The following is a 72,089-nucleotide window of genomic DNA, read 5'->3' on the forward strand; positions in this document are numbered from 1 at the left end:
TATATATATTTTTGGGGGAGCCAACTTTCATGCAGATAGGTATAACATTAGTTTCAAAATCACTTTTTTCAGAATTTTCAAAAGTTGATCTATTAACAGGAACTTTTCTCTCTTTCATTTTCTAATATTGAAACAAAAAAAAACTATATATATATATATATATATATATATATATATATATATATATATATATATATATATATATATATATATATATATATATATATATATATATATATATATATATATATATATATTAGGGTGATCCAAAAATGACCAAAAATTTTTTTGTTTACTTTTTGTTATTCCTAAGGTCTAAATGTGTTCATTTATGAAAGAAAACATTGTAACAAAAAAATCAGCCAAATCGGTTAATATTTAGAGGTCGCGCTGGGGCGATCTTTATACCCCTCTAAAATTGGAATTTTCAAAAGTTCAATAAAATATTGACCTTCGTTTTCTGTGCACATTTCGGTTATTTACCGTTCGATTTTAATAAAATAAAAACAAAAATAAAGCTCTTATTACGCATAATAATTTTTGTTAAACAACATTTCCTTTTTAAATGCATATTAAAGCGGCAAAATAAATTGCAAACTAAGCCAAATTTCATTATATTTTATTATATTGGTTTATTATATGGTTTAGTTCAGTTCGAGACTTTATCGAGAGTGTTGTGATTCCTGAAATAAAATTACAATAGTTTATCTATTTTGCTTGACTAACAATATTAATTACAGTATTTTAAGAAAGTGATATAATTGCGAGTTTCAACGAAACTAATTTTGTTTGGAAATATAGGTGACAACAAAATATATTTTCATTCATACACTGTATTAAAGAAAATTTAAAATGGCTGCAGTCGCAAAGTCAACACGCAGTTCTACAGCAAAATGGTTAATTGGTCAACCAATATCAATGCTTTCCCATCTTAAGTTTCCAACGATTTTGGAAGTATTAAAATGTTTTTTCTTCCACCATGAGGTGAAAGGATTGAGTATACATGAAAGTTCGGTAACAGTTATCAAATCAACTTGTGAAATTTGGGAAAAAGCTAAAATTCCTACGATTCGAAAGGATAATGCAGTTACAAGGCTTTTTCATAAAGAATATACGGATCTATTAAAAGTCAGAAATAAGAAATCAGCTGTTGCTAGAAGCAAAGTAACAGACTTTGAAAAGAGAATTATGAAACTTTTTGATATTGCGCCAAATAATGTTTTTGATTTGATTAAAATTGCTGAAGATCGCGATTTCCTCATAGATCAACGAGATGATAGAAACATGGTCTTGGGTTCCATTGATAAAGATGATGCAGAGAAAGAAGAAAATAAAGTTTGCAGAGAGATAAGTTTGGATAAACGTTTGCAAAAAGAAGCGTTAAGGAAACAACGCTCTGAAGAAGAAGTTGTTCTTGAGAATTCAACTTCGCCTTCAAGTTCTGCTAGTAGCGATCATGATGATATCGTAGTTTTGAAAGGAAAAGATGATGTTGCAGAAAGCTCCGGTCTGAAAAGGAAGCGTTCTATAAAACAAATTATTACCCCTGAAGTTGTCGCTTCCTTAGATAGAGGAAAAGTAAGCAATCGTGTGGCAATGCGAACTATAGCAGCTACAATGCAAATTTTAGGAGCTCCCATTGAAGAGTTCTCTATATCTGTTACTACTTTTCATAGGGCAAGAACTGATTATCGTGAAACTCATTACAATGAAGCGAAAGAAAATTTCAAACCGGATGTACCTCTCGTAGTTTATTGGGATGGAAAAATGATGGCAGACATCGATGGAAGTGGAAATGTTGAGCGTTTGTCAGTTTTAGTAACAGGGCGTGGTGTTGAAAAACTTCTGGGAGTGCCAAAACTTTCTGATTCAAAAAGAGAAGCCATTGCTACTGCAGTTGTAGCCTCCCTCCATGAATGGGACGCTTCGAATCTTATTAATAATCTCTGTGGCATGTCGTTTGATACCACAGCTAGCAATACAGGATCTGAGAAAGGTGCTTGTAATTTACTTGAAGAAAAATTAGGAAAAGAATTATTGAATTTAGCTTGTCGTCATCACATTACTGAAATTGTTGCAGGATCTGTGTTTAAAATTTATTTTCCAACAACGTCCGGACCAGATGTTGCTATTTTCAAACGATTTAAACAAGCCTGGAAGAATATCAAGAAAGATGATTTTAGCCCAACAGTGCAAGATGAAGAAGCTGAAAGATATCTTTCAAACGTCTCGATTGAAAAAAAATCGTCTATAATTAATTTCTTAAAAAAATGTTTGCAAGACTCACAACCACGAGATGATTTTAAAAAACTTCTTGAGTTATGTCTCATATATTTAGGAGAGCAACCTCCTAGTGGAATAAGATTTAAAGCACCTGGAGCCTTTCATCAATTAAAATATGGTTATTTAGAGATCAGTTTAAAATGGTGCAACATGAATTAAACGCAGTAAGAGATATTAGCATGTTTGCTGCGTTAATATATGTTTGACAGTGGTTTACTGCACCACTCAGTGCCTCGGCCCCATTTAATGATTTAGATTTTCTAAAAAATATTGAGGAATATCATGAAATGAATGAAAATATAGCGACCGCTGCAACCAAGGCAATGAAGCGGCATTTATCGTATTTAAGTGAAGAACTTATATCTTTGGCCTTTTTTAGTGATGATGCAGAGATTGAAGTTAAAAGAAAAATGATAACTGCCCTTCAGCGTCAATGCGTAGACAATAATAGGCCATCAAAGAAATTAGCAGATATTACAAATGTAATGAGTAAATCCCTTGAGGATTTTGTAACGTGTAAATCACTTTCATTTTTTAATTTCTTAAATATTGTCATTTCCTTTCTTGAAGAAGATCCTTCAAACTGGAAAAATAATGAGTCGTATGCCGACTCTAAAGAAGTAGTGAAGTCTCTTAAAGTTGTTAATGATTGCGCCGAAAGAGGGGTGAAGTTAGTACAAGACTTTAATGCTGTCTTAACAAAAGATGAAGAGCAGCAAAAGTATGTGCTAAATTTAGTTGCAGAAAACAGGGCTGTCTTACCAGATGCAAAAGAATCAACATTGAGTGCTGAACAAACCAGGCGACAATGTGCAGCTGTTGTTGTTTAATGTTGTTTAATGTTGTTTAATAAAAATTATTATGTGTAATAAGAGCTTTATTTTTGTTTTTATTTTATTAAAATCGAACGGTAAATAACCGAAATGTGCACAGAAAACGAAGGTCAAAATTTTATTGAACTTTTGAAAATTCCAATTTTAGAGGGGTATAAAAATCGCCCCAGCGCGACCTCTAAATATTAACCGATTTGGCTGATTTTTTTGGTACAATGTTTTCTTTCATAAATGAACACATTTAGACCTTAGGAATAACAAAAAGTAAACAAAAAAATTTTTGGTCATTTTTGGATCACTCTAATATATATATATATATATATATATATATATATATATATATATATATATATATATATATATATATATATATATATATATATATATATATATATATATATATATATATTAGGGTGTCCCAAAAATATATCATAAATCGAATCTTAATGTGCGGAATACTACATTTAGCATAATTTTATCCATAAAGAAAAACAAAAAAAAAATTAAGTTTTTAGCTTAAGCGGAAGGTTATTTATGTGAATTCACTTTTATATAATAATTTATAATAAATAAATTTTGATTTAAAATTGATTTTTATCCGAGTCAATTTTTATTTATGTTTCGACAAAAGCATGGCCAACAATAAAAATAAATGATGCGTGTTTTATAAACAATACTAGTAAATCAAAAAAAAATTCTTTTTTCAAATCCATGCTTTATGCAAGCAGAATTCTATTGGGCCTAGAAATTCATTTTTGTTATCTTTTGTAGAAGGAAAAATTACTGTTTTTTTTTTTTAAAATTTAAAAATTACTGTTTTTACTAAATTTTTGTTTTTTAACTTAATAACTTAAGACTTATTAACTTAATAACTTAAGACTTATTACTTAATAACTTAAAACAATAGGTTTTGAATCGCTGCGCTTTAATGTCTTCGAAACTGCAAATAATTTGCAAATCGATGATTTTTGTGACGTAATACGCAATTCATATCAAATAAATAAAATGTATGGGGAAATACAAATTAAATTTTTGTTAACTTAATTAACTTTTTTTGGTCAAATTTTTCCATTTCCTAGTATTGTCATCGAAAATGATTAAGTGTGCAAAATTTGAGCAAAATTGGTTGAGAAAAAAGCTTTCAAAAATTGATTTCAAATTTTGTGGCACACAAACATATATATATATATATATATATATATATATATATATATATATATATATATATATATATATATATATATATATATATATATATATATATATATATATATATATATATATATATATATATATATATATATATATATATATATATATGTTTGATTGAATACTATGAAATGTCGGATCAGATTATTGGATTGTGTTCTGACACAACATCCAGTAACACTGGTAAAAATAAAGGTGCTGTAAGTATTATTATTTCCTATGCCCTAATAAGATCGGTTCTCTGGTTAATGAGCAGACATCACATTTATGAAAGACACGTGGCTCATGTGATGAAAGAAATATTTGATCCTACAAGTAGTCCCAGCAAAAAACTTTATGTAATTCTCCAAAAACTATGGCCGCAGATTTACGAAGATGTAAACAAACTTGAGAGAATTGTAAAGTTTGACTGGTCTCAAGATGCTTTCAGGCCCGGCTCATTACTGTTCAAACTTGCCTTGGATACTAAAGAGTTTTGTATTACAGCTCTTCATAAGAATACTTTTCAGAGAGGTGATAACAAGCATCTTTGTGAGCTTATGGCATTTTTTCTAGGAGCTGAGTTATCAAACTTTTCATTTAAACAACCTGGAGCTCATCATGAAGCAAGGTTTATGGCTGACTGTATATATTTACTGGTTATTCAGATGACTCAAAAGTACCACCCTGCTGATTGTGAAATAGTTGGAAAAAATACAATAAATCATCTAAAAGTCGCAACCAACTACATAGTGTTTTTTCATGGACTCTTCTTTCTAAAAAGCCCTAATGCTTCTCAAGCACCTTCAAATGATTTAATGGCGTTCGATATTGCTTTTCAGTTACAAACAGTAGACGAGTTTAAAGAATTTGCAGCAATAGGAAAGGTTCTTTACCAAAGTCTTAAGCGTCACACTTGGTATCTGTCTCCGCAACAAGTCATTTTTGCTCTTGCTGATAAAGGTCTGAAAACCGAAGTTAAGACCAACATGTTAAACAAACTGCTTTCTTATGATATCCTGGAATTAAAAGGTCTGATTAAAAAGAGACCTGAAACTAAGGTTGAAACTATTCATACATCAAAATTAGAAGACTTTGTCAACGAGCAGTCCTACCTTTTGTTCTTGCTATTGGAGATCTCCAAGAAGGAAATTCTGCTATGGAAAGAAAAAGGCATTGATGCATGTGAAAATGAGGAAGTTTCCCAGTCTTTTACTTACTTTTCAAAGTGTGTAAGAGCACTTGCAGTTGTAGATGACCGTGCAGAACGCCACATTAAGTTAATTCAAGATTTCATAGAGAGAACACACAATGAAGACAGGCTTCAGGATACTCTCCAGGTATTTCCTTCAATAATACAAAATATAATTGTAATTTTTAGTTGTTATTAATAATAATGGTTGTTAATGTATATGTAGTACTTTTTATAAATTTATGTATTTGTAATTTAGGTAGTTCAGAAGAGCCGTAAAATGGTTTCAAAGAACGCTACAAAGAAAGATTTAAAAATTATTTAGTTAAATATTATTTGTATTAATAATATTGGTTTATGTTATTTTACATTATGTTATATTATTTTTTGATGTTTGAAACTTTTAGGTCAAACTTTTATATCTCATAGTTTTCGAACGTTAAAAGATTTTTGTGTCAATTTTAAATTTTATCGACGAATATAGATTTAGTTGAGAATAGTAAAAAAAATTACGTATCACCTTGTTGCTCTTACGTTTAGGGCAGTTGTAGCTAAAACTTTAGGGCTTTTTGTTCCCAGGATCCAATCATTGTAATTTTTTGCAAAGCATCCTTATTTAACATAAGTATAAACATATATGTTTGAAGTTTGTTCTATGTCTGAAAATTAAATTCAAACGTTAAAAAATGCTGTATCTGCGCATGCGCCTGCATTCTAAAAATTATTTGCTGTTCATTTTGTTGCATTTAAAACAAATTTCTCCTTAAAAGTGATGATTTATTTTGTAAAAAAATTTACTTAAAAAGTTTACGACAAGCATATTTGTTTGTTTAACACGCAGCAATTTTTTTGTTTGCTTAGGTAACAATTGTAATCGAAATAATATGAACTAAGTTATTATTAAGACAAGTTTCACTTAATAAATTAAAAGTGAATTCACCTAAATAACCTTCCGCTTGAGCTAAAAACTTAATTTTTTTTTGTTTTTCTTTATGGATAAAATTATGCTAAATGTAGTATTCCGCACATTAAAATTCGATTTATGATATATTTTTGGGACACCCTAATATATATATATATATATATATATAGTTATAAAATTTTCAAATTTGATATCAAACTAGAAGGAACCTCTAAGTTGTGTTTACTCACAGAGCTTAGCTAATAGTTCATGCAGCATTTATAAAACTAAAACATACAATAGCGAAATGGTTATTATATGTTTTAGCTGCTTACCATACAGTTGTGTTATAAACTCTCTAGCACACTGCATAGGGTAACTAAGAACTAAAAGGTACATATTGAACAAACCTGTAGAATATATAAAAACATAATTGATTATATACCTTTTTTAAGTGGTCAGGGAATTTTTTAAATCTTTTAGGAAAAGAATTTTCCCATAACCTAACAGTTTGTTCAGTTCTGTCGATATCTTTTTCTAAAAAATGATCAGAACATACCAAACGGCTACTACTTGGACTCCATTCTTGATGGTGTATTTTGATGGTCCATTTTTTTCTTTTTTCAGTGTTTGAAGGAATAAAATTAGTAGGAAAAATAACGTTTGATATTTTACTAAGCTTGTTGTACTTTTTGCACAACTGATTTTATTTAAATCCATTTGTTCACATTGCAAGCAAACTAACAGAGGTCAATAAACTTTAAAATGTTTTTATTTTTAAAAATAATTAAGAAAATCACCTATGAAATGTTCTAGCAAACTTTCGTTTTAAAGGTGATTCTTCATCAGAAATTCCATTACTATCACTTCTTTTATTGTCACTATGTTTTCTTTTATTGTAACCAAATGCAACACACTGTGTCCCTCGCTTTTTGGAATTTTCTCCAGACATTTATAGAATAAATATTGTAATTATTTTACTGAAAAATAGTTATCATTATTTGAAAAAAAATAATAATAATTTTCCATACATTCTATCTATGCCAGATATAAAAAAAACATAAAGTTAAACCACCAAAATAAAGAAATAGCTTGTTCGCCTAACAATATTTTAACTAAATATTATTTTTCCGTGGGTCCTCCCAATATGGCGCTGGCGAAAACTTTTTGGCTTCAAAAATAACACTATTTTCTAAGGAGATGCGCTATCCAGTTATAATATAGATCAGTGCTTGGCTGTAATGTAAGCTGTTTTTTAAACTTTAAAAAAGGAATGAAAAAATATGTCTGGATATTTAATAAAAAATCGTAGAGTAACTAATATCATAAAGTTAATGAAAATATATTATTACAGAGTATATTGTATTTTTTTTAATATTTGTAAAAGTTTGAAAATACCTCCGAGGTACACCACTCTCCCCTACAGTTCATTCACCAATCCAAAATCAATTTCATTGGCTTGAAACATTTTGTTTACTTTTTTGAACCTTTCCATTATTGTGTTCCATCATGACAGCCGTCTCCAGCTGATCTATTTTCCTGAGAATTCTACTGTCCTCAACTATCTTGTTAGGCTGTTGCGTTATGTCATCATTCAGCTCTTCTAAGGCTTTTTGAAGTGTAAATGCAAACTTCATATATATAAATATATAAGTAATCTATAATATATATATAAATATATAAGTAAAATATAACAAGACTCAGCTGCTGCGACACCAATGAGACTCAAAGAATGACCCGCGCATGGAACATATTCAGCTAGCGGATTTAGCTCCTTGATACAGGCTTGCAATTCAGTGTAGACCCCAGACATATTGGAGGCCTCATAACACTGCCTACGGCAATCAGTAATGTTTATACTGTGCAACTCTAATGTTTTTATGACTAGATTAAGCATATCAACTCTCCTCTATATATATATATATATATATATATATATATATATATATATATATATATATATATATATATATATATATATATATATATATATATATATATATATATATATATATATATATATGTATGTATATATATATATATATATATATATATATATATATATATATATATATATATATATATATATATGTATATATATATATATATTTATATATATATATATTTATGTTTATATATATATATATATATATATATATATATATATATATATATATATATATATGTATATATATATATATATATATATATATTTATATATTTATATATATATATATATATATATATATATATATATATATATATATATATATATATATATATATATATATATATATATGTATATATATATATATATATATATATATATATATATATATATATATATATTTATATATATATATAATAAATAAATGAATAAATAAAATATATTTCAGACAACAGGCATGTACAAATTAGGTGCCAGGTCCATAGTTTTGTAAAAGAAAAGTATTATTTTAAACTTTGATTAACTGAATGCATAGAGTGATTCACAAGGTACAAGCCATCAACTGTTTAAGATAATTGTTTGAAAAGATGGTAATCTTAACTTTAAAAGCATGTAAGATATACTATCATATTTGTTGTATCCGAAAAACATTTTAGCACATTTGTTGTAGCAATACTGAAGGCGTGCCATTGTTTTATCATTATATTTTTGCCACAAAGGAACACCATATAAACAAATACAATATGTTTTAAACAGCTTAATCTTCACTCTGGTAGAGCATAAATGAAAGCGTCTAATTAAGATATTTGTACGTGTGTAAAGGCCCTTCACCTCTTTGATTATATCAAGATCATCGGTAAGGTCATTTTTAATTATATGACCAAGGTATTTAAAAGATTTAACAAAAGCAATTTCACATCCTGACACGCATAATTCTGGGAAGTAGTTTGATATAACTTTTGATTTTTGAGTTGGATTAAACACCATATATACAGTTTTCTTGGTATTAAAGGACATGTTAATTAAGGAAGATTCCTTATTTGTAAAGCTAATTAGTTTTTGAAGTGTAAACCAAGAAGGTGCAATTAGAACCATATCATCAGCATAGGCCAACACATTCATGAATATACCACCTATATTACATCCAATACGAAGGTTTGATATTGATGAAATCAAATCTTGAATGTAAAAGTTAAATAGAAGTGGTGACGAACCCCATTCCCAATTCCAAAACTGTTTGATTTTGTTTTCTGCCATCGAACAGACATTTGTTGATTACTATACCAAAATGCAAGCAAACAAACAAGTTTTTTGGGCAGACCAGTATCTAATAATTTTTTGAACAACAGCCAGTAATTGACACTGTCAAATGCTTTATTAAAGTCTATGAAGCAAGCAAATACATGGCTTCCTCTAGATGTGTAGTACTGCACAGTCTTTTTAAAATAGTTTGAGCATGATGTTGTTGAGTGATTTTGTTTAATGCCAAATTGGTAATCATCATTTTTATTAATCCTGTACAAATTGATTTTCTGCAATAAAAGACTCTCAAAAATTTTTGACATAGCAGAGGACACAACTTTAGCTCTATAATTGTTCACATCTGTTAAATCAGCCATTTTAGATTTTACTAATGGAATAATTGTTGCCTCACAAAACATGGATGGTAAATAACCAAATTTAATGCATAAATTAAAAAAAAATACTAATAAAAAACTGCAATCTACTTCCACCATACATAAAAGATTCCATACAAAGGTTATCAGGTCCAGCTGCCTTTCCTAGTTTCTGAGTTTTTACTGCAGTGGATATGTCAACGCAACTCACAATAATATCAGAGTTTTCAGTAGAAAATTCCATTTCCTTTATGAAACTGAGGTAATATTTTTCATTGTTAGTTGAATTATACAAATTTTGAAAGTGCTCTTTCCACATATTAGCAATAAGACAATCACCTGTGGCACCTCCAACACTAGCAACAAAGTTCGCTGCATTACTGTTGCTGATCTTTCGCACATGATTCCAGAACTTTCTCGAGTCTGTGTTGTTCATATTTTTTGCACATAAATCGGCTTGAATTTGTTCATTATGATGTCTACAATATTTAAGAGCTAATTTAAAAGCAGCACGAGAGCGCTTCATGTTTTCAAAAATGTCACCCTGTTTCTTCTTTTCTTGAAAAATCCATTGCTTGAAGGCATCTCTTGCAATGTCGTGTTTATCTTTAACATAGTCATTCCAACCTGAAGTAATATATTCGTGGTTTTTATGTTTAAAATTACAATGAGGTATGGGACCTGGAGTAAGATATTCGTGGTTTTTATGTTTAAAGTTACAATGAGGTATCAGATACAAAAGATTGCATAGTATTTATGATGCTATTATAGAATAAATCAATATCGTGGGTTGTATTGTAGCCATTTGGAATATTTTCAGTAAGTAGATAGAGGGGTACATGTACGGATTTTAATGAAGAATCTACTTTTTCTGCATAACGTGTTAAGGTAGCTTTGTCACAAATTTGCCAGTTAGGAGATCTAGTTGTCATATTAAAATAAGGTTTGTTATTATATATTTTGGATGAGTTAGCTAATGAGCAAGAGATCAGAATCGCTAATGGTTAATGGTCTGATGCAATAACATTGTTTAAAACCGAAATAGATATAATTAGATTATCAATAATTGGACTGCATAGAATGTGGTCCAACCACGAAGAAATATCATCATTGTCACTGACATATGTACAGATATTGTCAAGGCGATTGATATCAGATTTAATCAATTTATTTTTTAAAGCAAGATTAGAAAATTCTTCATAGAATCTTGACCCATTATAACAATTAAAATCGCCAGCAATAACTATGTTCACAGTATCAGTTTCCAGTATAAGTGATTTTATTTTTGAGCATATATCCATATAATTATGAAGACAATGTTTGTCATTATAATTTGTTGGCATGTACACACTTATTAGCAAAATTGGCCCTATATTGGCAGATACTTTTAAACAAGTGATTCTGGATTCTAAAGATTTAATGATTGTAATATTATTTGCCAAATTTTTTTGATAAAGAATAGCAGTCGCTCCAAAGGGTCTACCAATTAATATATCAGATGATATGTTTACTGCTGATATACCAGTACCATAAAAGTCAGGGTGTACATTGTTTAATAATTCAAGCTCATTAGATAATAACCAATGCTCTTGTAATAAAACAAAATCGTATGTAAGACACAATTCTTTAATTGCAAAAATACTGTTTTTAAAAGAACGACAGTTAAATATACAAAAAGATATGCTGTTGCTATTCGCCATTTTTGAGTTTAAAATATTTTCGTACCAGTAGATCCTTAGACCAAGCTTCAGTAGACATTAAACAAACAACTTTATTTTTTAACTGGGAGGAATCTACAGATACAGATATGTAATACGAGGAATAACTACTAAATTTGGATTTTAATTTTTCACACTTTACAGAGTCATCATTATCAATTTTTAAAATATCATAAGTGCAATCGATTACCTCATTTTCTGTTGTAGAAGGATCTAATCTTGAGATAAATATATCAATACTACGCATGGGCTGTTTATCTAAAGAGATTGGTTTAAGTCTATTGTTGGAGTCTGATGTACCTAAAATGTGTTTTTTTGTGTGGACAACTTTTTTGGTTACAGGTAGATTATGTGTGCACTTCTTAACAATATCTGACATCAGTGGTCGCCCTGTAAATTTAACAGGTTTATCACTAGTAGAAGAAGGGCTTTCAGTATTATCAATTACATCAAGGCTAATAGAACTGCTAGGATCATTTTGGAATTTAGTACTAGAAGGTTCTTTATTGCTCATTGCACTCATTAAATGTCTCATTTCATTCTGAAATATTGTAAATTGTTTTACTTCAGATCGGAGATAGGCAACCTCCTGAAGCAAATCACTGATATCAATGTGCTCCGTACCAACAGGAGGAAGACGAGATAAATTGATAGCATAAAAATTTGGTAATTTATTTATTGGGTCTAGAAGCAACTTTAGCATATCCTCAACAGTTTTTTGCATTTATCATTCCCACTTCTTTTTACCAGGCGCTTATTTGGAAGTAGTTTAATAATTATGGCTTTAGCATCAAATATTTCCTCTTCCTTGTAAAAGTCACATATAATTTAAACATTGTTGTCAAAACTTAAGACATCTGATTTATTCTTCAAGAAACATAGTAACTCATTACGCACAGCAATCATTGCATTTGTGTCAGTATCATCTGTATTTGCCATAGTTGTACAAATTTTGGTGGAAGGGTTACCACGCTAAATAACAGTGGATATATATATATATATATATATATATATATATATATATATATATATATATATATATATATATATATATACATATATATATATATATATATACATATATATATATATATATATATATATAGAAGAAAAATGGAATTTTAGTTTTATTAATTAAATTTAAGACTTAGCTATCTGAAAATATTGCTTTTTATTAAATTTAGAGGATATTGAATTTTTTTTTTTTAGTTTTTCTGTGAAGAGCTACTGGTGACAATTTTGTCACAAATGAAAACAAATAACATATTGTAGTAAATTAATATTGAGAGTATCCTCCCTTAGATTTAATTACAGCCTGAATTCATTCAGGAACACTAGCAACCAATTTGCTACATTCCTCGGGTGTAATTGAGTACCAAACCTCTTGTACACGAGCCCAAAGTTCATCCTTATTCTTAGGTGGAGTAGGAAAGTTGTAGACCCGTTGTTAATCTATTGCCCATAAGTTTTCGAGTGGGTTAAGATGAGGGCTTTGTGCTGGCCATTCAACGACTTTCAATTTCTTCTCGTCAAGGAATTTAATGGTCTTATCAGCCTTATGCTTGGGGTCGTTGTCTTGCATGAACATCGTGTTACGTATAGTTCTGCCCCATTTTCGAAGAGACTTGAAATATCCGACCTTAAGGATGTTGATATAGTCATCAGTGTTCATTATTTCATTAATTTTAACTAATTCACCGACTCCACGAGCACAGAAACATTCCCAAAACAAGAGTTTTCCTCCGCCATATTTAACGTTTGGTGTAAAATCTGGAGCACTTAATGGTGAATTAGGATTTCACCAAGTATATCTTATACCATCTGATCCAAACATATTAGTTTTACTTTCATCTGTCCAAATCCAGTCATAAAAGTCATCAAAAGTCATGTGTGCATGAAGTTTAGCATGATTTAAGGTGGTCCTACACTCATAAAAGCTTATTTTTAAAAGCTTATTTTATTTATTCATCACTTGTGAATAGTCTCTGATTATATTGGATTGTAAACAAACTCTATTAAAAAAGATATTAGCTGTTATATTTAGGTATCTTAAAAAAGTATCCTTAGAAACGCCCATAGCAACCACATTTTGAGTTGTTTTTAGGTTAATAACTAGTCAAATATTTTTTTTATTGTTAAAAATTGATGTGAATATAAAACCTCGTTTTGATTATACCCAACTTAAATTCATAAGTTATAAAACAGCCTGTACAAGTTGTTCGTAAATGAAAAAAGTGCTGTCAATTTTAGGAGCTTTTGGATATTTGTCTATATTGCAATCCCATTTGTATTGGTACCAAACGAATTATATTTAAAATTATGGCTAAGGAGAATTAGAAAATTTTTATCAGGAAAAGAAAGAGAACGAATCAGCATCTTTACAACAAATCTGTCATATGCAGTGATGACAAACAAAACAAACAAGTTGAAATTGATATATCAAATACTGTTGATGATGTAGATTTTTCTTCTGACACAGAAAGTGAGTCTTCACAATCAGATGTAGAGGAAAATAATAACGTTGATAAATTTGATTATTTTATTTTAATAAACTTCAAGATTTTTAAAACTGTTATAGAAAGATTTGGGAAATGCTTTACTTGCAACAAAAACATGCAAGTTATTGACAATTTAAAATCTCGAAAGGGGTTAGCCCATTCTTTAGAAATACACTGTGAATATTGTTTAAACAGAGAGCTATTTTTTACCTCAAAACCGGGAAAATAAAAAGTCAACTTCAGAATATGCAGAATGGTTTGCAAATCATCAATGCACTATTAACCATGTTGGTTCTTCGGGTGCTATGGAATCTGCTGGGGCAGTCATAATATTCAATCGCTCAATAGAAAAAAAACCCTGATTTTTAATGAATACTTAGGAGATGGTGATACTTCCTCCTTTAAAGATGTAATTAAAAGCAACCCTTACAAAGATTTGAACATTAAAATCACAAAATTGGAATGTATTGGCCATGTACAGAAGAGAATAGGTACTAGACTTCGTAAGGTTGTTAAGACTTACAAAGGAACAAACACACCACTCCATGGAAGAGGAAAGTTAACTAAATCTGTGATCAATTCTATGCAGAACTTCTATGGCCTAGCTACTAGAAATAATCTTGAAAATTTGTATGCTATGAAAAAAGCTGTTTGGGCCGTTTTGTTTCATTGCACAGATTTTGACGACAAGGAATGGCGACACCATATGTGCCCAAGAGATTCAGAGACTTGGTGTAAATATCATTTATACAGAGTTTATGGTGTAAATACTTATGTAGAGCAAGTGAATCTTTCTGTTGCAGTCTTTAACATTTTGAAACCAACTTTTACTGATTTATCTTCAGATGATTTACTAAAAAAATGTCTCCATGGTAAGGCCCAAAACGCCAATGAGGCACTCAATTAGATTTTTTGGAGACGCTGCCCAAAAAATATTTTTGTGGGTAGAGTGGTCTTAGAGTCTGCGGTTAATTCATCTGTTATTGAATTTAATGAAGGACCTAATGGAATCCTCTCTGTACTAAATAAATTTCATCTAACAGGATATGTTACGCCTATGAAACTTAATGAAAAGAAGAAAGAAACTATAAAGCGGTCTCTTCAAAAGTCCACTGATCGTGTCAAAAAGAGAAGAAAACAACTAAGAACAATTAAAAAGGGTTACTTAGAAAAAGATAATGAAGAAAAAAACTCGAAATATATTCCTGGAGGGTTTTGATATGTTTTTTGTGAACTTTTTATTATGGTTTTATTCATTTGTTTTATATATTTGTCGTTTTCTCAGAATAAAGTTTTGCTTCGAATAAAAATCTTTAAAACAGGATAACTTTGGACTCGTTTAAGCTTTTTATCTAATTTTTTTTTTTGATTTTTCACATAATTAAAAAGGATCCGGATGAGAGAAGGATATATAAAATAAAATAAGGAAAGTACTTTTTTATGAGACTAATGTTGGCCATTTGTCCACCAATTTTTCTATGTTTGTTTCAAATCTTGTAACTTTTTATATACTGTGAATAATATAAAATGCTTCTCTCATCCGGATTAATATAACTCAATGAGTATATACACCAATTTTCAGCTTGATATGATAAGTATTTTGATTGCTAGCTTGTCACAAAAAATGCTAGTTTTTTCATTCATTTTTTAAATAATTGGCTAATCGAGACATTTTTTATTTCTTAAAGTTGATTTTTGTAAATAGTTTATAGACCCACATTTTTGGTAAAAAAATTAAATCAAAAACTCTTTGCTTTGAAAAGTTAGCCTTTTCTGTGGAGAACCACCTTAAACGAGTTTGGCGGTGACGAGAAACTAACAATGGCTTCTTGATCTTTCTTCTGGATCGAAAACCAATTCTTTTAAGCTGTCCGCACTGAAGCATGAGTCCCATAGCTGTTATTCATTAAATTAGTAACATCCTTTGCTGTTTTAGACTCTCCAGAAGCAATTAAACGAGCGATTGTTCTTTGGTCTCTTGGTGTAAAAATTTTCTTTCGACCACTTTTAGGCTTATTTCCTTCTAAATTATTGCGCAATTTGATTTTATATATGAGATAATGCGACTTTCCGAACTCAGCAGGGATTTCACGATAAGATTGTCCGGTGTCACGTTAAATAAGTAGATCGTTAAATAAGTAGACAAAATGATATTCTGCGCATGCGTTAGTTTACGGATACTTATTTAACGTATCACGTTAAATAAGTAGATCGTTAAATAAGTAGACAAACTGAACAATCGAGGCATTTTGCTAACCCAGACGAACAAATTTAAAAAAAAACATACGTTAACCGAACTAAAAGCATTTCCTTTGCCATGCGAATTGTTATTACTTAAGGGCATTTTTATAGTGATAATTTACTACTTTTAATAATATTTAACTCACGACGTATATTCTAATCGCAATTTATATCTTTATAGTATAGTATGACAAGAAACATATTTTTAAGAAAAAGCTTTTTGATAGGCCATTCACCCGTATTAAAGATATTAAATAAAATAGTCATCTCACAAGGAAGTTTATTGTATTCCTAAATAATTTAACAGTGCATATTAGCAAAATATTTTACGTTAAATTATTTATCCTTAACCCTTAAACTTAATGATTGTAAAATTTGTAATTGTTACTTGATTCTACGCAAATAAATACTAAGGACAGCATTCTGATGTTATCCCAGAAAAAAGAAAAGAGAATTTATTAATTCGTGTCTAGCCTTTTTTTGTGTGTTAATTTACCTCTTCAAAGCCGAAAAAGACACTACAGTCAAGGAGGCTGCTTTAGTTGTTGTTACAACCCTCTCTCAACTCTATAACTTCGAAACACAAATCATGACGATCAAGATCGCTACGCGGAGAAACAAGTTGAGCGCGGTACTGCCAAGGACGTGGTGGCGATCGAACTCAGAACACTTTTTGATTATGAGGCGAGCGCTCTACCACTACACCACTATTGTACTACCGTTGAATAACAACCTAGACGGGTATTATTCGACGATTTTAGCGATCTTAATGTATGCATAGCGCAATAATAATAAAATGTGACTTAGTTTACTATTTCTTACTATGAGAATGTTTTAAATACAAACGATATTAAAGAAACGACACACTTCATGCTACACTAAAATTTTATTTGGAAAATAAAATCAATATAATAATATCCTTACACATCAATGAGAAAAATAATATCCTTACACAATATAAATAGCAAAATAAAACAACATGGTTTTTAAGTCCTTTTGAAAAAATTTAACTTGGTTGAAACTTGGGCATTTTCGGAAGAAATTCGATTTTTCCACATGGAATTACAAGCCTACATAGAATAGAAATATAGTATAATATAAATAGTATCATAAAATCACAACGAATAAATAAAACAATTATAAAAATGCTTTTGTGCCAGAAGAGTACTTAATAAATGCATTGATTAATGTATGTCAATAAATTGATTTACAAAATGAACTCTAATTGAAGGATTTGAATTTTTAAATCAAATAAATGTTAAAAATGTTAAAACAGCCATATCTTTGATGGGCGGACATAAGAGTATAACTGCAAAAGTGTAACTTTTCATGAGAGCAAAAAAACATTATTATGAACCCAATTATTTTGCTACAGAAGTCATATTTTGAGAAATGGGTTATTACTTTTATTCTGTTTGAACCGAATGGTGTAACTATACTGTTAAAACCATTGATGCCGGCATACACAAGACACATTTTCTCATATAAACCATTAAATGGTCAAAAATGCAGTTATACTCTTATGTCCGCCCATCAAAGATATATCAACATGCCAGAATAGTCTATACTTTCACAATATGCTATAAAAAATTGATCAAATATCTCATTATAATTAAAAATTACATAGCCATTCTTTTTAAATACTACTTTTGGTGTAGTTGTAATAGTAGCTATAATCAACTGCAACTGCAACAAAATGTATGTAAATAAAGAACTGACTTAAATAACTGTACCTATTGACTATATCTTATATCAACAACCCTAGTTGAATAACTGATGACAGTAAGAAAAAAACAACTACAAAGTGAGCAAAACAAATCATCATGCCAATAACAAAATAAAGAACAAACAATAGTTGACCTAAATTAACCAATTGTATAACTTTAGACATCTATAAGACACTTACAAAAATAAATTAAGTAATGAATTTTTTAAATATTAACTAGGTACATAAACAAATCAACAATAAAAAACAAAAAAAACATATTTATGTATATTGATTGAATTTAAATATTCAAATATGTCATAAAAACAAAAACAGTAGAAATAACAGGATATATTCACAACATTGATAGTACTAAAGACAAACTGTTTATGACAGTATAACACAGTAACAAAAGGAAACATCTCTAATTTACCATTCTCAATACATTTCAGGTAATGCTACCGCGTGTCATTATCTTTTTATATAACTAAACTTAGGTTGATACTGCTACACAAAACCATTGCATTTCTTTCTAAGAAAAAATCACAATCATTTTAATGTGCAACTCTATGCATTAACAATGGCACATCACCTTTACTTAAACTATTAAAGAGTGAATCATAAAACTAAACACACTTCCAATGTAAAACAACATCAGGACACATTACTTAGAAACACCCAATATGATTTTCTAACATTAATCGTTTGCATACAACTGTAACTTTCTGAAAGACCACATGAATTAAAACAACTAAAAATGCAAAAAATCCAGATATTTTAAACTTGAAAACCCAAACATTTTAGAAAACTGATATAAAAACAAACTTTGTGCTATATCAATCAAGGTATCATCAAGCCAGCAAGGTGAGTCTCTTAAAATATCTAAGGCATTGTCTTTAGACTGTATTGACACTGTATTATATATATATAAATATATCATTGACTTACCCTTCCCGGTAAGAGATTACTTGGGATCCTTAATATATACAACAGAGAAAACTCATTTGGAAAACGCGTGTATTTTGTTGGTGAGTTGGTTGATCTTTAAATAATTATTGTATCCTAGTGAAATTAAGGCACGTGCTGCTGTTTTGTTGGGATAAAGAAATTAAAGAAATCTGAATTTAGATAGACATGAAAAAAGCAAATATATAATGCTCTGTTCCAAAGAATGGGCAATATTATGAGGAACTTGTATCACATGCCATTGTGATACAAGTTCCTCATAATGATACTAGATGGCATCTGGTGTCTTCCTGTTTAAAAATAACATTGACATATGCCCCCTTTCCTCTAGGTTCCTCAATTGTTAAGTATAATTTATGCTTTTTTGTTTACATAAGTTTGTAATAATATAAAATGAAAAGGTTTTATAAAATAATAAAAAATTTATTAAAGTTTAATGAATTTTTTTTACCTGGATATAGTGCGCAAATTATCACCCGATGGCAAACCAACCATTCCAATTAAGGTATCCCAATCATATTTGATGATCATTATCTAGATAGAATATATGAAAATATGCTGATTGAAACACAAAGTTTTAATAAAGAACTATCATTTTCTTCAACAAATTTACATTTTTTAGCATATGTTATATGTTAAAAAATGTAAATTATATATGATATAAGGTGTTTTAGGTACTCTTATATGGTATAAGGTGTTTTAGATGCCCCTCTAGCGCTACCTTATATGCTCTTAAATAAAAGGGATATCAGAAAGAAAAATACATTAGAGCTTATACTTAAAGAAAAATACATTAGAGCTTATACTTAAAGAAAAATACATTATAATAAAAATAAAAAAGAGCTTATACTTAAAGAAAAGTACATTAGAGCTTATACACCAACTTATATATTAAGGCTCAATACAAAGTTATTGTTTTTTAAAAGATTTTAAAAATATATCTAAGTATTCCTTTGATACTAAGTTTTATACAATTTGATAAGATATTGCAAAGTTAAAAAAATTTAACTTGAGAAAAACTTAAAATTTGGCCACCATCAACAACAAAAAGCAATATCTTTCAGAAATATAGATGCTTTACATATCGCATGTTTGTAAACACTTACACAGTTTTTACAAACATGCTTAACTGTATTTAAATTTTGAGTTTTTTTCAACTTAAAATTTCATAGATATGTTATTAAAATTTCATAGATACGTCAAAGTAACTTTAACATCTCCACATGTAAAAAAATTCTATACTTAAAACAAAACATAACTTTTTTTTGTTTTTATAACATTTTAAAATTTTTTTGTAGCATACCCTAAAAATTAAAAGTTAAGATGGTTTGCCAGCATCTTTTTTCATCAACTTTAATGCTATTAAGAAGTTTTCGATCCAAGAAATTTTACATCTATCCAAGGTTTTTCACTCTCATATCTTTACTAAGAAAAGATAGAATTCGAGTACCCTACAAACAAAATATTGAAGAGTTGCTATTGATGAAAGAACAAAAACTAGCAGAAATTAAAGAACTAACTTTAACAGGAAATAAAGTGTATACTGATAATTTAAGTGAACAAAAAGAGTATTTGAGTATGATTCTCTATCAATTGTACATTCGAGGTGATCAAGAAAATTTACTTAAGGTTTTCAACGAAATGAATGCATCCGATGCTTTAGCAGAAACTTCTTATATAATTCTAATGCGGTATTATACTGATTGTAAAAATTTAGATAAAGTTACTTATTTATTTAATGTTATGAAAAATAATGAAAACAATATTTTAGGGACTCGTTGCTATGTACCTCTTATTGTTTGTTTCTTGAAGTTTTTGCATTTTGACTCTGCTTCTATTTATTTGAACGAAATGCTTGAAACAATGAAAAAAAGTTATAATGATAAACTGTTTTCGGAAATTATTAGTATTTGCTGTGATTTACGTGAAAATTATTCTGAAAGTACAGAAAGAATTGTGAATCAAATTTTTGAGTATATGAATTGCTATGGAATTGAAAAAGTAAATTCTGAAACTGTTTTAGCAATTAAGAAATGGTTTGAAAGGTTTGTATTCAATTTATTTTTGTTATTTTGATATTTTATTAATCATTTTTTCATTTAGCCAAGTCTTTGTTGATTTAGATTTTACTTCCAGAATTATCTGTGAGTGAAATGTTTATTCAAGTTTATTATTTATTTTACAATAAATTATTATATATTTAAACATTTGCAACTATATTTGTAAATAAATGCCAACTGGATGCTAATGGTTGTTAAAATATAATGAAAACAGTTGTTAACAAAAATTTTGATGTAATGCATATAAATTTAAGTGTAACATTTTTTTAAATTGATGTTCAAGGAATACAGCTTTTCAATACTGTTATGTTTTTTTTACAAATGTATTTTTGCAAAATCTAGATTTTTTTAAATTGAATTTGCTCCCAACAAGGCTGCAAGCAACCACTATTAATTTGTGAGTTACTCAAGCACAAAAAATAGAATTAAAGAGTCAGGAAAGCATAAAGATGAGAGAAAGCTCAAAAAATTTAAAGTGCGAGGAAAAAAGCTAAACAGGTACAGTAAAAAAATAAAAATTTGCTCAATGACGAGTCAAGTGGGAATGAGTTGTTGTTGATGAAACTAGAGATGATAGCTCCTTTGATCAGCAACCATGATTGCATTAATAAAGAGAAAAAAATGCAACCTTACAAGGATGGGAGAGTAGCTCAAGCTTGGCAAATAGACCAGGTCCAATGCATTTACAATGCATTTTTGGACCTTGTCTAGAAGAGAAAGAGTATCATTAAAAGAACCAGCTCAAATGTGACAGCAGCACTGCATACAGGGACAAATAAGAGATCAAAGTAGAGATAGAGAATGACAAAGTAGAGATAGAGAAAGACAAAGTAGAGAATGTTTGTAAAAGATATATTGAAGCAGTTAGGTGATGATGATGGTTATGTTTTATGTTCAATATTATTGCTTACATAGGGCATGGTTTAAATTAAAGAGGACTTGACTCATTCCTAAATAGATGGCATCCCAACCACAGAGTTTAGAAAACTTAATACCATCTGGTCTCAGAACTATTAAACTGAGTTTTAGAGCTGTACATTCATTAGGAGAAAAGTTCCATAGGAACTTTTCTCCTAATGAAGGTAACATAACAGGAAGAGTTCCATAGCCAATATCAAAAAATAAAAGTAAAAATCTATGAGTAGAGTCAAGAAAATCCAGCATTTGTCATCCTAGGCAGGAACTGGTTTATATCTATGCCATCCTAAGATAAAGAAGGTGTTCAAGACTGTTCAAAGAATTATTCTGCTTACCCCTAAGGGTAAGCAGAATAAATGCCTAGGAGGCCTTCTTCAACAGTTGTTTCAATAATAGGAATATTTCCATTAATAAAAAATAGTTATAAATAAGAAATAAATAAATTTTATAAGATTTTCTATTTTTATAATTAAATATTTTGGTTTACTACTTTTTTTACCAATAAACTAAATGCAAATTCCTAAAAATAGTATCTAAATTAGAAGACTTTCTACTTAGGATGGTGGATTCTACTTCAACAAGCATTTAAATATTTAGTTAATTTTTTCAAATGTCAATAAAAAGTAACCATATTTGTTAAAAACTTTTTTTTTTAATTCTTTATGCACTTTTGGAAAGCTATTTTTTTACAACTAATATCTCAATAACAAGTTCACATTTTGTTTTATTATTTTGTTACTTATTTTATTATTTCAGTTTTATCAAAGGATTAATAAAAAGTATGCAAATACAGTTACAAACATTTTACTTTGCAAAATGTTTGTAACTGTATTTGCATGGAAAACATTATTTATGCACAAAAAAAAAAGGAAAAAAAACACATCATTTATGTTAAAAAATTCATGCTGATGGTCAGACAAGAAGAAGAGAATTGGTAGAGAAGCGGAAGCAAGAAATTATCAGTAATGAAATTAACTTTAAATTAATTAAATAAAAAAAGCAAAATTTTTGTTAAAAAAAATGTTATTATTGTTAATTATTGTATTAAGTAATGAATAGAAAAGCAAGCTCTTGTTAAATTTTAGAATCAGAAAAGTATAGTAATTGCTTTGTTATACCGAAGTTGCAAAGTGGTGGCGGGAGTGTTAGTATTTGGGGCTGCTTTAGTTTTAACAAGGTAGGAGTGTGTAACATTTATACAGGTTGAACATATATATAGAGAGACGCTAGAAAACTGCATGGTTTCCTCAGTGGACATACTGATTGATCAAAACCAATGGTGGGGGTTTTAACAAGATTTGCCAGTGCTTTACAAGCTTGTGCCCAGTGCCCACACAGCTCATACAATAAAAGCATGGTTGAAAGAAAATAAAGTGGATTTATTGCCCTGGCAGCTTGATCAACAGATTTGAATCCAATCCAATCTATTTGGGCTTGGACAGACAAAAAATTAGTTGAGGTGTAAATACAGTTCATAAATAGTTTCAAGTAAGAGTTAAATACTATTTGAAGAAGAGTTCCAAACAAAATCTGCAACAATCTTGTAAAATTGATGCAAAAAAGATGTGCTGTTTGCAAAAAAGTTTGTGGGGGATATTTTAAATACTGGCTTGGATGTTCTTTTTGTTGTTTTAATTTTTTATATATTATATTTTTTGTTATTATGTTTGAAAATGCTTTTATATACAGCTTTATGTTTTAGTATGTCATCCAAGATTTGTTTAAAAAAGATTTTTTTCACAAATAAAAAAAAATTTTTGTTCAATATCTTATTATTTTATAATTGCTAATGGTAGCTATGATAAACCTATTTTATATATATTTCTTTACAATTTTTTTATTTGCATTTTATTTGTTTACAAATAAATATTACTTCAAAGATGAGTATATATTATTAAAATAGTATGATGTTATTTAAAGGATTATAAAAGAGTGTAGAATTTAGTGAGATGTTACCAGTATTTAATACTGTTAATATGAAAAATCAAATTGACAACAAATTTGGCTTTAATTTAATGATTTTATTCATTGTTTTTTTTTAATTGATATAATATTTTTTCAGTGACAAAAAGAACAAATGGTTTGTCAAGCCTACAACAATAAATAGAAAAAAGTAAGATTTAGTTTACTACATGTGAATGTATATATATACAACCCTCAGAATTAGGGTCAGCATTCAGCAATGCCGACCTAAAAGTGTTTGAGGTTGGCAAAAAATTGTTGACTTCATTTCTATGTTTTATGATAACCCCTTCGTGTCAATTTTTTTTTTGCCAACTTGATGCCAACCTCAAACAGGTTGAGGTCAGCAATTTGTTGCCAACCTCATTTTTCCTAATTCTGAGGGCTCCTCAGAATTAGGAAAAATAAGGTTGGCATCAATTATTATGATAACAGTCATAATAATTATGTTGAAAGAGTTTTTAAGTGGTTCTGCATAGTTTTACGGTTTATTATTAATGACAATTTAACATTAACTTCATTTCTCCCCAGGGTTGCAAAAAAACCGTTTTTTTTAAAAAAAACCAAAAACCATAGGTTTTTTTAAAAAAACCAAAAAAACCATGTTTTTTTTGGATAAAATAAGGTTTTTATTAAATAATGCCGTATTTAGTTATCCTTTTAAATTAAAAAAAAGTATAACGCATTATATTTGAGTAAACTATATTCTTTATCAATATTACTGTAAAATTTCATCAAAAGTATTCAATACATCATTGTTTAATGTTCAATATATAAATACAAGCTTTGCTGCTTTTTCTACCCCCAATTGGTTTCTTAACTTAGAATGAAAAAGGCCAAAAGTTGAAAAAATTCTTTCGATTCCAGCGCTAGAAGCTGGTGCATTTAATAAACCTTCAATATCCATTATGTTACAATCCACAATTTTTAGAGATTTCCACCATTCTATTGGTGATACATTTTTAAAAACAGATTCACTATACAAATAGCTTTTATCAAATGGAGCAGATTTGGCTTTTAATTTGAATATTATTGGTAACAAATTCTTGAACTCTTTATCTGCGAAATTCATGGCAGCTTTATTTTCATTTTCAGAAAGATTACATCCAAAATATCTAGGATCTATAGTGTTTGCCAGGAAATGAGCATCACTGACAGTCTGAAGATATCTAGATTCAATTTTTTTTTTTCGTTTGTTAAAAATGATAAACTGTTTATCAAATCTTTAAAAATTTCAACAGTGTCACTTATTTTTGTTTGACGTCTTTGCAACTTATCTAGAGCTACTGCAATTGGTTTTAATATTTTTAATAAATCTTCTGTGTTTCCCTTTATCTGTATATCACTTGTTTTTTTACCAATCATGGGATCTAAGTCTTTATTTTTTTCAAACATTGTGAAAATGATGCTCCAGTTGTTGACATATTTTTCAAGTGAATCACATACAGAATTCCAGCGAGTATCAGTAGGAAGTGGCAATTTTGTTCCTCCATTTAATTTATAAATTGCTCCTGCTTTATGATTATTTCTTATATATTCTATTATTTATGTAACATTTGCTCGCATTTTCAATGTTAAGATCATTTGCTAAAAGATTCAGCATATGAGCAGCACACCCATAAGTTATGATAATATCTCTTTCAGATAACAGTACTTGTCTCATTGATTTCATATTAGCTGCATTATCAGTCACAAAAGTTTTTACTGTGCATCCAAATTTACATCTTACAGAATCTATTGCTTCTCTTGCTATTTGTGTAAGATATTCACCAGTATGTGAATGATCAGAAGTGTTGATTGTTTCTACTAAAATGTTAATTTTATCTGTAATTACAGAGATACAAACTATAGGTTCATTATGTACATTACTCCAGCCATCTAAAGACATGGCTACAATTTTCCCATTCAATGCATTACATTTTTCAATTTCTTCTGCGTAAACCCTATCTAATATTTCTCCTCCAATTTGAGTTCTTTTAGGTAGAGTGTATTCTGGATAAAGAATATTGATAAATTTTTTATTTTTTATATATAAAATTATTTGTGTTCAACTGTTCTGAAGCTAGAGTTTGTACTGTATATAAATCTACCAAGTTGCAGATCAAATAAATCTTTCTCTTTGAGGCTTGTTCATGTGAAAAAATTATCAATTTTCAAATATTTATCAACTGATGTTGAATTGGACTGAGACCTTTTCATTTGTTGTTGTGATGTTGATGGTGAGTTACCTTTAAAATGAAATTGCAGTTTATTGAATTATTCTAAGGTAATATGTCTATATGTGATAATTTAAATATATATGTTTACAATTTAGGGAAAATTTAAAATTTTAAATGGCAATGCAGTAATTTAACTACCTTCAAGAAGTTGCTGATCTTCCATTGGCTCCATAATTTCATGGGGTTGTGATTGCTTGCACTTTTTTATATGTTCATGCATCCTTTGAGTTTGATCTTCCATTTCTTTTCTACACGCATTGCAAACTGCTCTACACCCCTTTCTTTAGTCACTCGTGTATATTTTAACCAAACTATATCACATTTGCGCGCAGTTTTTTGAGACAATTTTTGTGGTATCAATAAATTATGTTAGAACTACTTATAGTTTACCCTGTTTTAGTTTTCTGTTTTAAGTTCAAATCTTTTTAAAAAAACATTAATTCGGTTTAAACCAACATTTTTTTAATTGGTTTAAACCATGGTTTAAACCAATGGTTTAAACCATTTGGTTAAAACCATGCAACCCTGTTTTTCCCTATATGATCTTTCTTCTCATTTTTCTATAAAGTTAAGCATCTTCAATTTGTTGGCATAAGCCAGTCTTTAATGAAATCATCTGTTAATTAAAAAAAAAAAGATAGTTGCCATAAATAGGTGTATTGCTTGAAACTAATTTTTTTTACTAATTTTCATTAGACACAGTGTATGTGTCTAATGAAAATTAGTAAATTTACTTACTCTCCACATGTAAATTCCTTAACATTCGGATATTTCAAAATCCACATTAACATATCATGGTAGTGCATTGTTTAGACATTCTGCAAAAAAATCTGGTGTCCTTGACAGAATGAAATTGAATGTAATACTTCTAAATGTATTTTTTGCGTAAGCAAGGGGCTAGTTGACATGGCAGGGGATCTTTTGGATAGTGGGGATGGCTATGTTATCCTGAGGTGATTTACAACTTATCAAATTTAGAAAACTTAAAGCAACCTTTGGCGTGGTTCTAGTTAAACTTATTTTCTTACTGCTCAGTACATAAAAAAATGGATAATATATTTAATATTGTTGTAATGGTTATTCTTGTAATAACCATTTTTGAAGTTTAATTTAGCAGAAAAATTTTTGATTAAATTAGAGTTTAAGAAGATTCATTGCTTTCAATTATATGCATTACTAGTTGTTATCAAAGAACTATTATAAAAATTAGTTAAAAATTAATTTTTAAGTTATTTTTATAAACAAAGTTATTGATTTTTAAAAGAATATTTATTATCTTTAGGGTGAGTCTGTAAATCTTTAGGGTGGTTCTGTAAATCTTTAGGGTGAGTCTGTAAATCTTTAGGGTCTGTAAATGAAGTGTTTAATATGATTAGAGAGCATTTTAAAATTATTTTTATAATACAAGTAATAAATGCTTATTTAGCTTTTTTTAGCAATAAACTATCCAGCATTTTAGAGTTACTCACTATTAGAGTTACCATTGTAAAATATCATTCATTATTATGATAATTATTTTACAAGTAATAAATGCCTTTTTAGCTTTTTTTAGCAATCAACTATCCAGCATTTTAGAGTTACTCACTATTAGAGTTACCATTGTAAAATTTCATTCATTATTATGATAATTATTTTACAAGTATTTTTATTTTTTTGCTGGTTTTTTAAGTCTTAGGCTAAAATAAAAATATTTAAGTCAAACTAAATATTTATATTTAGTACTATGCAGTAGTGGTGTAATGGTAGTGTGCTCGTTACATAAGCGAGAAGTTCTGAGTTTGATCCCAACCACCTTTCTGGTTGTACCATGCTAAACTTGTTTCCTCATACAGCAACCTTGTTTGTCAAATTTCGTGTTTCTGAGTTATTGAGTTGAAAGAGGGTTGTAATTGCTATTAGAATAGCCTTCTTGACTGCAGTGTCCTTGGGCCAAGAAAGCCGCTACCCTTATATAAATATATGTGTATATATCATCAAAAAGTTGTTTATATATATATATATATATATATATATATATATATATATATATATATATATATATATATATATATATATATATATATATATATATATATATATATATACCATCAAAAAGTTTTTTTGTTTTTTTTTTATCTGACCTTTTGCTGTTTTCATTAAAAAATGATACAATGACAATATATAAGTAATATATGAGTTTTTTTAAATTTTTAGTCGTAAATGTCAATGTTGTCAAAAACAGCTAGAACCGGTTCATCTTAAACCAGAGAGGTTATTGAAATTAAAACAGAATCTGATGGCTGTTGTTGAAGAATGCTTGTCTCAAATTGAACAATCTCATAACATAAAGCAAGTTCAAACGCCTCCATTAACTGAAGATATGAAAAGAAATAAAATAGTCAAATATGATGATTTACAGATTGTTCTTCCTTTAACAAAAAATGATGAAAATAGTAATGGAAACTTTTTTCAAAATAGTTTTGGTATTCGTTCTAATACGCTTGAAAATTTAAAATCATTTCTTGAAAAAAATTTACCTTTTGAGATAATAATTGATTCTTTAAACATGGGTTACCAAGGGCAACAAGGTTTTGAAATAAATAAGGTTTGTTATAAAGTTACATATCTAACATAAAAAAATATAGTTTTTCAAAATTGTAGGGGGTAGGGGGAGGAGAGGATCCTATGAATCTCTTTCAGCAATTTTTTTTAAATTCATTTTGGAAGGTTCAAGCTGTAGTGCAATATTTTCTCGATAAAAAAAAGCGAATTTTATTGGTTTGTGCTGACTCAATGAATCAAAAATATCTAAATTCTACAAAAACAATAGAGAAAGCAAGTGCAATTAGGTTTCGAAAAACTATGAAATATCTCAATGAAAATTGTACACTTTACTTTAGTGAATCAAGGTAAAGGCTTTTTTTTTTGTTTCTATTTTTATTAAGTACTATATTATTTTTTAACTTTTATTTTAATTTTAGTCTTGTTGATGACTATTGTTTGCTTTACACAATTGCTTATCACAACTTTGAGTTGAAAATTGTTTCTAATGATTTGTTTCGTAACCACTTACAACTGATGGATGCAGACACTAGAACAGCTTTTAAAAGGTGGCAGCTTGCAAACCAAATGAGACCATTGCGTTTCCTTATTGATGACTCACCAGTATTTCAGGTATTAAAATATCTTTTATGTATTATAAATTTATGTATAACAATTTTTACCTGATGTGTAATATATAATAATATTATATATTGTATATATATATTATGTATAAAAATAGTAGAAAATCAATTATCAATTTGTTGAATACATTTAAAATTATTTGTATGTATAATGATGTAATATATATTAATTTATGTTTAATAAATGTAAAACTAAAAAAATAACTTTTTTTTTCAATCGTTCTCTTGCATATTTATTAACTTGCAGTTTTATTGACAACTTCTTTATAAAAGTTAAAAAAGTTGTTATATTTTAAGATCCCATATATTACATATATTATATAATATTTGTTCTTAAATTTTATCATAATAAAAAAAAACAATACATGAACAATTATTATTAACATTTACATTGCATTTTCTTTGTGTTACACTTGTAATCCTTATAGTTTGAAATTGTGACTATGGTAACCATAACTAATTTTATTATTGGATAATTACATAGTTGTGTTCAATTTTTTCTTTGCTAAACATTGTATTACCATTGTGTTATAAACTTCGATTTAATACCATTATGTAATTTTCCTACACAGCAACACAGATCACTGATCCAGCACTTTTCTCTTTGAATTCTTTACCAACTGGATCAGCTTTTTCACATTTAGAGTATATTCTTGTGTACTTTACCAACTGGATCAGCTTTTTCACATTTAGAGTATTTTCTTGTGTACTATTTAATTTTTTATACTACCTTCGTGTCTAAAAGCATACAACACCTCTTATGATCCATTATATGTAAGCTATTAAATACATGCAAACACTTTTTTTTTCAAAATATATAAAAATGTATGTTTAATAAATGTAAAATTAATGATTGTATGGTTTAAAAAAAATAATTTTCAAATGTTGAAAAAAATTAATTAAAACCAGGGAGTCCCAAAAGGACTCCAGTTTTTGAAGGTTGGCTGCAATTGCATGTCCAACTATGTTAACAATTTGTTTTTGCACCTTGTCTAAAAGGAAAAGGGCATCATTCAAAGATCCGCTCCAGATATGGCAACAGTATTCCATACAAGGACAGATTTGAGGTTTATAGTGATAAAGAATAGAATCCGGAGTAAAAGAGTGGCAAGCAAGATATAGACATGCAACCTTAGCAGATGATAATTTTGCAATCAATTTGATATATGGTTTCCAAGAAAGACCAGATGTAAGAGTTAATCCTAGAAGACAAAGTGTAGAAGACTCATCGAGTACATTACTGTTCATAAATATAAGAAGATCTAGATTGTTGTGATAACAGTTAGCTCAAAAGCTAAAGTTCACCAGCCTCTGAGAGCCCCATGCTGTAGCAGGAGTGAGATCTTTTTCAAGCTCAAATGCCCCCTCCAAGCTATCAGAGAGTGTTGGCTTTTTATAGAGCTTTTTATATAATTTCAATAATTTGATAATAATTTCTTTTTTTGTTACCAGTTTTAGCTACTAATGAGGTAGAAAAAAAATTTTCTAGGTAACAAAAAACCTTTTTTAGTTTAAACAGTTTGTTAGCAGATATTTTATAAACATTAAAGGGCAGATACTTTATAAACATTAAATTGTACCCATGTGTAATTAACAAGAAGTGACTTTTGTTAATTTTTATCAAATTTTCACAGCTTATTAAGATCCCCTGTGTAATTTTACTTTTTACTAACAAAGTTTTTATTCAAAACTTAAAAAAAAAACTATTTTAAACCCCTACTTCAATATAAATAGCTGCAAAATACAGTATCTGCAAAAGGTTTGCTGAATTAAAAGCCATTGTACAAGTATGACTTCTTAGTGAATTGGTTTACTTGCAAACTTAATGGGTTGAAAGCCCTAATTACATATAAAAAAGAGCACCTTTTGAGGTAGTTTCTCCATAAATCTTGGTCTTCCTGCAGGCCTAGTTCTTTTGCTCCTGGTTTTGTTAATTTTACTACTTTGCAGATAGTAAATAATGTTCTTGAATAAAGTCTTACAGACTTTATTCAAGAACATCATTTAAAGACATCTTTTAGTCAAAAAAGAGGGATAACTTATGAAGCTACAAGTGTATTTATAGAAAATGTGTAGTAGTTTCTACATAAAGAAATACTACATGGAAAGATGTAGTAATAATACTATGTTGTAAGTATAATCATAGTATAAGAGTTGTCGATGGACAACACTCTTCTTCATATCCTGTAACTTCAGGGGTTCCTCAAGGTTCTATCCTTGACCCTATACTCTTTATTATTAACATTAACAATCTTCCAGAAATTCTCAGATCTAAGGTGGCATTGTACGTTGATGATAGTACCATTTATTCTTGTGTTGATAAGAAGTCAACACTCTCTGATTGCTTGGAGGAGTCATTATAGCTTGAAAAGGATATCACTTCCGCTACACCATGGGTCTCACAGTGGCTGGTGAACTTTAACTCAGATAAAACTCTTATTTTTTGTTGTTGCAATAATGATTAGCTCAAAAAAAATTTCAAAAATTTTTTTGGGCTAATCATTATTGCAACAATCTAGATCTTCCTATATTTATGAACAGTAATATACTCAATGAGTCATCTACTCTTTGTCTTCTTAGATTAACTCTTCCAATCTTTCTTGGAAACCATATATCAAATCGATTGCAAAATTAGCATCTGCTAAGGTTGCATCACTTAATCGTGCTTGCCAATTACTTACAATGGATTCTGTTTTTTATCTCTATAAACCTAAAATTTGTCCTTGTATGGAATACTGCTGCTATATCTAAAGCAGATCTTCGAATGATGCCCTTTCTCTTTTAGGCAAGGTACAAAAGTGCATTGTAAACATAGTTAGACCTGCGCTTGCAGCCAACTTTCAACCATTGTCACATCGTCATAGTGTTCCTTGTCTTTCTCTTTTTTATAAATACTATCATGGGCACTGCTCGAAAAAGCTAGCAAAATCAGGCATTTTATGCTAGACTAATTTACGCTTTTTATTTGACTTGTTGCTGGATTTAGAATCATACTTATATAATACATGTAGTTTATACTTACATAATACATTTAGTTCTTATATAATGCATTACTTTATACACAAATATATTGTATTATAAGTTTTTTTTGTTTTTTTTTTAAACATCTTTGCTTCCAACATGGCTGCAAGCAGCCACTAATTAAAGTTGGAAGTTACTGAAAGAGAAAAGATGAAGATTGTAGAGCAAGATAACGATTGACAGACGACCTAAAGGATTGCAAATTATATGAATCAGGAAAGCGAGATGAAGGAAGCGAATTCCAAAGAACTGATGTTCAAGGAAAAAAACTAGACAAATAAGCATTTTTGGAGCACTTAGGAACAGTCACAAAAAAAGGATGACACTTAATTGAATGACAAGTAACACGAGAATGAATTTTACTAGCTGGCACATAAGGCGCTAACTCCGTAGAGCAGTGCCCATTATAGTATTTGTAGAAAAGAGAAAGAGAAGCAACATTATGACGATGTGCTAATGGTTGGAGGTTGGCTGCAAGAGCAGGTACAACTATGTTTACAATGCGTTTTTGCACCTTATCTAAAAGAGAAAAGGCATCATTAGAAGATCTGCCCCAGATATCGCAACAGTATTCCATACAAGGCCGGATTTGAGATTTATAGAGATAGAGAATAGAATCCGAAGTAAGAAAGTGACAAGCTCGATAAAGAGATGCAACCTTAGCAGATGCTAATTTTGCTACTGATTTGATATATGGTTTCCAAGAAAGATTGGAAGTAAGAATTAATCCAAGAAGATGAAGAGTAGGTGACTCATCGAGTACATCACTGTTCATAAATATAGGAAGATCTAAATTATTGCAATAACGATTGACTGAAAAAATTGAGTATCTGAATTAAAGTTCACCAGCCACTGTGAGCCCCATGCTGTAGCAGAAGTGAGATCTTTTTCAAGCTCAAATGCCCTCTCCAAGCAATCAGAAGGTGTTGGTTTCTTATTACGACAAGAATAAATGGTAGTGTCATCAGCAAACAATGCCACCTTAGATGTGAGAATATCTGGAAGATCGTTAATGTAAATTAAAAAGAGTATAGGGCCAAGGATAGAACCTTGAGGAACCCCTGAAGTTGCAGAATAAGAAAAAGAGTGTTGTCCATCAGGGACAACTTTTATGCTAAGATTGGAAAGGAAAGATTCAATAATCTTAAAGATGTTGCTGGATACACCATAAGAAGAGAGTTTATGGAGAAGACCAGCATGCCAAACTTATCAAAAGCTTTTGAAATGTCAAGAGCGATGGCCTTAACCTCTCCACCTTTATCTAATGCACGATAGAACGTATCAGTTATTACTGTTAGCAAATCAGCTGTAGAACAAGAAGATCGAAATCCATATTGATGGTCAGAAAGTAAGTTATTAGATTCAAGATGAGAAATTAAGTGTTTGTTAATTAAAGATTCAAAAACCTTGCTTATAATGGGAAGAAGACTTATGGTACTGTATTTAGACAAATCAGATCGCTCTCCAGAATTTTTGAAGATAGGGATAACAGATGCTGCTTTCCAGCAGGCTGGAAAACAAGACTCTGATAAGCACTTGTTGAAAAGCTTTAAGAGTATAGATGACAGCTCCGGAGAACACTTCTGCAAGACAATAACAGGTATGTTGTCCGGGCCACAAGCTGTAGAAGAGTCTAGACAGGAAATCGCTTTAGATACAGATGCTGAAGTGATATGAATGTCAAGCAATGAATCAACCTGTTTGTTGGCAATATCAGGTAGAACGCAATTAGTGGAATCAAGAGATGATATTGATGAAAAGTTTTTAGCAAACAATTCAGCTTTGTCTTTAGGTGAGGTGACAAAGTCTGAACCATAAAAGAGAGGTGGAATTATTGATTTGCCCTTGTTATTGATATTATTAAAGATTCTCCAGAAGTCACGAGAGCCTAATTTTTGAGATGAGATACAAGATTTCATGACCTGAGAATAGCGGGTTTTGGCGTTAGACAAAGCACAGTGTGAGGAAAACCATGGAGGAGAGTGAGGCTTGACCTGGAATTGTTGAGAGGGAATAAAAGATTCCATGCCAGCCTGAATCCACGAAGTTATGTAAGAAGCACATTTGTCGACAGGAAGATGAAAGATTTCTACCCAAGGGCCATCACGAAGAAAATCACGGAAAGTGTCCCAGTCAGCTTTACTGTAGTTGTAAGAGGTTCGATAATAGGAGGATTCAGGTGATGAAGAAGAATGAGATATTAGTTTTAGAGAGATCAAACAGTGATCAGAAGCACCCAAGGGTGAATGTGGAGGAAACTGAGCACTGACTAGGATCAGAAACAAGACAGAAATAAGTCGAGTAGAAAAGGTAAATGATTCGGGTTGTCTGGAAAGCGAGTTGGAAAGTTGACTATTTGAGTTAGGGATTGAGAAAGGCAAAAGTTGTGGGCTTTAATGCCTGCAGTGTCACTGACACTAGAGCCAAGCCATTCAGAGTGGTGGGCATTAAAGTCACTAACAACAACTATATTAGCTGGTGGATAAAGAGAGAGGGCTTGGTCAATATGGTCAGAAATAACGTCAAAAAGAGTGCAGTCTTGAGATGAAGGAGAGCGATTTAGAACAAAGAGAAAGGCAATAGAATGAAGTGGTGCTAAACGAAAGCACATGAAAGAATAGTCTGTGGATTCAAACCTAGTTTCATGACAAATAGGTGAATTCTTACGAATATAAATGCCCAGGCCAAGCATGTGACTATTGGAGTCTTTACGAATTAGAGGAAGATAACCATCAACACTAAGATCACAAAATGAGACAGCCGAACTCAAATTAGTCTCACAAAGAGCAAGTAGGTCTGGTGAACTTTGCAAGAGATAAGACTCAACAGAAGAAAAGTTACTTCGAAGACCACGAATATTAGTAAATGATAGGTTTAGAGAACTTGGTGATGATGATGGTTTTTTGTGTTTTATAGTTTTTGGTACTTTATTCATTTTTAAATTAGATTGAAGAACTTGACTCAAAGCATAGATAGTACTCAGAACACCGTTTAATAGCCCAAGCAATTGCCTCATTACTACTGATAAACCCTAAGCCGTATCAAAGGGCTCCAAATGTGGCCTCCACAATGCACACCAAAAGTACAAACAGGGACACCATCCATGCGCAACATGGCACTGTTAATACTTTGATATTTTTTAGCTGTTGATGGAATCAGCCTCTCTGAGAGCCACCACAGAGTTCGGGAAACCTGACTACCAGCCGGCCTCAGAACCATAAAACTGAGTTTTAGAGCTGTACCCTCATTAGGATATAATAGAATGAGTTGCCTAGTCATAAAAACAGAGACACAAGCAAAACCCATGCATTGAGTCAAGAAGATCCAGCATTCAACATCCTAAACTGGAAACAATGAATTAGGAATACATCTGCGCCAGCCTAATAGATGAAGAAGGGGTGCGAGGCTTTTCAACAGATAGAATCTGTTTACCCCTCAAGTCTTTGCCTAGGAGGCCTTCTACAAGACAGTAGCCGGATGCATTTAACATCTGCCCAAGATGAGTATTTTTATCGAGACACTATCTCTAGCCTTTACTCAACCAAGAGCCCTAAGGCAGGGGGTGTTTTAAGTCGGATTTGGCATCTCCTAGCCTTTGCATAAAAAGGCGTATTCTACAAGGCAGCAGGACATGAGTTTATATTATATTATAAAGGCATTTATACTATTGTGAGATAAAATAAGATTATTGTGAGATAAAATTAAAATATGTGATAGAATTTTATTATTAAAGTTTTGAATCATTTAATTTTTTTATTATTTGTTAAATTATATTTTTGACGTAATATATTTAAAGCTTCTATTAATTATATGTTTAATCTAAAGGATTAATATAATTTTTTTAGCCACTAGCCAACTACAATGTAACACTGCAGCAAAATGGCGACAATTGGCATGTACCGATATCTAACAGCGTATTCAGAGAGAAAAAAGAATGGAGTTCGTGGCTTTGTTTTCAAAAAAATCGGTAAAAGCGTTATTATATAAAACAGTCCTAAATAATTTTAATAAATGTTTTAAAAAGTATCGCGATGTTTGAGGTATTATTTTTTTATTCTGTCCTTCATTAACACCTTAATAACAAAAACTTTCTCACCAGTCTAAATAAAAAACCAACTTTAGCGGCTGATTTTCCCTTTGCCTCAATTTATTTTTTATTAAAAATATTAATAGATAATGCATATTTCACTACAAACTATTGTTATTCTATTCTAACGTGTAATATTAAAGCTTTCCCGTTATTATTAAGCATCAAGATAGTAAAACGCTTGAGTTGTCAGAGGCGCTGCGAGTGGATTGCAGCAGTTAACAGGCAAAAAGAACCAACCAAATCCTCGAAAATTTGCTCTTACTTTAATTCTAAAGGTGTCTTGCCTGAACAATGAATGATATATTTAGCATAATGTAATATGTAGCAGGACTTTTAAGTACTTTTAGACAGCAACTTTTTTATACCTTTTTTTTTAGTTCAGTTTATAAGGAACAAAATAAATATCTCTATGATACTAATACTCATTAATTTTCTTGTATGCTTCAACAATACATATATTTAGGCTCATCCATAAATAAATTATTTGTAGGCCTACAATATTTGCTAAGCGTATGTGCATACTTTATGGAAATACTCCACGGAAGGAAGTGATTTATGATTTGTGTCCCATTCATTAAATTTTAATTTATACAGGTCTACCCCACTAACAAGCTGTAATTTTGTAACATACTGAATTGCAGTGGCAGCCTGTAGTGTTTGAGCATGCTCCTCCATTTTCACAAAAATAAATACAGCTAAACACCTATTGTTGAAATAAAAAAATATAATATTATGGATTCGGAAATAAAAATTCGACGACTTGCTGATAATCTTTTTTTGTGGTGGATTTCATGGACATTTACTACTAATTTTAAGTTTTTGGGGTTAATCCTCTCTAACCTTGATATCTTATAGACTTATTATTATTGTAATGGTTCCTATAGAAAGAAAGAAAAACTACACTTTTGTTGAGTTTTTGAAACAGATTTTTTAAATTGATAATGAAACTGTACACAATTAAACAATCCTAAAAAAGTTGATTATATATAATTTTACAAATAATATTGATTTGGTATTTTCGTGTAAATTTGAGCATATTTTCAAGTAATGTATTGAAAAATTTTGAGAAAAAGCAAAAATAACTAATAAGCTAGAAAAACTTAAATTCCTTTTAGAATGGAACCTTTATTCAACTAACCCTTTCTGCTTTTACGATTTTCCCTCATATTAAATTTTGAGTAAAAACTTTGCTTGAGGTGTTTTTGTTTACAGACATCAAAAATAGTTAAAGATGCATCAATGAATTCAATAAAATAAGACAAAAAACTGCACAAGCTCTAACTTAGGTGTTGTATATTATTCCATGTAGTAAAATGTAAATGTAATGTAATCTGTAGTGAATTGTAAACTTTGCTAACAAATCCTTGAAGCAGGGATGCGGAGTCCCAAAAGGACTCCGGCTTTATATCTCTACTTTTTCCAAGTCTGTAGTGTCCAGATGCTCTAAACATGTTTGTTGACTTATGACCTGCTATAAGAAAAAAATTAATGAGATTTAACAACTTGAAACTTATTGTTTATAAGCCTGGAGTCCTAGCTGCCATTATACTTAAGGACTCCGGGTTCAAAAAATGATTGTTCCTCTAACCTAAAAGTCTTAATTTTTTTCCTATTTGTAGTTCATAAACTTATTTATATTTTTAGAGCTCCTGGATACCAAAAACTAGGATAAAGTAATCTTTTTGTGACTTTCAAATTCGGAGTCCTTTTTGGGACTCTGCATTTCTGCCATAAAGTAAAATCAACTTTTTAAATCAATATTTTTATCTGCATTCCACAATTTTATACAATTCACAGTTCTCTGACAATACCTGAATACTATTTCATTTCTGTTATGAGGTTTTACAACTCTATTCAATGATTAATGGCCTTTTCTCCAAAATTTTTCATTTCTTTAAGTAGCACAAGCCATAAATAATACTGCAACAGCTTCATATGCTTTTAGAAGTGTTTATTTGGTGGCAGAAGATCAACATACAACATGCTTGTACTAACATAAAAGTCCTTGAAATGTCACAACTTATTTCATAAATTTTTCTGATTTGATTCGTATTTTTTACTTCTTACATATCTTAAAACCAATGAAGACCTTTATATCAAACTTTCATCAAATGCGTATACTTTTCTTAACTGCAGGGTTCAATGTAAAGAGCAGCTACTTTTAAACACACAGCTTTTAACTTTAAAGTCTAATTTATGACCATCAACCATGCTAGGAGTTAAATTGTAAATAAAAATTCTATGTTTTATGAAAAAAATTCTGGAATTTCAGCTAAAAGTAAACATAAGTTTTCAACAACTTGAAGTTAATCGTATTTTAGTTTATAGTAAAACCGTAATCATTTGGATCTTCTACAACTTTTTTGTACGAGTGTTGATTGCCTCTAAAATCACACATTCTTCTAAGTTTGTGGTTTTGCTTGTTTGTATTGTATTATTGTTCAAATCATTTACAATTTACTTAGTTGCTAAGGTTGTTAACCTTGTTTGACAGTGTTTAGGTTGCTAACCTTGTTTGACAGTGTTTAGAAAATAAGTTATTTAGTATTGAGTTTTAGTTTGAACAAAAAAAATTTAATTATATCATGAGAAAGAGAATTAAATTCTACATAAATTTATTCAAAATAATAAACTTTTTAACTGTTTTTTTGATAGGAACCACGTTAACAGATAATAGTAATTAGCCTTGCGTTTAACTAATGTGCATTTGTTTGACCTACAAGATGGCGTCGGAGTAACAATGTTTATATCGTAACGTCAATAAAACACCATTTATATGACCAAATTAATCTAGAAAATTATAATCAATTGGGGTACAATTAAATAATATATTTCGTTTATTTATTTATTTTCATTTTGAATTAAGTTAGACATCTCCGTCTCTGCAATAGACAATATATTAACAAATACATTTCTTGAAACTTCTTTAAAAGCAGGAATTATCAAAACCGATTTATCAGACCATTTTCCTATTTATTTTTCATTATCTCAAGATTTAAGAACCTATAGCAATCCTAAAACTAAAGTATATAAAAGAAAAATCAATCAGTTCTCTATTAAAAATTTTAAAGACTCCCTATTGGTAGTAAATTGGGATGAAGTGTATCAAGAATGTAACCTTGGACACACAAATTCCGCATACAATTTATTTATAAATATTTTTCCAGATCACTACAATAAACATTTCCCTGTTGAAGAGAAAGAAATGAAGCTAAAGTATCTAAACTGCCCATGGATAACTAAGGGGATTAGAAAATCATCAAAAACAAAGCAAAAACTCTATATCAAGTATTTAAAAAACAGAAACGTAACTAACTTAACTACATACAAGGAATACAAAAATCTAAAAAATTAGAAAAAATTCAAAAAAAGTATATTATTCAAAACAACTACAATAAAGCAAAAGTGATATTAAAAAAACCTGAAACATATTGAAAGAAATAATAGGTAAAAACTATACTAAATCAAATAATTTACCCGATAAAATTATCGTTAACGAAACTGAATATATCGACAAAACTTCTATCGCTGAAAACTTCGATAGCTTTTTTGCAAACATAGGCCCTAATATGGCTTCAAAAATTCAATGCCCTGATATCTCCTTCGAAACCTATATCACAAATCAACATTCCTGTTTAAATATTTTCTCTGGACTAAACCATGAAGAACTAAAAATTTCAAAAAACTCGCTTAAGACGAATAAGGCCCCTGGGATAGACGACATTTGTAGCTATATAGTTGTAAATTTAAATCTTCAATTATTACAGGATCCGTACCGAATAAATTAAAAATAGCTAAGGTAATACCAATATTAAAAACCGGTGATGCATTTACACTAAATAACTACAGACCTATCTCAGTGCTACCTGTATTTTTAAAACTTTTGGAGAGAGTAATATACAATAAATTGTATAAATATCTAACAAGTAACAAAATCCTAAATGAAAAACAGTTTGGCTTCCGAAAGCAACATTCAACCGAACACGCAATTCTTGATCTTATAAATAATATAAATGACTCCTTTGAAAACAAAAAATACGTCCTTGGAGTCTTTGTTGATTTATCTAAGGCATTTGACATGGTAGATCACGCTATCTTAATTAGGAAAATGGAAAAATATGGGATAAAAGGTGTTGCACTAAACTGGTTCAAAAATTTTTTACTAGACAGAAAACAATGCGTTATTGCTCATGGAAAAAAAATTTCAAAATTACTCAAAATAAAATGCGGTGTCCCCCAAGGTTCCATTCTTGCACCTCTTTTGTTTTTAATATACATAAACGATCTTCCTAAAGCCTCAAGTAAATTGGATTTCATAATGTTTGCGGACGACACCAATTTATTTTATGCATCCTCATCAATTACAGAACTTTATGAAACTACAAATGCTGAACTTGAAAAAATAAACAGTTGGTTAAAATCTAACAAATTATCGCTAAACACAGAAAAAACCAAATACATTCTTTTTCATTCTAACCTTAAAAAAATGCCACCCGATTTACCTTCGCTAAATATAGATACTAAAGAAATAGAGAGAACCCAAGCAACTAAATTTCTTGGGATACTTATTGATAAGAACATCTCATGAAAATCACATATAGATATGTTAAATACCAAAATATCAAAAAACATTGGTATCCTCTACAAAGCCAGTTTTATACTGTCTCCTGATAATTTAAAGTTTCTATACTTCTCGTTTATACAAAGCTACTACATATACGCTAATGTTGCATGGGCGAGCACTCATAGATCCAAACTAACCACACTATATCGAAAACAAAAACATGCTGCAAGAATAGTTTTTAATAAGGATAGACTCTCGCATGCTGAGCCACTTTTAAAAAATTTAAAAGCATTAAATGTAAACAAATCAATATATTCCAAAATTTGTTATTTATGCTCAAATATAAACTTGGACTTGTTCCTTCTTACTTTTCAAAGAATTTTTTCCAAAATAGCAAAAATAGATACCATACCAGAGGAACGGGAAACTTCAACGTACCTTTTAAAAAAACAAATCTCTCACACTTTTCCATTTCGTACCGTGGTCCTTATCTATATAACAAATTAATATCAAAAAATATACTCAACTGGAAAAATCGAATAACTTAAATACTCTGAAAACGTTATTAAAAGATCTCATTTCAAACACTAACAACTTTATGAATTTTTATTAACCCAAAAACATTTAAACTATTTTAAAACTATTTATAACTATGTTTTAAATTATAACTATGGACATTTAAAACCATGTATAAAACTAACTTTGTTGCGAAACCAATGTAAACTCTAATAACTCAAAAAACTCTAAATAACTCAAAAAACTCTAAATAACTCAAAAACAACAGCAATAACAAAAACACAAAAGCAAATAATAGGCTTATTTATCAACACTCGAACGACTATATATTACCTATTTAGCAAATCGTGTACCTACTTATATTAATGTGTATTGAAATAAAATCAAAAAATTAAAAACTTCTTTTTGTCTGCATTCTTTGTTTTTTTGCATTTTGGATTTTTATTCTCATTTTGCCGAAAACCGATAACATTTTTTTTTTTTTTTTTTTAAATATATATATAGACTTGTTTTAAATAAAAGCATCCATAAATATTAGTAACGCATAGCGGTTTCTTGATGACAAGACCGTCGGTCTTCTGCAAGTTTTCCGCGTTCTTTGAAGTAATTTCTAATACTTTACAGTTTTACATTATATATTTTTTTGTATAACGTAACTTTGTAATTCTTATTATTATTTTTTTTTAATTTTACTTACTCTGTAAAGATTCTATTATATTTTACGAATTTATAAAGATTAAAGAACAAAAAAATTGAATAAAAAAAAAAATAAAAAAAAATAAGGAATTTTCAGATTAAAAAATTAAACTCTTGTTTTACTCCGTTTTAATTTAATTTTAGTTTTTTTACATTCAACAAAATTTACAAATTATTGATTCGGACCGCCGAGCCGCTCTAATGAAAATTGTCTTAGCTTTTAAATGAAAATAGTCTTTAGTTTTCAAATTAATGAATGTCCATAAAGTACGTACGGTCAGATTGAGAGAGAAGGAGTCTACAAATGGCCTAATTGACATGGAGAGGGGGGGGGGGGGAGGGGGTCAATTATAAAAGTAAGGAGATACTAAATTAAAAAAAATATTATAAGTTGTTGGGTAGGTAGGTTAAAAGCGTAGGTACTTTTAGGGAGGTAGAGGGTACTTAAAAAAGGGTATTGCAAAATGCGGGGGATGGGGGGGGGAGAGGGGGAGAGGGTCGAAATGAAAGCGTGCGCACTTTATGGATGGCTTCTTATAGAAAGATCATGTTCGAAGTTATTTATATTTGTTGAATTGACCACGTTTTGGGTTAAGGTATTCCATGGTTTGACCACACGGTTAGTGAGAAAGTTGTTTCTATCTGCGCGGTATCAAACAAGTTATGCATTGAGTTGTTTGGTGTGTCTGCGAGCTCGAATATTTCACTTTTAAGAAGTTGACGTTAAAGGGTTAACTATATCAATTTTGTTGTTGGTTTTTTATTGTTCAATATGTTCTCTTCTTGATAGTCGTTCGGTTAGCATTGTCAGGTTTCTTAAGTTATAAAGTTTTAATTAAGTATCAAATAATTATTTTGAAAATGTTGTAAGCTTTTTCAAAAAAATTTGTTTTTACTTAATTTTTTATTTATTTAAAAAGTCGATCAAAAGCTCTTTTGCTAATCTTTTGCTAAAAAAAGGTAATTAAAAAATATTTGCAACTTATTCATGGCAAATTTAAAAATTGAAATAACACAGCAGCAAACACTATCAATCATTGCGAGAATTTTTAATTGGGTAATTAATGGAAATTTTAGTACCGTTTTGTGTTTTAACATCAAAAAAAACTTCCCCAGAAAAACTTCTGTCAACTTACCTTTTGCTTGTACAAGCAAAAGGTAAGTTGACCGAATTTTCAAGACCTAAATTAATGTCAAATTCTGATGCAACATTAAATTCTTGTTGCAAGTTTGTTTTTGCTTATCTTGAAACAACTTTTTTGATAACGGATACATTAGTCACCAATTTGCTTTCAATCTTCAGTTTTCTTGTAAAAACATCAACAATTCTTTTCTGTGAACTTTTAGCAACAATTAAATTGATGATGCATCATTAATTATGCAAATAAAAATACGATATGGTTTATGCAAAAAAAGAATTTTTATATTAATTGCTCATATAACTAAATTTTAGTGAAAATCGGAAAATGTTAACTTTATATATAGCATAAATATATCCAAGTTTGAAAAGATGACTTTCAGTCCACGACTGAAAGTCATCTTTTCCCAACTACAAAACTCCTTTTTCATGTGAAAATGCTTTGAACACCATTATTTTTAATAAAATGGCGACTAATATATAATGTTTACCTGTTTATTTAAAGTCATAATTTAATTTACACCGTTATAAGATTTCATTTACTCTGCATTGTTTTGAAGTCGGCTGTTTTATCGAGAATGATTTTGCTTCAATCATTATCAAGATTATCATTTTACAGAGGTTGCTTAAATCAACCGACAGGTTAATCCAAACTCCTTGGTTAATTAAATCAAAGTTAACAACTTGTTAAATAGTCTCAATTGCTAAAACATTTCCTTTTACAGGTATGAAATGTAATGATTTGTATATAATGGAAATTGTTTATTTCATTTATTGTTTGATCATGTTTACATTTTTTAGAAATTAAACTTATTTTAACTAATAACTTATTTAAATAAATTTTGAGATGTAAAACTATTTTCTTACTTAGACGAAAGGAAGTGGGGAAGAAAACGGGGAATAAAAAAAGCTATTCTAAATATTAAAATAAGCTCCTTATTTTTGAACATTTTCTTAAGTTTTTTAATTGTTGTTATGTTTATTGCTTAACTTTCTCTTTGTAGCTGTTGAAAATGTTTTCTACGGTACTCAACTACTTGGTAGAGAGGCTGAAGAGGAATCAATGAGAGGGTTGCCATTCTTTAATATAGGAACATCAACATTATTGCAATAGTTTTTGCAGTAAATAACCGAGTTTTTTTGTTTTTAAAATTCACAAGCCACTGCAAGCCCTAATCTGTTACAGAAGTGAGATCGGTAGTGCTGCTAAATCTTCACTTAAATACCATAACTGATGTTTATTTTTATTTTTTGCTACATTTGCAACTTTGCTGTCAACCTGGCAATATTTCTCGATTAATTTTAAAAGTAGCAAATCTATTTTTGGCGCTTCTATTTTAAGAGAAGCTAAAAATCAGAAACACATATATAGTGTGGTTATGAAGAAACATATTCTTCTTAAAGCTCTAATTTATTTCTCCATAACATCAAATTAATGACAAAATCCAAAACTTTTTAAAAGTATATATCTTTAGCCATCCACCTTGTCCAATGGTAATCTTTAGGAGTGCAAATAGTTGTTGTACTATCATCTTCTTCAAAAAAGAGAAGTGCTATACTACCGAATTCTTTACAATCATCATAAGGTTGAGTGCCTTAACGAGTTGATTGTCAAAAATGTAACGTTTAGTTACCGTTATTAATAGTAGGGTTGTACCGGATTTAATTTTTCCAAATACGGCTCCGACTGGATTTTCCGGATTTCTGATGACAAATGCGGCCGGAGTCGGATTTCGAAATAAAATTACAGGAGCCGAAATCCTGTACATCCCTACTCAATATTGATGGTGGGCAACAATGTTGACCATTCTCAATACCAAATGACAACTGTTTTCTGTTAAACATCATTGTTGTTATTGAAATAGAAGGACACAATTTCACATAACATATCATAACAATTTCACATAACATATCATAGCATAACAAAATAATTGATAAACATTTGAAGCTTTCGATTTGAAAGTGAAGTAAAGTAACTTCAGTTTCAGTTATTTTTTTAAAATGTCTTTGATCAGTTTCGAGTTGTACTTTAGAAATATTGGCATAAATATATTTTAGCATTATGTGGCAGGAATGAACTACGATGATCATTAAGGATGGTGAGCTTGTCGATTGGGCACCCAAATAAATGCGAGCTACTGTCGCCACAGCTTGCAATCGTTGCATGTTTTCACTCCACCACTGTAGTCGATCAGCGTGCCTATTTATTTCTTGTTCTGCCCGATACTAGCTTAGCTGAGTGTTAATGCCTGTTGGTAATTGTTGTTCGTGTGCTGTGAAAAAAATAGTGTTTTTTTAAATCGTTGCACCCACATTAACTTTGAAAAATAATTGGGTATCATTTCACGATATATGGGCCCAAACATAGCTTTAAATATAATTTTGCTTATTTGCCACATTGCCTTATCCCTGTTTGTTATCATGTTTGTTTCGGGATCAATGAAATGTAGAGCATGGTTTAAATGTAGAAAGCCTTGCTTTCCTTATCCTCAATAAGCTCACGACATATCACGAATTCATTGCTTAATACTAGGCAGAAGGAATGTTACATCGCAGTGCGCAATAGGAATGTGTAATCTTTCTTTAGTTATATGTTATACGCACCAAAAATCCATTGATCTTTCACGATTCTCCCACGATTATATTTCCTTCTAGAAAAAAGAGACGCATCTATTTTTGCAAATTATTATGACCATCCGAACTGCACGTGGTTATAAAGGAAGTAGTTAACGGCAAACTCTCTGCAAAATTGATTCCAGTCCGCAACAGTTTTATTGCTTCCGATTTCCAAATTCTTATAAACGTCTACTACTGAAAGTCCACGATTTTTTCCTGCGCTACGAGTTCAAATAAATTTTTTTTTTTTGGTATTGTTTTCTCTTAAAAAGCGCCAAATTTTTCTATCGATGCATTGAATGTTAAATCGAGAGCAGATCAATTTTTGGTAGTTATTCTATCAAACTTTTTGATTGTTGGTTGTCGAGCAACAGCCATTTTAATTTTAAGATAAAGAAAAATGAAATTTTAATTTCCTCCATACTGTAAAACAAATCAGGCGTCGTAATTAAAAAAATATTGTTGAAAAATTTTTGTTTCAAAAAAGATAGCGATTATTAGCGTTTTCAGTGTATTTTATATGAATCTTGATCAGTATAAAATTTTCATAATAATTAGTAATAATTAATAATAATAACAATAATAATAACAATAATAATAATAATAATAATAATAATAATAATAATAATAATAATAATAATAATAATAATAATAATAATAATAATAATAATAATAATAGAAAAGTAAAATAGCGCCTAATTTTAACAGCTTTTTATCAAGAAAGCGCGTTTTTTTAAAGTTATTCTCCGCATAATTCTTTTCTGTTTTTTATTGTTTGTTTCTTGTAGAAACAGACCATATTTAAGAGCCTCATTATTATAAGTTATAAATTTGAAAAAACGCAATCTCAAAACAAGTAATACTAATGAATTATCAATTAGACTAAAACAAGAAACGTAGTCCAATGTGTATAAAAGTCAGGACACTAACGAGTGCTTTAATGAAACCTGTCCACAAGAGGACAAACAAATTAAGACAAAAGCAGTTGCTAATCCGTGGATGGATAAAAATACTTAAAGAAGAAGCAAAAACTCTATAATAAATTTCTAAAAAATAAAAACAGTGATAATGAAAAAAATTACAAAAAATATAAATATTTTTACCAAAATGTTATTAAAAATGCTGAAAAAAACTACAACAGTAATCAATTCATTAAATGCAAATTTGAGAATAAGAAAACGTGGTCCGTCATTAACGACGTAATGGGAAGAAAAAAAATAAATTCAACTTCTTAACCAAAAAGTATTAATAATAATAACACTGACATATTCTGAAAAAAACAAATCTCACAAGAATTCAACAAATATTGGTCCAAATCTTTCTAACAAAATAATTTCAACATCTGATTCTTTTAAAAACTAATAGTTAAAAACATTTAAATAATTTCAACATCTGATTCATCTAAAACCCCCAAATAACGCTATCATGTACGATAATGAACTCAACTATAAAGAAGAAGCGTTTTCCTGTTTTTAAAAAAAGAAAGCACCAGGGTTTGATGAAATATTTAGTGATATAACTATCTTCAACAAAATCAGCCTAAGCAGACCTGTGATCCATATACTAAAGCTCTCAATAACTTCTGGGATTTTCCCTGATAGACTTAAATGAGCAAAAGTAATTCCTATATTTAAATATAATGAACATTCGGACATAACCAACTATTGACCTATATCTAGGGCTACCATAGTCCTGATTTTCATCAGGACTGTCCTGATTTGAAGGGTCTGTCCTGACTGTCCTGATCAGGTGCCAAAATGTCCTGATTTTAAAAAACCATAACAAAAAAGAAAAAAATATCATTTTTTGTAAGTTAAATATTGATCTCAATTGCTCACAGTTCTATGAAAAGAGAAAAAATGACCAGTTGTTCCTGAAAAAAGTACACTTTAGTGAAAAATATGACTGGTTTAAAAGCAAAGAAAAGAAATAATTCTTGTAGTCATTACAAAAATGTAAAATAAAGCTGGTTTTTAATGTTGTATTTTTTGTCATTTTCACTTTTAGTGTGACGAGCTTTTGTCCTGATTTAGACTTTCTGCTTATTTATATTTGTCCTGATTTGACAGGTTAAAAAAGACTGATGTCCTGATTTTTCCAAAATTTCATATGGTAGCCCTACCTATATCAATACTTTCTGTATTTCCAAAACTTTTTGAACGTGTAATTTATAATAGAATCTATATTAACTTCACCAAAAACAAATTATTTTACCCAAATCAGTTTGGATTTCAAAAAAATCTCTCAACTGAGCATGAAATCCTTGAATTAGTTGATCAAATAACTAATTTTTTTTTTTTTTTTTAAATTTTTCGTTTTTGTTACAATTAAATTCCGTAATACAATACAAGATACTCTTATTCTTTCAAAAATAATCCAGTTATAAATATAAAAAAAAAAAATCAAAGACAAAATAATAAGAGATAGTTATACAAAAATATATAAAAACACGGGAAACTTGCAGAAGACCATTAAGTCTTATCATCAAGAACCGTTGTACTAGTTATGTTTTTACAATATTAAGTTCCTATAATATTGTTAAAAGCAAAACTTAATTAACTAAGGTAAATAGTGTTAACACCAAAAACATTCAATGTAAAAAGACAAGAACAAATAAAACAAACAGTCAAAGAAACAAAAAAAAAAGTTTAAAAGAAATCATTAATAAGATTTTTATGGTTTTAAACAAAATAAATTTACCTTTGGTGTTTTAATTGACCAAAAACATTTGATACAGTTGATCGCTGCATTCTATTAGATTAGCTAAAGCACTATGGCATAATTAGTAAAACTTACAGTTGGATTAAAAGTTATCTTACCAATTGAAAACCATATGTATGTAATATACAATCTGGAGTATTAAATGTTTTATGTGGAGTTTCCCAAGGATCTATCCTTGGTCCACTCTTGTTTTTAATTTAAATAAATAATTTTTGCAATGCGTCTTTAAAACTAAATTCAGTCATCTTTGCTGATGATACAAATCTATTTCTTACTAACAATGATATTATACAATTATATGTAGACATTAATATTAAACTAAATAATTGGTTTAGGGCTAACAAACTCTCGCTTAACTCAAAGAAAACAAACTACATATTATTCCATAAAAAACACAAAAAGAAAACCTTCCTCTTAAGAAGCCTCATCTTATCTTAAATGATAAATTAGTTAAAAAAAAAGACCCACTATAAGATACTAGGAATTTTTGTAGATGAGAATTTATCCTGGCTTCCTCAAATAAGATTTTACAATCTAAGATTACCAATATAATTGGTATGATGTATTGAGTTTGTTCGTATATCAATAAAAAAAGTCTCAAACTAATATATTTTGGATTAATTCGTAGCTTCATCATTTATGCAAATATATCATGGGCAAGTACTCAACCATTAAAAAACTTAATAATATTTATAGCTTACAAAAACATGGGTGCAAGCAGTTTTATGCCCATTAGGGTTGTTAATATAATATTTATATTCTATTGAAAGTATATATAGGGGCTCTATGAATAGATTGTGATGACGTATTGTCATCTTCATCTTCTTTGAGCCCCTGTCTGTTTAATTCTTTATTTTATAAAGATCATTGTAATAAGAAAAAATTATATATTATACTGTATATACAAAAGCGGTGCTTGTTGACAAGATTTTTCTGTCTTCTTCGTTTTTATGGATATATTTTTTCTTTCTTGTATATATGTATGTTTATTATTTTGATTAAACAGCAGAGTAAATAAAATACAAAAAAAAAAACAACAACAAAAAAAACATATGAGGAAATATGTCCTGCTTTACCGAGACGGGACGATTAGCCGAGATCTTGGTATACGGTTGACTACAAATTAAGTCTTAAAAGTGGTTACATGAACTTTTTTATCCTATCCCGCCATACCGGATAATTTCTCTGCCGAGAAACATTTTCTTAACGAAAAAGTAGTTATTTCTTGAAAATAATTATTTATAACATTGTTTTTACGCAGTTATAATTGAATTGTTATCATTATTAACAACTTGATAGAAATAAATCGTCTCGCTTAAGCGAGATAATGCAATTACGTGAAAAAAATGTCCTGTTTAAACAAGTTTCCCAGTTATTAAAGCGGGATTTTTGACAGAGAAATTATCCCGGTATGGCGGGATGGGATTCACGCGATCGTTTTTATAAGATTGATGCGTTATTTTTCAAATAATGCATCAATCTTATAAAGTTTGAATCCCTGCATTTAACTACTTAATAGGATCTTTTTGCGTGCTTTGCTCCACCTTTCTATCTTGCAAAACACCTTTAAACAAAAACGTTATGCTTGAATACTCCGCCTCGTTTGCACCGATATTTGATACATATATAGGATACAAAATCCTATTCTAGAGATATGGTGCACGACATGAAATACAAAATCCTACTCCAGAGATATGGTGTACAACATGAAATACAAAATTGATTATTTATTCAATTTCATTAGTTTAAATTAATTAAACAGAAATTAATTTATTTTGTATTTCAGGATTTAAAATACAAAATTGATTATTTACAAAACTATTATTTCTGAAAGTGTATTTGTTTATGGGTTTCAAAATAAATTAATCTTTAAAAACTAAAGGGTATAAACCTTTTTTCCACATATAAATAAAACATTAAATTTTATATACATTTAATTCGTATATATAAAATTTTTTTCGTATATACTCGTAATATATACGAATTAAATGTATAATAAATTCGTATATATTGAGTATATAGATATTTTTTAAGCGCATAACGTGTAAACGCATAAGCAAAATTAATTAAATGCATAATGTATTTTTGTTGGCGGTAAAGACGTTTCAACTTTCTTTTGTCAGTACTACCACAGGCAGTAACTGCATTGATTAAATTAAAAAATTGCAGGAGTTGTGTTAAATATTTTTTTTGATCAATAAAAATTTGTGGGTAAGGAACGTTTTTGTTTATGTTTAGAATTAATTGTTAAATTTGAACCAATTTGATACTTTTTGCAGTTCATCATTCATAGTCGAATAGAGTTGGTAAATATCATTATTAGAAAGGAACAAATTGGTATCATCTGCAAAAATGATATTTAAAAGATTTGAGGCTTTATAAAATTCATTTACGTAAAGCAAGAACAAAAGTAAAATAGAATCTTAGGTAAAGATTGTCAACTTTTTAAAAAAAAAGCTTTTATGTCGAATACTTGAAAACGTAATAATACTCTTTCAGTCTTCGACACCTCAAAGGGGGGTATCGTACCTGTTTTTTTGCCGACTAAGGCCTTAAAAAAAGGTCTGACATTAAATGTCAATCAGCCAACTAATTTTTGAATAAAATTTTCCTAGGAGGGTCAGACACCCTAAACCTCCCTTAAGGGACGGTCCTGCTCCTACTCCCACTTCCCTTTCAGTGTTTTGATTTTCAAGGTTTGTACGTTCATCTCATCTATTTTCGTGTCAACCTGAAAAATTTTTATTTCGTTTTGATTACATTTGTCATGTAATCAAACAATTTTTTTAAACGTTTCATGTGATTATCTAAAAACAGTTATGAAAATTATCCCTAAGTGTCAGTGGCGTCGCTGAGGTTGCTATTACACTTTTTTGTAATAGCAACCTCAGTGACAAAAGTTTAACAGTGCGTTTATCTTTTGGTGTCATTCCTTTAGACTTTCACTAGCAGGTGAGAGGTGAAACTAAAAAAAAGTCCTCTCTACCTAGAATTTTTTAAAAAAATAAAAGGTCCTTTAGAAAAAAAAGTTCTGTCATATTTGCATTTTATTCACTTTGGTGTCACCACTCTGTGTCAAATCGTGATGGTGTCAGCCAGTGCGGCCCACACCCCCTCGAGACGCCACTGTTAAGAGTTAAGGGTTATTAAGGAACTGTTTTTGCTACAAATAATTGTGTGTGTTTATTTTTATGTTTACGATAATCACTTTCGTCATATATAAAGTAAAGATAGGCGTTCATTCCAGACACTATTTTGACACTCTACATTAGTTCGCTCAGCAACTTCGGACTGGCGGTGCCTTGACCACTGTATAGTTTCCCTATCCTAAAATGCTTAACAGTCAATTTGGGGGAATTCAGACAATTCGAGCTAGATGTAGATGCAATCTCTGCTCACGCGAATTATGAGTTAATATCACGGATCTCATAATACAACATATTTTGAGATCAGTGGTTTTTGTTTACGTTTCTATGCGATCAATTGTGTAATGGATCTCGGTTGTTGACAATTGTATTAAATGAATCAATACAATATTGAGTTTAATAAATACAAGAATGATATCAAAGCTTTCATCTTTAAAAAAGAATAAAAACAGAAGTTCAAATTCCGTCAAGAAATATTTTGAAGATTCAAACGAGTATGTTTTTATTGGTAAATTATTGTATTTTTATATCTTAAAGAGTCTAAAATCAAACGTGGTTGTGAAAAAACTGCAGCATAAATCTATATTTATCTATTCTATTTAGCATTCTCATAGAATTAACAAGTTATTAATATAACGTATTACATTAAGAAAAATTTTGTCGAAAAGAGTTATCCAAAAATTAGAAAATCATCTATAAAAATTTTTTTATAGTTGATTTTCTAAATTTTTTTCAACAATATTTTTTTAAAAGTCAATATACTTTTCTTGAAAGTTAAATTTTAACAATAAAACATTTCTAATGTTTTATAAATATTTAAAGCACAGTATCCATTTGATTTTCCTGAAAACAACATCATTCCAATAACATTAAATTTTAATGTGGCAGGTGAATGGTTATAATTTTTGGTTGGTTTTTGAAAATAAAGTTCTGTTTTTTGAATAAAAGCTGTTCTTACTACTAATAAGTTAAGCTGACTAAAAGTATTTGAATTATATTCTAATGGTTTTGTCAAATGGTCAAATTATCATTACAATCTAAAACCTTTAATGTATAGCATTTGAGTGTAACCCATTTACAAAGGAGTCACATAATCTCTAATTTGTATTTTATTTTCGAGTTTATCAAAATTATCAAGTATTATGGTTTTTTATACCTATTACATTCTAATATAAATTCATAAATTGCATTCAAAAAGGTTCATTTAGAGATTAAGTTTGATTGCATAATTTGTAACAGTGCATATAATAACTCTAAACTAATGGTTGTATGTTTTTGTTGCAGGAGGAGTTCGACTGTTTTCAAAAAATTGAAACCATTTTACTTAGCTGTATTTAGTAATGAGCTCTATTCCATAGCTCTTTTAATTATAAGTAATAATGAAATTAGTAAGTTACCAGCTCAAAATCAGAGATCGTGTTTTATAATATGTCTTATTATTAACTATCATATATATGTATAGCTAACATTAAGGCACATTGATAGCTATGCATATATAGCTAACAATGAAAAACATTGGCAATTTTAATATGAAATGTCTGATATATATTTATATAGCCTATATTAAAGTTGTGTTCAATGATTTTTAAATTAATTTTTAACAGTAAATTGTGAAAGTTAATTGTGAATAGAATTTCCTTGAAGTTTTTTATTTGTTTTATTTTTAAAAGTACTTATTTTTATATTGTTTCTTTTGAGTATTTTTTTATATTTAAAAGATTTTGGTTAACAAAATATTTTGTCCATTTATCTTTGGCTCAGCCAACATACAATATGTTGTTAAGAAACAATGCGTTGCTGTGCGCTAAATTTTTTTTAAAGGTCTTTTTTAAACATTATTTTTTATTTTTTATACATAATTTTTGTTAATTAAATGTGCTAGTTAATAAAAATGATATTTATATTTACTATACATGTTTATCATGATTAATTACAGATATATATGTATATATATCTGTAATTAATATATATATGTATATATATCTGTAATTAATATATATATGTATATATATCTGTAATTAATATATATATGTATATATATCTGTAATTAATATATATATGTATATATATCTGTAATTAATATATATATGTATATATATCTGTAATTAATATATATATGTATATATATCTGTAATTAATATATATATGTATATATATCTGTAATTAATATATATATGTATATATATCTGTAATTAATATATATATGTATATATATCTGTAATTAATATATATATGTATATATATCTGTAATTAATATATATATATGTATATATATCTGTAATTAATATATATATGTATATATATCTGTAATTAATATATATATGTGTATATATCTGTAATTAATATATATATGTATATATATCTGTAATTAATATATATATGTATATATATCTGCAATTAATCATGATAAACATGTATAATCCAAAATAATGAAAATTGCTCTTTTTTTTTCCAGATATGAAAATATCAAATGGCCTTGGATTCAAGAAATTGAAAAAAATGGCGACCTTTTATTTATTGAAAGTCAAGTTTCGTACCGCTCACTAAATGAAGCACCAGATATTAGTCAAAGTAATTTGTTCCGTTCGTTGAGGGAACAAAGTGTACCGCAAATAATTAAGCATGCCATAAAAAATACACCTTTATTTGCGAGGAGAGGTTTAAAAGAAGAACATGCTGATAGTAATCTAAAAAGCAGGCAAAATAGTATACATTTCCATCCATCATTTTCAAAAAGTAAAAATAACTTAGAGGTTGTGGGTACTAAAGCATTTAGAAAAGATATTATCATTCCCTTACCTCCAAAACTTACTCCTGGGTTTATAGATTTAGAAAACATGTTTGGTATAATTTCTGGTTTGGAGTATGGCCAGGTTTTAAATAATGAAATTACATTAGAGGATTACAGTGGATCAAAAGATTCTATTCTTATTCAGGGAATAGTTCCATCAAGTCAAACTTTTTTTTCAGAAGATGTTTTTGTAGGTAGAGATTTAAATATTTAATTTTTCTTGCTTTTTTTTTTTTTTGTGATAGTATAAAAAAATTATAATATGCAATGAGTAGTAGATCATTTTTCTGGTATACTACTCATTATAAATCATATAAAATTTTAAGTTTTGTATTTCCTAGACCAATGTTTGTGTTTTAGAGTATTTTTGTTTTAGAGTTACAAATCATTTCTTATGTTGTTTTTTAAAATATAATAGTTTGGTTGAATAAGAATTATAGCATATTTTAAGAAATATTCAGGGTTCTTTGTAGTCTTTTTAATACCTCTTAACTTAAACAAATATTGTTATTGATATATTAGTACATCTTATTTGATGTACTAGTACAATTGATGGATATTGTTAGTGCATCATTAGGTTGCAATTTTTTAAAAATAATATTATGTTTATCTCCACAAAGCTGAGGGGTAACTGCAATTTAAGAGGCTGATCTCTATTTACTTTTTTTGAATTGTTTTTTTAATCTCAGCTTTGGTCGTCTACATTGGGAGGATGAGGGATGATTGTTATTTAATAACAAAAATGGATGTTGCAAAAAATGCCTGAGCCAGCATAAATAGAATAATGGAAACGTGAATAACTCCAAAGCCATAAGTAGTAGTAGGTTCCAACTATCAGATTTTTTCTAGTTTTCATAAACCATATGACATATAAACATTAGCTAAGTCCAAAACATGAGGTGATATTTTTTTCATTATTTTGAATTGACATGAAATCACCCACATTCAAAACTTCAGCAACAGTCCATTAAGTATTAGCACATGAAGGAGAAATAACTTCAAATTCTCCTGTTCCCGTTAGAGTTTTGGGTGAAGAAGCATAAAAATGTTACAACAAAATCACTGAAAGGTATTGGTTACATTATGCTCACAAAGCCTCCAAAAAAATCAATCTGTTTGATGTGTTTACATGTCCAAAGTACTTATTAAATTCAGTTATTAATTGATTTTATCTATAAGATCTAAAAATAAAACATATTCTTTAGTTTTTGATATAAGTAAACAATATTTATCAAAAATATTGTATTTTTTAAAAGAACAATAATTTAATGAAAATTTAACATATATTTAGAAGTTAATAATGGTTAGAATGAAAAAATGATAATAAAATAAATAATTTTATCTGAAAAATACAAAAAAAAAAAAGGTATTTGGAAATTTTTTATTCTTAGTAATTTTTTTTTCAACATCTTCAGTTCCAACAAGGCTGCAAGCAACCACTATAAGAGTTGAAAGTTACTGCAAGCAACCACTATAAGAATTGGAAATTACTGGAAAAGAAAATATGAAGTTTATATAAAGCAAGATAACGATTTACAGACAACTTGAAAGCTTGCAAGTTATATGAATCAGGTAAACAAAGACGAAGGGAGTAAATTTCAAAGAACTGATGTTAAAAGAAAAAAACTAGACAAATAAGAAATTTTGGAGCACTTAGGAACAGTCATAACAAAAGGATGAGACTTAATTGAATAACAAGTAATTTGAGAATGAGTTTTAGTAGATGGCACAAGAAAAAAATTAAGTTTTATCTGAATTAAAGTTCACCAGCCACTGAGGGCCCCATGTTGTAGCAGAAGTGAGATTTTTTCAAGCTCAAATGCCCCCTCCAAGCAATCAGAGAGTGTTGGCTTCTTATCAAGACAAAAAAAATGGTAATACCATCAGCAAACAATGCCACCTTAGATGCAAGAATTTCTGGGAGATCATTAGTGTAAATTAAAAAAAGTATGAGGCCAAGGATAAAACCTTGAGTAACCCCTGAAGTTACACGAAATAAAGAAAAGTGTTTTTCATTAAGGACAACTTTTATACTATGATTGGTAAGGAAGTATTTAATAATCATATTACCTGATACACAGTAAGAATTGAGCTTATTGAGAAGATCAGCATGCCAAACTCTATCAAAGGCTTTAGACATGTGGAGAGCAATAGCCCTAACTAGAGATGTGATGCGTTTTTTTGGTTCTTGTTTTTTTGGTTTTTTTGGTTTAAATTTAACTTTAATGGCAATGGAGAGGTTAGGGCCCCTAACCTCTCCACATCTATCTAATGCATGATAAAAACCTATCGGTTATTATAAATATTATTAGCAGTAGAAGGAGAAGATCGAAATGCCTTGCTAAGTTATTAGACTCCAATAAGCACTTGTTAAATAGTTTTGAAAGTATAAATGACAATTCCGGAAAATATTTCTGAGACTATTACAGGTATAAAGGAATATCACAATATCTACTACATCAGGTAGGTTATGATTAGTGGAATCAAGAGGTGAGGTTGATAAAAATTTCTTAGCAAACAATTCAGCTTTGTGGTTAGGTGAGATAACAATGAATGCAAAAAAGGTAAAATAACAGATTTGCCCTAATTATAGATACTGTTAAAGATTCTCCAGAAGTCTTGGGAGCCTTTTTTTTTTAATGAAATATGAGATTTTGTGACCTAAAATTAGCAGGCTTTAGCATTAGACAAACCCTTTTTACAATGGTTTCTAGCAACAGTAAAAAAAACCGTCTGCTTTTTGAAGAATTGTTATAGTGATTGATATGGAATTAATGGTTATGATTAGAAACTGCAGCAACACAATAAGAGGAAAACCATGAAGAAGAGTGAAGATTTTGATGATGAAGAAGAATGAGATAATAGTTTTATAAAGATCAAACTGTGATCAGAAGCACTTAAGGGTGAATGTGAAGAAAATGAGCGCTGACTAGTATCAGAAACAAGACATAAGTCGAGTAGAGAAGGTAAATGATTCGAATTGTCTAGAAAGCGAGATGGAAAGTTGACTATTTGTGTTAGAGATTGAGAAAGGAAAAGTTATGGGTCTTAACGCCTGCAGAGTCAGTGACACTAGAGCCAAACAATTCAGCGCGATGAGCATTAAAGTCACCAACAACAACAGTATTCGCTGAAGTATAAAGAGAAAGGATGTGGTCAATTTGATCAGAAATGACATCAAAAAGAGTGCAGTCTAGAGATAAAGGAGAGCAATATAGAACAAAAAGAAAGGTGACAGAGTGAAGTGGTGCTAAACAAAAGCACATAAAAAAATAGTCTGGGGATTCAAACCTAGTTTCTGAAAAAATTTGTTGAGTTCTTATGAATGTAAATGCCTAGTTCAAGCATGTGACTATTGGAGTCTTTACAAAATAAAGGAAGATAACCATCAACGCTAAGATCACAAGACGAGACAGCTGATCTCAAATTAGTCTCACAAAGAGCAAGTTGGTCTTGTGAACTTTGCAAGAGATAAGACTCAACAAAAGAAAAGTTACTTCGAAGACCATAAATATTAGCGAATGATAGATTTGGAGAACTTGATGATGATGTTGTTTTTTTGTGTTTTATGGTTTTTGATACTTTAGTTATTTTTAAATTGGTTAAAGAAGTTGACTCAAAACAGAGATACTGCTCAATAAACTAATAGTCCAAGCAATTGACTCATTACTATTATTAAACTCTGAGCCATAAGAAAGGGCTCCAAATGTAGCCTCGACAATGCACACCAAAAGTACAAACAAGGGCGTCATCCATACGCAACATGGCACTGTTAGTACTCTGATACTTTACAGGTGTTGATGGAATCAGCCTCTCTGAGAGGTACCACAGAGTTTGGGAAACCTGATTACCTGTTGGACTCAGAACCATAAAATTAAGTTTTAGAGCTGTACCCTCAGTAGGTGATAATAGAATGAGTTGTTATATCATAAAAACAGAGACACCAGCAAATCTCATGCATTGAGTCAAGAAGATCCAGCATTCAGCATCCTAAACTGGAAACAATGTATTATAAATACATCTACGCCAGTCTAATAGGTGAAGAAGAGGTGCGAAGCTGGTCAAGAGATTTTGTCTTTTAGGGAAACCTTTTACAAGATTGTGACACCATCTCTAGCTTTTACTCAACCAAGATTGGGGGTTGGATGAAAAAAGGTTGAGAAAAAACTGTATATATTGGAAAAGTCTTCTTTTTTTTTTTTTCACTTTTTCAATTTACTTTATTTTCACAAACACTTTTGTTGTGACATCATGGTTTGGGTCAACTTTTTTTCTATTATTATTTTTTATTATTTAATTGTTATTAATTTGTAGCTGAGTTTAAGTGGCTCTACTTGCTGATAGCTCAACTTTATATTCTGCCTTTATAAAAAATCCTCTTTTTTCAATCACTTAGAACAGGCAGCTAATCTTGAATCTGATCTCACTTCTGCAATAGATTGCAGTACTTCGTGAATTTTAGTTCTGTTAAAACATGTTCACAGATAGCTTGAAATCGTATCTTCCAGCAAAGAAACCAATGTTGACCAATTTTTATTGGAAAAGATGTCTGAATTTTGCAAGAGCACACAAGCACTGGTCTGTGGATGACTGGAAAAAAGTGTATAATGTACAGATTACTATGCAATTTTTAGACACGACTAATTGAGTATGTTGTGAATATCTTTAGCCATGCATCATTCTTATATGTTATTTTTACTTTTATTCTCCATTTTATTATTACTGCAGTACAGTACAGTATTATGACTATAATTTTAAGGTTGATAATAATGTTTTTGTTTTTTTACACTGCTTTTTGTACAACATGTGCTTTTTATGCATTTGGCTGCAGGTCATCTTTTCCGATGAAAGCACATTCAGCATCCAGGCTTACAAGACTTATGTCAGAAATCAGGTTAACATGAGACTGCTTCAAGTTGAATTGGTCCAACTGTTAAACACCCTGAAACTGTAATAATTTGGGGTTGTTTTTCATTCTATGGACCAGGCGTCTGTATGTGGTTTCTTAAGGGCACTACGGTCAACTCAGAAAGGTATTTAGAAATATTAAATACATGCACGCTACCCAGTGCATCTGCTCTGTATTCAACTGGTGATTTCATATTTCAAGACAATGGTGCTCCTTGTCATCGCTCAAAGGTGGTCATAGCCTGGTTTCAACAACACAGCGTGACACAAATGCATGATTGGCCAGGCCAGTCACTAGACATAAACCCAATTGAAAATCTGTGGAGCATCTTGAAAAGGAACATCAGCAACACCAAGCCAACAGGCAGAGTCACTCTGGTAGAGACAATAATACGTGCCTGACATCACACAGTCAACTTGGAGATATTGCACACTTTGGTTGAAAGCATGCCTCGACGTATCGCTGGTGTAATAGCTGCGAAGGATTATGCAACCAAATATTAATTTCAGACATGCTGCAATAACTACAGGACACTGTATGTGAAAAAGTTCTTTATCAAGCACTCTTTAAGATTAATTTGCAACTATGAACAGTACAATCAAGTATTGGAAAGTGTTAAATATCATTTATAGTTTAAAAGACTGTGATTTGAACTAGTTTTATGTAAAAACAAACAAGTTTTTTGATCCTTTTCACAGATCTGTATATGTATATATATATATGTGTGTATATATATATATATATATATATATATATATATATATATATATATATATATATATATATATATATATATATATATATATATATATATATATCATATATATATATATATATATATATATATATATATATATATATATATATATATATATATATATATATATATATATATATATATATATATTGCCGCCTACAAATGATGACAGATTAGAAGTATTTGGATATTGCTCTTGAAAATTTGGCTTGCCAACATCCTGTTTAGAGTCAGAGTTAAACAGTTTTTTAGCAACACTTTTTCTAACTTCGAGCATTAGTTCCTCGCCAGCTATGGAGAAAATAACTGTTCTCTGGTCATGGTAAATGATGATGATGTTGTTTCATCACGTCAATGCATGCTTGGGCAGTATCAAGCCTTTAATTTTATAATTTTCCATATCTCTGATTGCTAGTAGATCCATTTGGAGCCGTACATGCAAAAGGAGCTTTTAAAAACCAAAAAGTATAAAAAACACTAACAAACTCAGCAAAACTGTAAAACGTGACATCGTTTGCAGAAAAAAGATTTGAATCAAGCTGTGGACTAAGAAGGCAAAGTACAAGATTATAGATTGATTTAGCAAGATATCTTGCATGATAGAAGGCACCAGGTCTTTTAAAATGAAATCCTGTGACAAATCTGCCTAAGTATACAACTGTTAACTGGCAAAGGTACTTATAGTCCTCTGGGAAATACGTTTTCTTTTAAAGCTTCACTGCAAAACTGTAAAATTTTATCAGCCTAGAAAAAATATTTATTTAATTAGTTCTAAGAATAATTTGTTTGTTGATAAAAAATATGCTTTATTAATGTTATATATTTTCTTTCCTTATAAAGTCTTAACAGTTTAAAATCTCTGAAATATTTTATCTCACCTTATTTTTAATAAACATTCCACGGTTACTTTTCCAGTCAAATTTGTTCATATTCTCTTAATTTAGTCCTTTAGCAAACATTTTATTCCACTTATTGTGTAACGTTTTAAATGTATTGTCTGTAGGTCCGGTTGTAACTTTGCCAATCGCTTTTTCTATTTCTTTAGCTTCGAGTTCTACAACATGGTGTCTACATGCTAATCAAATTTGTGGTTTGCTTCTCCATCTCTCAATAATTGACACTGCTCCATTAATCCATCCAGTATTTCTTGCAGTTGTATCAAACAATACACTATCAACTGCTTTGAATAGATTCCTTTCATTTAAAACCTTTATTATTGCAGTAGCCAGGGTTATTCCACACCCATCAGAAATTTCAATTACTCCAATAAGCTAAGGCTCATTGAGATCTGGTGAGCTTACAATTACTGCCAACCTTTCCTCATTTTTGTCATTATTAAGAACATTTGTAATTTTTTTGTGTCCAGGTGAAGAGTCAGAGATAAGTGTTTAGCTTTTGAAATGAAAGATTTCTTTATTTTAATTCCTTCATTCGTTAAGACCATTTTGTTATGCCTTCTTGAAGTTGTTTCTGATAGTGAAAACTTATTCAAATCTCCATTTATGATACTTGCAATTATAGCTACCTCACCTGTTGAAAAAATATTGTATCTTTTTGCAACAATTGATGTTGATTTAATTATATCTTTAGGCAAAGAAACCGTTACAAAATCGTCTGTTTTTTTCCTTTTTGAGTTAAATTCTTTAAAGTCTATATCTAGCTCATCTGAGTCTACAAATTCAGTATCAGAATGTTTTTGAAGACTTGATTGAAAAATGTTGTCAGACAATTGTTGACCTATAATTTTTGCTTGAGATTCATTTGTTTTTGCAATCTTTCTTTTTATAAACTTTTCATAATTATTGTCCTTACAATCCATTGACCACTTTTGTAGGCTTTTTTGGACGTCCAAAAACATACAATCTTCTTTTGTGGTTGGAAGTGATTTAGTTTTATCTTTCATTATTATGTTATTAACATATGAAGGAGAAATGTCGAAAAGATTACGTATGTCTTCCCGAAATTCTATGCGCAATTTTTTATACCCAGTAGATACTTTATTGCTGTTTGCTTGTAATCTACTTCTGCGATTTTCCAATTCCATAATGTTATTCCTATAAGATATGCATAAATTAAAAAGTAAAGTTAATTACTAGTATTTTATCATATTTATACCAATATTATTTCTGTCAGAATTAGAAATTAAAAGTATTATTTATACCTTGTAATGGTATAAATAATACTTTTAATTTTTGTTTATGACAAAAATTAAAAGTATTATTTATAATACTTTTAATTTTTGTCATAAACAAAAATTAAAAGTATTATAAAATATAATGGTATAAATAATACTTTTAATTTTTGTTTATACCTTGTAATGGTATAAATAATACTTTTAATGTTTGTTTATGACACAATATTGAGCCTGTTCCCATATTTTAACTATGGCTTTAGTAAAACACATCAAGCTGTTCTCTTTTGTCTGACAACCACCAGATTCATTACATTTAGGCGTTAAAATTTTTTTAGAAAGAGGGCAGGTAACAATGTCCTGAAGTCTAGCAGATTTAGAAATTGATGTCATAAAGTATTTTCTATAATGAAGATATCCAAGCACTTTTCCTTTTGTTGGCAGTTTATTATCTGGTAGCTTTTGGATGTTTTTTTCTACCAAAAAACCTTTTTTGATCTTGTTTGAGACATCGCATATATTTTTCTAAATTCCAGACAATAGTAAGTGCAATGTTTAATAAAAAATTTCTTATATATGTTTACAATGTCCCTAGAGATATAAATTAAAATCGTGCGTGAACAAAACCTTGAATTATACATATGGTAAAACTTGTAATAAACCTGTTTTATTTTAAGTTTTTAACATTTAAGATTTCCCAAGTGAGTATTTTATGTTACGTTTTAAGTTTAATTTATTAAGTCGTCTTGAATAAGTTACGTAAAATACTAGCGTAAACAATACTTTTCGCTAAAACAAGGAGGTTCGAAGAAAATGTTAAAAATTTCAATAGACTGGAGGAGGTAGTAAATTTAACTTTAAAAAAAAACGTTTATAATTTTCTCTATGTACTCATCAAAATGTACCAGTAATCAAATGACAACCTGCGAAAATCAAAAGTTTTGCAGAAATGGCGGGGGGTAGTATGTATATATATATATATATATATATATATATATATATATATATATATATATATATATATATATCTTAGACTACTGATATGTATATATATATATATATATAAGGGCTTGTTATAAAGCGAGCGCAATCGCGCTCCGCTCGTAAATCAAATGACAACCTGCGAAAATCAAAAGTTTTGCAGAAATGGCGGGGGGTAGTATGTATATATATATATATATATATATATATATATATATATATATATATATATATATATATATATATCTTAGACTACTGATATGTATATATATATATATATATATAAGGGCTTGTTATAAAGCGAGCGCAATCGCGCTCCGCTCGTAAAACGCGCCCGTAAACGGTATTTTCAAACGTTCTAGGCGCGATAAACAACGCTCGTTCAGCTTATAACGAGCGTATAAAATAACGCTCGTCCAATAGTTCGGGATTATTTTTTTATTTTCATAAAATATTTTAAAAAGATTTTTTATTAAAGATATTCTATTATCAAAGCACTAATATAAAATATAAAAAGCACTACGTCGTTCTCTTTTGCACTAACGTAATTAATAAGCAGTTTGAAGTCGTTAATAGTCACTAATTTCAATAATGGAATGTGCACATGGAAACACAATGTAAATACAAAAATGTGCAATTAAAATAAGAATAGAAAATTAGAAAACCATTATAAGAAAATTGAAACTGCAGAGTATTTTTAATCTTGTGAAAATATCAAGTAAGATTTATTTGATTTATTGTTTGTAATATTCCACACATCGTTTATAATAAAAATAAATATTAATAATAGAGTAATTTTTAACTTAGTTTTTGTTCATAGTATAGGTTTTTTATTAACTATTATTTATTTTAACTCAAATTTGAAGCGATTCTGTTGTTTAAAATGCTCGCAACCAAGGGCATTCAAAAAGGAACAAAGTAATGATGTCAACATTTATTAAATGGAAAGTTATTATTCTTATTTATTATTATTTCAAATTATCCTTGTATTATTTTTTTGAGATAAAAAAAACGTAATTTAAAAAAGAAATTTTAGAAAAAAATTAAATAATTAATTTGAATAAAAAATATCAAGAAATATAAAAACCATTAACCGTAATTAAGTTTACAGCATAACATTTTAAATTACATATATCAAAACAACGACGCAAAACTAAGTCACCAAATTATACTTCAATACTAAATCAATAAAAGTTGCGTTTTTGTTTGATATTATTTTTTTATAACATAAATAGTTAAAAATAAAATCGCGATCTGACAATATAAAAGAAGTTTGGAAATATAAAAATCTACTTCGTTGAAGTAGTTTCATGAGTGTCATACTAATTCAAACATTTTTTGACGAAAGAATTATGTAACAAATAAAAAAAGATATAAAAAATAAAAAGCTTTTTGTAAGCATCACCTTCAGCAATTTTCATGATCGCGCTCGCCGACGTTATCTCGAGCGCACATAATCACGCTCGATGAAAACATATTCTAATTTTACGAGCGCGATATAACAGGCTTGACGATTTTCTTCATCACAAGCCCTGTATATATATATATATATATATATATATATATATATATATATATATATATATATATATATATATATTTCTCCTTTTAAGAGGTCAGTCTTGAAATAAAATTTGAGAAGACTTAAAGTAGAGAACTTATGAGTAAGAGCCATTTATCAGGACTAAAATAAATTATGATAATAGTAGCACAAAGCAATAAATATCTTTTATTTTAATTTACAAGTTAAAATTCTTTGCCCTCTGCATACCCTAAGCTTTCACAGAAAAGCAGGGTTGGCTTTAAAAAACTCGTCCAATAAAACCCACTTAAAAAAACCCAATAAAACCTAGGCGGTTTGGCTTTTATTGGGTTTTTTTAAAAGATGTTTATCATTTTATGAGTTATTATAACTAAATTAACTATTATAACTATAATATTATTAAATTAATTATTAACTATTATAACCAACAATAACAGCAATCAGAGTAGGTTTACTAATATTTGAATCATTATATATAAATTATTAAATAACATTATGTAAGATATATCTTATATAAAGTTAAAGTAGAAAAGTATACTAATTTTCAATATCATTAAGCAAAAACAAAACAAAAATTTAACAGATATAAAATAAAAATAAAACCCCAAAAAACCCAAATTTACCCAATAAAACCCAAAATTACCCAAAGAAAACCCACTGAGCCGGGTTTTTGCCAACCCTGCAGAAGAGGGGTTACATTTAAAATTGTTTTCCTGCAATTGTTAATCTAAAACATGCCTTTGTTTTGAACTGTTGAGAAATAGTTAGTTAAAGGTTGCAGAAAACAAAGAACTTTTGGAAGTCTAGATAGATATTATGTATACTTATAAATGTTTTTCCTGAATTTGATGATTGGCTGAAAACCAAAAATTCTTTTTTTAAAATTGGTAAAGAAATAGTTTCCACAACATCTTAAACAAATGAACTTAAAATAAGTAAATGATTGTTATTTTTGTTGAGCCCTTGAGTCAAAGAAGAAGTTAGCATTCACTAACTTGTATTTACTTGTAAATTAGCAGACAAATTAGAGGGTTGTATTTTTATTGAATATCAAAGACTAAGTTGTTAGATTCAAAATGAGATATTAAAGAGTTAGGAGAGTTTACAGTTTGCTAGACTTATGTTGTCCAAACCAAAATTTGTAGAAAGGTTTAAGTGAGAAATAACTTTAATAATGGAAGTTAGAATGATATAAACAATGGGCTTGTAACTTGTTTGTCTGAGATCTCAGAAAGAATATAGTTATCAAATTCAAGAGATAAATTAAAAAAAAAGTTCTTTGCAAATGGTTCTGCCTATTCTTTTGGAGAAGTAATAAGATCAGACCAATGTATAATAGAAGGAATGTTAATCTTGGCTTTATTAATGACACTATCAATAATTATCCTAAAGTCTCTTAATTTAACTTTTGAGATAAAATAAAATAAAAATAATAACGGAGTTTAGCATTAGTCAATAACTTTTTGTATCAATTTTTTGGAATGACAAATAAAAACTGTTCTCAGGAAAGTAGGTCTGATGAAAAGAATTGATCATGCGAAGATATCTCTATATAGTAGTTTTACAATAAAAATACTGATCTGATCTGCAAAAACTGTTTAACACTGGGACTAACATCTGATTGTTAAAAATTGATATAATTAAAAAAAAAAAATTCTATTTAGATAAAAAATGACATTACAGAAACTCATGTAAGTCACACAAGTGTGAGACCATTGAAATTGAACTTTTTAAAAATATGAAGAGGTCTACTACAAGAAAATAGCCAGATGCAGTTTAAATCAGTCAAATATATTGATGCAATATCTTTAATCTTAACTTAACAAAAAGCTCAAAACCAGGGGATTATTTTAAGTCAGAGTTAACTTCTACTAGCCTTTGCATTTTAAAGCAAGTCCTACAAGGCACAGAACATGTGGCAGCTTGTATATAATGTTTGTATGAATAAGGAATCATGTATTTAGAATATGCAGACGCGTATCCACTAAATCAAGCCAAAAATTAAAATGTTTCTATTATAAAGATTAAGAATAACTAAATACTTCTAATAGTAAAATGAAAATTGTTGTAAAATTTTTCAGGGATACAGTAAAGATTACATTAAGCAAAGTTCAATTGATCTTTAAGTTATGCTAGTTAGAGTTGTTGTTTTTTTTATTGTGTTATTTGAGAATTTAAAAGTGATGATTGAAATTTTTGTAAATGTTTTATTCAATTATGTACCATTAGACAGGTTTCACATTTTGTTTAAGTACATCTATGGTTTTTCTTTTTTTATGTTCAATCAAATTGGTACTTTTTTGATATATTTATGTAATGATTATGTTGAATTGATCCTGATTTTAAAATAGGTATAGCTTTCTAGAATGATCAATTATCAAACAAGAATGATCAATTATCAAACAAGAAGGTTGTTGAACAAGTATGTTGAAACATCTAATCCCTTAAGTGTTTTTTTTCGTTTAATTGAAGATAGTTTTTTCACTGACTTTTTCTGTTCAGACTAAACAGATATGTCTGCTTAATTATTACCTTGGCAGTAATATCAATCTTCTCTCATTTCATTTCTTTTTTAGAAGACAATGATTTTCAATTTTTTTTTTTTCTCTATGGAGAAATTGGTTTTATCAAAAACTAGTTCATAAAGGTTTTGTTATTGATGAAGAAACACATTTTAGTTCATAAAGGTTTTGAAATTTATGAACAAATATTTTAATTCATAAAGGTTTTGTTATTTATGAAGAAGTATTTTTTTGATCAATACTTATATTTTAAAAATTAACTATAAAATATATTAGTTATAAACATTTATAAATTATTTTTATAAATGTTTATAATTAATATATTTTATTGTTAATTGATTTCTTTAATTTGGATTTGTCTGATGTTTTATATATATTTTTTTGTTTATTTTAACAGGATCAAGTCTAAACTTGTTCAAATACTTTGCTTTTAACTTTTAAAACTTGATGGAACAGTTTCAATTGTGTTGAAAAAATTTTAACATTCAATTTATTCAATTTTATTCTTAGCCACATAAGTATCATTGAAAATGGAATACAAAACTATGAATCTCTGTATGGATTATGGATCTCTATTTTTTAAATTTTATAGCAAGATTACAAGAAGCCCCTAAGTCTGAGTAAACTGATTTTGAGAAATCAATGAAAAATAAACCTACTCTTAGTTGATCATCAATAGAAATTGATATTTTTATTGGCCATTTTAAGAACCAAAAATTTTTTAATTGGTTTAATATTTAAATAGATAATAGATTCAGTATATAGAATGTAGAAAAAGAAAGTCAAAATTTTAATTTATGAGACATAAAGTGCATTTTGCAGATAGGCTCCTCATATCTTTTATCAAAAATGCAGCTAATAATATTTAAAATAAAAATGATGTATAAAACCAGAGAGTTTTTATGAGCATTTATGATGCTTATCAGAAAACTAAAAATTTCTAGTCCAAAAGCCTAATAATGTTTAAATTATGTTTAATTTTATTATCATATTTTATTTTAATTTTATTATCATTTGTCGACACATTCACAACTTATTTCAATCTCACATTTAGTTCAAGAAATAACTTAATATAAAAAAAAAATTTCTTGAAAAATCTAGCAATCATAATATATTAAACACTATAAGTGTGCTATACACAAATTAAATTTAATATTATGATTTAAACTTTTTGATTTTCAGGTGATGTTTTAGTAGCTGTTAATGGAGATGAAGTTGATTGTAATAATATAAGCAAAAAACTTACAGAAATTAATGGACTACCAGAGGTATTATATATTTAAGTAACTTTGATATTTTTTATATTATATTTTGTTTTCTAACAATCTTTAAAATAGATCAGTAATATGGTTTTGTAACGTTGTAATGTTGTTTCTTATATATTTTTCATCTTTCAGATGATCTCATATATTAGTGATCTTTAAGAATGATTAATTCAGCTATGTGATAAAGGACTCCCTTAATTTGTGTCCATGGTATATTTTAAGGATGTACCGGAATTTTGTTCTGGTTGGAATTCCGCCTGCAATTTGCAACTTTTAGGTCATACCGATTCTGGCCAAAATATTTCACAATACAATATTTCCGACCGGAATGCCGGTGTCATGAAATAAATTAACCCCCATAATAAATTAACTCCCGTAGCGTAAAAAATTACCCGGGGAGTTGATATATTTCAAAATGGATTAACTCCCCTTGAAATTAATTAAACAACAACTTAAACGAATTACAAAAAAAGTATTTCAACTTGATGTTTTCATGTTTGTTTTTAAATCTGTTAATTTGTTATTGATATGGATATATTAACAGTAGCACTATATATATATCTCAAGCATTCTTAAATATTTATACATTCGATATATATGTCCAGGGTGCGGAAAAAGTTTAAAGATGCAGATGATCATGTATTAGCGTCCAGAGTTAAGAGTTTCAGGCAAAAAAAGTAGAAGCTGAAAACTTGAAGATGGTGTGTTACAGGCGACATGAAAAAGCTACAGTTAAGCAAAGAAAATTCTTATGATCTTAAACATTAGAGAAATAGCATTATGATATTTCTATATGTGAAACTGCAATATAATATTATATATATATATATATATATATTTATATATATGTATATATATATATATATATATATATATATATATATATATATATATATATATATATATATAAAGTATGTTAGTGGGAAATTCCACTGTTACTTATGGGACATTTTGATTTTTGTAAAGTCATATTTTTATATATATATTTTTTGTTTTAACAAATAAGATGTTTATATATTGATTAGATGTTTATATATGAATCATGTCAAAATCATTTGTTTTCATGTATATTGAAATTTTGTTCAATTATTATAAGTTTAGGAATTATAGTTGATTATACGCTGTGTTACTTATGGGATGCAAATAAACATTCCATTACACCTATTGTTTTCAGTGGAGTATTTGAAGCCAAATATTTAACCTACATAAACTGGCTACTTAAATTAAATTAAGTAGTTATTATTCTGCATAAAATTATTCAAAAGATTGTTTTAGTTTGTTTAGGATAAATGACAATAAGTGAATTATTAATTTTTAACGTTTTATTAACTAAAACAATAAGAAGAAATATTAATATAACAAGAATAATAATGTTCAATTTCATCACATTCTCCTCGACATCTTTAAGTTTTAAGTAGTCAATTGTTCAAAAATCTAACCGATTTGGAGCCGTGCACTTTCAAGTTGATCGTCTTGGTAAAATATTACTTTCAACCTTATTGGGCATGGCAGGTCAAGACTCACTGAATGTCGTAGAAAGATCCAATAACACAGTCTCATCTGGTTTTTGTAACAGGTATACAGTAGGTTGTTCTGATGAGCTTAGATTCACCGTTTCCAAGTTAACTGTAGGTGAGCCTTAAGATTGTATCTGGTGTGCAGTAGGTTTTTAAACAAGTATGCAGTAGATTGTTCTGATGATCTTAGATTCGGTGTTTCCAAGTTAACTGTAGGTAAGTCTTAAGTTTGAAACTGGTGTGCAGTAGATTCGACAGAGTAGGTTGTAAGAAGCAATCATTCTGGTAACGCTAGGGTGGCATAATGAATTGTTTAAAGACAATAGAGTAGACAAGCTCATTGCTGAAGTGTACATAAAACTAAAAGTATCAGGTGCAATAGTCTATTACTTTTTGGTAAACAATGTCAAAGTTATAACAAGAAAGCTTAAGATGCCGTTGATATATTTTATCATTCTTGATTTTACTTGTATTATTCTTGTTAAACATAAACAATACAGATTGTTGATCAGTTAAAAGCTTGAAATGCTTCCCAGTTAGTAAATGGCACTAATGCGAACAGATTCTGTAACAGCACATGCCTTTTTTTCAATAAGGGGATGTTTTAGCTCAGATGATATAATAATTGCAAAAAAAAGCAACTGGTCTGCCATTTTGATTAAGAAGTCCTGCGATAGCTGTATCAGATGCATGGGTTTCTCATTAATAGAACACAACAAGCTGGACATTTATATCTAGGATGCAGAGTGTTTCCTTAAAAGAAGCAAACTTTTTTTTTGAGGAGTTGTTACTATTAGGAATGGCAGCAGATGTGGTGAGAATTTCTGTATTTTCATTAGAAACAGATGCTAAAAGTAGGTAGATGTAAAAGTAGGTTTTTGGTAAACTGAGGATTAGGGTGATGCAAAATTTGTAGGTTCAAAACTTTAGTTGTCCTCAAGCTTGCCCTTGTTCTATATGACAATAGTAGTTATTGGGCAAAATTTGAATCAAATCGGATGATATTTAGGGGTTGCCATGTTATATCACATTTTGGTATAAGGTTACATAAAGTAAAAAAAATATTTTTTATTTTTACATTTTTTATATTATATTACTGAATTATTTATTATCAATTTCTTATTGATAATAAATACTAAATACTATTACTAGGCAATAATAAATCAATCATCTTCATCATTCAACAGTCATCTTCATCAGGGTAGACTTTGATGCAACTGGAAATTCCTTCCGGTGAAGATCAACCAATCTAAGAAGAAACTGCTTTTGGTTTTCATCTTTCGTAACGCTTGAGTTAAAGGATGTTATAAGTGCTATGCCTCGTTCCGCGCAATCGTTGACGACTTTCATTTGACGAACCTTGTGCTTCATTTCAAGATATGTTGAATCCATATCCCACTCTGAAGATTCTTTCATAAAAAATGATTCAGCTTTTTCTTTTCCATTTTTCAAAATTAGATCGAAAAGTTCTGCGGTGCGTTGTGTGACGAAGGAAGACAATGGGCTGTGACAATCGAATGTGGCAGCATCAAGTCTTTTGAGAGATTTCTGCCTTGGCTGTTGTTTCAGGTTGTTTGCCATGTCTCTCTTGGTGTTGTTGTCGACACGGGAATCGAAGAAAGCCAATCCTATTAGATGTTCAGAAAAATACCAGAGGTGGCAATGCAAAACTTTTGCTGCATTAATTGCAATTGTACGATTTGGATATTCTTGAATCCATTGAAGAAGCTTGGCATCATTGAATGGTGCTCGT

General features: G+C 29.1%; 2 protein-coding genes and 1 long non-coding RNA gene across 13 annotated transcripts in view; 2 read left to right on the top strand and 1 right to left on the bottom strand.

The window, feature by feature from the left end:
- Positions 1-17,338: 17,338 nt before the first annotated feature.
- On the bottom strand, positions 17,339-19,029 carry LOC136087812 (uncharacterized). Its single transcript, XR_010642087.1, has 3 exons — positions 18,557-19,029; positions 18,152-18,278; positions 17,339-17,488 (listed from the first exon to the last, which is right to left on the bottom strand). It is a non-coding gene; the product is annotated as an uncharacterized LOC136087812 (long non-coding RNA).
- A 28-nt stretch (positions 19,030-19,057) lies between these two features.
- Positions 19,058-36,472, top strand: LOC100199633 (mitochondrial ribonuclease P catalytic subunit). 3 transcript variants are annotated; one of them, XM_065811368.1, is made up of 7 exons: positions 19,058-19,151; positions 20,861-21,134; positions 24,130-24,180; positions 28,442-28,832; positions 28,955-29,136; positions 29,209-29,401; positions 36,279-36,472. In XM_065811368.1, exons 2-7 carry the CDS (start codon positions 20,941-20,943, stop codon positions 36,402-36,404), a joined length of 1,137 nt encoding a protein of 378 aa, XP_065667440.1. In that variant the 5' UTR covers positions 19,058-19,151; positions 20,861-20,940; the 3' UTR covers positions 36,405-36,472. The 3 variants fall into 3 exon arrangements, with proteins under 3 accessions (XP_065667440.1, XP_065667439.1, XP_065667438.1); XM_065811367.1 differs by lacking the exon at positions 19,058-19,151 and adding an exon at positions 20,386-20,780; XM_065811366.1 differs by lacking the exon at positions 19,058-19,151 and having other exon boundaries at positions 20,390-21,134.
- A 15,766-nt stretch (positions 36,473-52,238) lies between these two features.
- LOC100201235 (protein inturned) overlaps positions 52,239-72,089 on the top strand; it is a 52,922-nt gene continuing 33,071 nt past the window's right edge. For 4 of the 9 annotated variants that reach the window (XR_010642090.1, XR_010642091.1, XR_010642093.1 and 1 more), the window contains exons 1-3: positions 52,239-52,414; positions 54,376-54,905; positions 68,737-68,822. Coding sequence is in view for 2 of the 9 variants with exons in the window: in XM_065811369.1 (XP_065667441.1) it covers positions 52,332-52,414; positions 54,376-54,905; positions 68,737-68,822 (699 nt within the window). In the remaining 7 variants the exon portion in view is untranslated. Of the gene's footprint in view, positions 52,429-54,375; positions 54,906-68,736; positions 68,823-72,089 lie in introns of all 9 variants that reach the window. The other 5 variants (XR_010642088.1, XR_010642089.1, XM_065811369.1 and 2 more) reach the window with 3 other exon arrangements.

Source organism: Hydra vulgaris, chromosome 12 (genome assembly GCF_038396675.1).
Source record: "Hydra vulgaris chromosome 12, alternate assembly HydraT2T_AEP".
In the NCBI taxonomy this organism is placed as follows: Eukaryota; Metazoa; Cnidaria; class Hydrozoa; order Anthoathecata; family Hydridae; genus Hydra; species Hydra vulgaris.

What these genes read in the sequence shown, in the direction of transcription:
- LOC100199633 (XM_065811366.1), top strand. Translation starts at nt 20,413, where the DNA reads ATGGTTTGCCAGCATCTTTTTTCATCAACTTTAATGCTATTAAGAAGT. An exon ending in ATTAAGAAATGGTTTGAAAG is followed by an intron (nt 21,135 to 24,129) that starts GTTTGTATTCAA and finishes ATATTTTTTCAG; the next exon opens with TGACAAAAAGAACAAATGGT. An exon ending in ACAACAATAAATAGAAAAAA is followed by an intron (nt 24,181 to 28,441) that starts GTAAGATTTAGT and finishes TTAAATTTTTAG; the next exon opens with TCGTAAATGTCAATGTTGTC.